Genomic DNA, 60,948 nt, shown 5'->3' with positions numbered 1-60,948 from the left:
CGCAGATAATGGGAGTGTCGGCAGTGATGGGACGACACAGAGGTTGAAGTCAAAGTTCTTTACTCACTGAGATTACACCACCTTTGGAGTGCCGTGCTCTGCTGGTATGGGCTCCACCCGATCCAGGATAGTTCAGAGATCAAAGCCTGTGTGTGTTCTTTTTAGTGGTCTTCCCTCCACCCCAGCCTCTGGGCCGTGGAACTGGTCATGGGTAGTTGCTAAAACTCCTTGCAAATCCTGGGATTCCCCTTCTTCCTAAGAACCTAGGTCAAGCATCCAGCTCCAGACCATGGGCCCCTTTCTAGTCTGTCATTTTTTCCTGACCTCTCTTCCTGATGCCTTCTCGACCCCCTTCTTGGGTGCCGACATGGCGCTAACTGAATTCTGTGTGAGATAGCTGAAGGTGCCCCACCTCCTGGGTTGCTGAAATAGTGGGCAGGAGGTCCCATACCTCGTGATGGCCACCCCCTGCACCTACCCTGTCCCAGTCCCAGTGAAAGAGCTCCCGTGTTATGTGTTGGATGTGTTATCGTGGTTTACCGGTGATGACCTCCTCCGTATCCAAGATGAACACTGCACCCTAGATGAGGTGCAGTACCCTGTGGTGCCTGAAGCTGCAGGGGCGCCACAGGTACAGTGAGCTCTGTGTTGCAAGCAGGCTCATATTGATGCTTTGCAAAAAACTGTTTATTCTGTAAGTCAATCAAACATCCAACATAAGAGGAAATCCTTCTGCTCTTCCTCTGTTCGGAAGATTTTCTGATCAAGGGCAGTCTCAGATGCCAGTCTTTTTTATTGTATACCTGATAGAATTTGAGTGTAATAAAGTATGTGGGCAGGACCTCTAAGACACTCCACAACAGACTTCATTCCCATAGGCAGAATATTAAAACTGTTTTTTATTACACGGACTCTCTAGGCATTGTACGGTAGTTCATAATAAAAATATGGCTTTAAGGGTGACCCCATTGAACAGATCTCTCCTAATACCCCTAATAGAGTGGAGGTATTAAGTACAAAAGAAACATTCTGGATATACAAATTAAACACTTTGTAGCCTATAGGTTTAAATGAGCTGACAGATCTGTGTTATTAATATTATTTTTTTAATATATTTTTATTCATTTTAATAGATTTCTTGTTTTTATATTATTTTTTTATGTTATGATAATTTTATATTATTTTAATTCAGGTCCCGACTTTTAAATATGTTTCATTTTAATAATGTTTATATTTATTAATATTATTATTATTTATTATTATAGCGCCATTTATTCCATGGCGCTTTACAAGTGAGAGAGGGTATACGTACAACAATCATTAACAGTACAAGACAGACTGGTATAGGAGGAGAGAGGACCCTGCCCGCGAGGGCTCACAGTCTACAGGGAATGGGTGATGGTACAATAGGTGAGGACAGAGCTTGTTGCGCAGTGGTCTACTGGACTGAGGGCTATTGTAGGTTGTAGGCTTGTTGGAAGAGGTGGGTCTTGAGGTTCCTCTTGAAGCTTTCCACGGTAGTGGAGAGTCTGATGTGCTGAGGTAGAGCGTTCCAGAGTATGGGGGATGCACGGGAGAAATCTTGTACACGATTGTGGGAAGAGGAGATAAGAGAGGAGCAGAGAAGGAGATCTTGTGAGGATCTGAGGTTGCGTGCAGGTAGGTACCGGGAGACAAGGTCACAGATGTAGGGAGGAGACAGGTTGTGCATGGCTTTGTATGTCATGGTAATGTTTTGAACTGGAGTCGTTGGGCGATGGGAAGCCAGTGAAGGGATTGGCAGAGTGGCGAGGCTGGGGAGTAGCGAGGGGAGAGGTGGATTAAGCGGGCTGCAGAGTTTAGGATAGATTGGAGGGGTGCAAGAGTGTTGGAAGGGAGGCCAGAGAGCAGGAGGTTGCAGTAGTCGAGGCGGGAGATGATGAAGACATGCACTAATGACTTTGCAGATTCTTGGTTAAGGAAAGCACGGATCCGGGAGATATTTTTGAGTTGTAATCGGCATGAGTTGAAGAGGGCTTGGATGTGTGGCTTGAAGGATAGAGCAGAGTCGAGGGTTACTCCAAGGCAACGAGCTTGTGAGACTGGAGTGAGTGAGCAACCATCAAGTTTGATGGAAAGGCTTGTTGGAGGAGATGAGTGAGGAGGAGGAAAGACAATGAACTCTGTTTTGTCCATGTTAACTACGTTAAGTATGTTAAGTTATATAACTATAAATTGTATATGATTGGTGTTAATGATTCATGTTTCTAATTGAGGGATGGGGTGCGTGATTCGGGAACCCTTTATGGGGTCCTGTGTGTGGTTATTCCGGCACTGTCCTTCGCACTGTAGTCATGCGGGGGGGCTTCTTGTTTGAAGCTTGTGAACTTTCCGTAATCTGCGCAGACGCAGTGAGATAATTCCCACGGTCTGAACTCCTTTATCCCCCACGCATGCGCGGTGTGGTTCTCTCCCACGGACCTGAGCTCCTGTTACCCCTCACGCATGTGCACTCCTGCTTTGCTCTGGCACTCGCTTTCTGAACCTTCACAGCTAGAATCACTATACTGAGGAATACAAATATATGGTGCACATCAACACTCCCCACCAATAACCAATATTCTTTAATTCTATTAAAATTATTTTAACATTCCTTTTGTTTTTAAAACTGAAGAAAAGTTCATTAATTACTTTCCTCCATGGATTTTTCTTCATTACTTCCTGAGCGGCTTCATCTGTATTTGCACATTAAAACCCGCAGGCGGACCGCCACCTCCATGGCTTCTAACTGGGTCTGTTTAGGGCCCTTATACAAAAAGAATTTTTTTAAATTTTCACCCATATTGCCTTTTTGCTTATATTAACTCCTTCTACAGTAGTACGTTAACCTCATATGTACGATTGCCGCACGCGATCTCTGCACACACACACTGTATATTATGTCTGCTCTACTATATGAAACCTCTCAACACTTCTTACCCATAAGGACTTTCCTGCTCGTGGTCTCTGAACATTCGCACTGGATATCAATTTTTGCTCAACCCGTCACTATACACACGCAATTTTTTATTTTTCTTCAGTTTTCTCCTTTTCCCCTTTGATAAATAATACACGATCGTGAGAATGAAGGTTTTTAATTTTATTTTTTTTATCTCTGTAATATCATCATCAATTTAGTTTTTCAGCACAACCCCCCCCCATTTATTAACACAAAAAGTACCAAAACCTTTCTTCTCTTCCCATTGTTTATCATGATCCCCTATATAGGGCTGTGGATAGCGCCTCCAGCCAGTGTATTACTACGATCCCCAGTAAATCCCACAGTTCTAGACTCTCGGCATTCTGTTATATTTCCAAGAAATATTTTTGCATTATTCTTTTTGTCTTTTTGCTTTTTATTTTGTAATTTCTATATTGTTGCGATATTTGTTACTTCCAGGACTTTTAAAGTCGTCTTTTAATACATTATGCTTTAAATCTTGTTGCCGTTATTTGATAAGTCGATTGTCCCTCCAGTATTTGAAATACAGCGGACGATCCTCTGACGTATCTGTATGTATATATATAGGTTCTTTCCTCTGTAGTAGACTGTTGATTTTTCCTTGTCGTCCTGATGAAGGAGACAGGGTTCTCTGAAACGCGTCGACCTGAATAAAGCATAAAGAGATGAAATAATCAACATCTGATTTTCTGGTGATAGCGCGGCATACACCCGATCTCTCCCCCGTTATGTCTGAATTTGCTTTCCAGGGCTGCGGCTGCCGCCATCTTTTATGTGCATTTAGGAGTTGTGACTGGCACAACCCTAATAGGGGAATTAAATTACCTTGGCTTATTTGTTACCTTACCTGGTAAGACCCTATTCTGCGCTTCTATCCACAGTATTTCCTACGTACACTGTGATGGTCAGAAAAAAAACAAAGAGAAAAATTGTATGAAAAATACCCTGAATAATAATGAATAAAATGCAAGTGCTTATCAACAGGGTACTTAGTATATACATTTTTGCAAAAAGGTAAGAAGCCGTCCCACCTCGTCACGGTGTACCCATCTGGGACGGTCCCTAACCAACTAAAGTTAAAACTAATATATATACCTGACTTGTGTCTATCAAAACTCCAATGTGGATGGTAATACGTGGTCAGCTGGGTCTCAGATTAAATACACAACAAAGTGGGAAGCAATTGGTTGTTCAGCCTCAGTATAAGGAGGGCTGCGCCCCCAACTTGCAGTAAAGCAAGATAGCAGACAAAAAACACCAAAAAACTGAGCTGTAACAAAATGGTTTTAACTTTAGTGACTTTGACTGTGATGTTCAGGCAGAGACTGAGTGAGTCGCGTGATGAGCGGTGAATGAACTCCGGTGAGGTCACTGAAGTCACCTGAGGTCAAGTTATCTACGGTCACAGGTGGAGGACCGTGGGAACCTCCAGCTGTGGCCGCGGCTAACCTGTGTGATGTCACCACTGATCGCTGCTCAGTCTCTGCCTGAACCTCACAGCAGGCGGTCATGTGCCATGATCACGTGCTGTGACTACATGTAGCAGAGCTTGAATCGTCTTGGGACCGCGTGTGGATTATGTTGAACCTGCACGGGTGTTTTTGGGGATTAATAAAGTGGTAAACGAGGGTATCCGCTACATAAATGTTGTGCCCACATGGCTCTGCTACATACACGTTATGCACTCACGGCTCCACTACATACACGTAATGCACACACGGCTGTTACATATACAGCTCCGCTACGTAGACATAGTACACACATGGCACTGTCCCGTACACATCGTACACATGCGGCTCTGCTCCATATACATCATACACACATTTTCAGCAACTTGTGATCAAGACCGATCAGGTCCAAATATCTTTATTTTAAAGTCGCTCAATAAATCTTCTCCTCACCTGAACTTATCAATATTCAATAAAGCAACGATTCAAATAAGAGTGTTCAGGGGTCACATACATACGCAACAGGGGTCACATACATACGCAACAGCGGATTACTATAACTGTCCACTGACACCGCGCCTCATCCAGTGTGTGCACACCAATATAGGACTACACTGAGGAGCTGATCATGTGACCCCTGACTCCTCCCCTCCATGTGACATCATCACAGGTCCTGGAAGCACAGAGCAGCCATATATCTAGGGTCGTGGCTAAATCCCAGTGGCTAGAAGGACCTGGTCCCTCTGCCCACTGGGAAATAGCCGACTCTATAGAGAGAAAGCTAAATCCCAGTGGGCTAAAGGACCAGGTCCCTCCTTCCACTGGGATTTAGCTTTCTCTATCCAGAGCCGGCTATTTCCCAGTGGGCAGAGGGACCAGGTCCTTCTAGCCACTGGGATTTAGCCTGTTCTCTATGAGAAATCTAATTCCTAGTGGGCTAAAGGACCAGGTCCTAATGAGTGTTTTAATACAATTCTTAGTGGGGAAAAAGGACCAGGTCCTTCTGCCCACTGGGATTTAGCCTGCTCTCTATGAGAAATCTAAATCCTAGTGGGCTAAAGGACCAGGTCCTAATGAGTGTTTTAATACAATTCTTAGTGGGGAAAATTACTGGGTCCTTCTGGCCACTGGGATTTAGCCTGCTCTGTATGAGAAAGCTAAATCCTAGTGGGCTAAAGGACCAGGTCCTAATGAGTGTTTTAATACAATTCTTAGTGGGGAAAAAGGACCAGGTCCTTCTGCCCACTGGGATTTAGCCTGCTCTCTATGAGAAATCTAAATCCTAGTGGGCTAAAGGACCAGGTCCTAATGAGTGTTTTAATACAATTCTTAGTGGGGAAAATTACTGGGTCCTTCTGGCCACTGGGATTTAGCCTGCTCTGTATGAGAAAGCTAAATCCTAGTGGGCTAAAGGACCAGGTCCTAATGAGTGTTTTAATACAATTCTTAGTGGGAAAAAGGACCAGGTCCTTCTGGCCACTGGGATTTAGCCTGTTTTCTATGAGAAATCTAAATCCTAGTGGGCTAAAGGACCAGGTCCTAATGAGTGTTTTAATACAATTCTTAGTGGGGAAAAGGACTGGGTCCTTCTGGCCACTGGGATTTAGCCTGCTCTGTATGAGAAACCTAAATCCTAGTGGGCTAAAGGACCAGGTTCCAATGAGTGTTTTAATACAATTCTTAGTGGGGAAAAAGGACCAGGTCCTTCTGGCCACTGGGATTTAGCCTGTTTTCTATGAGAAATCTAAATCCTAGTGGGCTAAAGGACCAGGTCCTAATGAGTGTTTTAATACAATTCTTAGTGGGGAAAAGGACTGGGTCCTTCTGGCCACTGGGATTTAGCCTGCTCTGTATGAGAAAGCTAAATCCTAGTGGGCTAAAGGACCAGGTCCTAATGAGTGTTTTAATACAATTCTTAGTGGGAAAAAGGACCAGGTCCTTCTGGCCACTGGGATTTAGCCTGTTTTCTATGAGAAATCTAAATCCTAGTGGGCTAAAGGACCAGGTCCTAATGAGTGTTTTAATACAATTCTTAGTGGGGAAAAAGGACCAGGTCCTTCTGCCCACTGGGATTTAGCCTGCTCTCTATGAGAAATCTAAATCCTAGTGGGCTAAAGGACCAGGTCCTAATGAGTGTTTTAATACAATTCTTAGTGGGGAAAATTACTGGGTCCTTCTGGCCACTGGGATTTAGCCTGCTCTGTATGAGAAAGCTAAATCCTAGTGGGCTAAAGGACCAGGTCCTAATGAGTGTTTTAATACAATTCTTAGTGGGGAAAAAGGACCAGGTCCTTCTGCCCACTGGGATTTAGCCTGCTCTCTATGAGAAATCTAAATCCTAGTGGGCTAAAGGACCAGGTCCTAATGAGTGTTTTAATACAATTCTTAGTGGGGAAAATTACTGGGTCCTTCTGGCCACTGGGATTTAGCCTGCTCTGTATGAGAAAGCTAAATCCTAGTGGGCTAAAGGACCAGGTCCTAATGAGTGTTTTAATACAATTCTTAGTGGGAAAAAGGACCAGGTCCTTCTGGCCACTGGGATTTAGCCTGTTTTCTATGAGAAATCTAAATCCTAGTGGGCTAAAGGACCAGGTCCTAATGAGTGTTTTAATACAATTCTTAGTGGGGAAAAGGACTGGGTCCTTCTGGCCACTGGGATTTAGCCTGCTCTGTATGAGAAACCTAAATCCTAGTGGGCTAAAGGACCAGGTTCCAATGAGTGTTTTAATACAATTCTTAGTGGGGAAAAAGGACCAGGTCCTTCTGGCCACTGGGATTTAGCCTGTTTTCTATGAGAAATCTAAATCCTAGTGGGCTAAAGGACCAGGTCCTAATGAGTGTTTTAATACAATTCTTAGTGGGGAAAAGGACTGGGTCCTTCTGGCCACTGGGATTTAGCCTGCTCTGTATGAGAAAGCTAAATCCTAGTGGGCTAAAGGACCAGGTCCTAATGAGTGTTTTAATACAATTCTTAGTGGGAAAAAGGACCAGGTCCTTCTGGCCACTGGGATTTAGCCTGTTTTCTATGAGAAATCTAAATCCTAGTGGGCTAAAGGACCAGGTCCTAATGAGTGTTTTAATACAATTCTTAGTGGGGAAAAAGGACCAGGTCCTTCTGCCCACTGGGATTTAGCCTGCTCTCTATGAGAAATCTAAATCCTAGTGGGCTAAAGGACCAGGTCCTAATGAGTGTTTTAATACAATTCTTAGTGGGGAAAATTACTGGGTCCTTCTGGCCACTGGGATTTAGCCTGCTCTGTATGAGAAAGCTAAATCCTAGTGGGCTAAAGGACCAGGTCCTAATGAGTGTTTTAATACAATTCTTAGTGGGGAAAAAGGACCAGGTCCTTCTGCCCACTGGGATTTAGCCTGCTCTCTATGAGAAATCTAAATCCTAGTGGGCTAAAGGACCAGGTCCTAATGAGTGTTTTAATACAATTCTTAGTGGGGAAAATTACTGGGTCCTTCTGGCCACTGGGATTTAGCCTGCTCTGTATGAGAAAGCTAAATCCTAGTGGGCTAAAGGACCAGGTCCTAATGAGTGTTTTAATACAATTCTTAGTGGGAAAAAGGACCAGGTCCTTCTGGCCACTGGGATTTAGCCTGTTTTCTATGAGAAATCTAAATCCTAGTGGGCTAAAGGACCAGGTCCTAATGAGTGTTTTAATACAATTCTTAGTGGGGAAAAGGACTGGGTCCTTCTGGCCACTGGGATTTAGCCTGCTCTGTATGAGAAACCTAAATCCTAGTGGGCTAAAGGACCAGGTTCCAATGAGTGTTTTAATACAATTCTTAGTGGGGAAAAAGGACCAGGTCCTTCTGGCCACTGGGATTTAGCCTGTTTTCTATGAGAAATCTAAATCCTAGTGGGCTAAAGGACCAGGTCCTAATGAGTGTTTTAATACAATTCTTAGTGGGGAAAAGGACTGGGTCCTTCTGGCCACTGGGATTTAGCCTGCTCTGTATGAGAAAGCTAAATCCTAGTGGGCTAAAGGACCAGGTCCTAATGAGTGTTTTAATACAATTCTTAGTGGGAAAAAGGACCAGGTCCTTCTGCCCACTGGGATTTAGCCTGTTTTCTATGAGAAATCTAAATCCTAGTGGGCTAAAGGACCAGGTCCTAATGAGTGTTTTAATACAATTCTTAGTGGGAAAAAGGACCAGGTCCTTCTGGCCACTGGGATTTAGCCTGCTATGTATGAGAAAGCTAAATCCTAGTGGGCTAAAGGACCAGGTTCCAATGAGTGTTTTAATACAATTCTTAGTGGGGAAAAGGACCAGGTCCTTCTGGCCACTGGGATTTAGCCTGTTTTCTATGAGAAATCTAAATCCTAGTGGGCTAAAGGACCAGGTCCTAATGAGTGTTTTAATACAATTCTTAGTGGGGAAAATTACTTGGTCCTTCTGGCCACTGGGATTTAGCCTGCTCTGTATGAGAAACCTAAATCCTAGTGGGCTAAAGGACCAGGTTCCAATGAGTGTTTTAATACAATTCTTAGTGGGGAAAAAGGACCAGGTCCTTCTGGCCACTGGGATTTAGCCTGTTTTCTATGAGAAATCTAAATCCTAGTGGGCTAAAGGACCAGGTCCTAATGAGTGTTTTAATACAATTCTTAGTGGGGAAAAGGACTGGGTCCTTCTGGCCACTGGGATTTAGCCTGCTCTGTATGAGAAAGCTAAATCCTAGTGGGCTAAAGGACCAGGTCCTAATGAGTGTTTTAATACAATTCTTAGTGGGGAAAAGGACTGGGTCCTTCTGGCCACTGGGATTTAGCCTGCTCTGTATGAGAAAGCTAAATCCTAGTGGGCTAAAGGACCAGGTCCTAATGAGTGTTTTAATACAATTCTTAGTGGGAAAAAGGACCAGGTCCTTCTGGCCACTGGGATTTAGCCTGTTTTCTATGAGAAATCTAAATCCTAGTGGGCTAAAGGACCAGGTCCTAATGAGTGTTTTAATACAATTCTTAGTGGGGAAAAGGACTGGGTCCTTCTGGCCACTGGGATTTAGCCTGCTCTGTATGAGAAAGCTAAATCCTAGTGGGCTAAAGGACCAGGTCCTAATGAGTGTTTTAATACAATTCTTAGTGGGGAAAAGGACTGGGTCCTTCTGGCCACTGGGATTTAGCCTGCTCTGTATGAGAAAGCTAAATCCTAGTGGGCTAAAGGACCAGGTTCCAATGAGTGTTTTAATACAATTCTTTGTGGGAAAAAGGACCAGGTCCTTCTGGCCACTGGGATTTAGCCTGTTTTCTATGAGAAATCTAAATCCTAGTGGGCTAAAGGACCAGGTCCTAATGAGTGTTTTAATACAATTCTTAGTGGGGAAAAGGACTGGGTCCTTCTTTCCACTGGGATTTAGCCTGCTCTGTATGAGAAAGCTAATTCCTAGTAGGCTAAAGGACCAGGTTCCAATGAGTGTTTTAATACAATTCTTAGTGGGAAAAAGTACCAGGTCCTTCTGGCCACTGGGATTTAGCCTGTTTTTTATGAAAAATCTAAATCCTAGTGGGCTAAAGGACCAGGTTCCAATGAGTGTTTTAATACAATTCTTAGTGGGAAAAAGGACCAGGTCCTTCTGCCCACTGGGATTTAGCCTGTTCTACATAAGAAAGCTAAATCCTAGTGGGCTAAAGGACCAGGTCCCAATAAGTGTTTTAATACAATTCTTAGTGGGAAAAAGGACCAGGTCCTTCTGGCCACTGGGATTTAGCCTGTTTTCTATGAGAAATCTAAATCCTAGTGGGCTAAAGGACCAGGTCCTAATGAGTGTTTTAATACAATTCTCAGTGGGGAAAAGGACTGGGTCCTTCTGGCCACTGGGATTTAGCCTGCTCTGTATGAGAAATCTAAATCCTAGTGGGCTAAAGGACCAGGTCCCAATAAGTGTTTTAATACAATTAGTGGGGAAAAAGGACCAGGTCCTTCTGGCCACTGGGATTTAGCCTGTTCTACATAAGAAAGCTAAATCCTAGTGGGCTAAAGGACCAGGTCCCAATAAGTGTTTTAATACAATTCTTAGTGGGAAAAAGGACCAGGTCCTTCTGGCCACTGGGATTTAGCCTGCTCTCTATGAGAAAGCTAATTCCTAGTGGGCTAAAGGACCAGGTCCTAATGAGTGTTTTAATACAATTCTTAGTGGGGAGAAAAGGACCAGGTCCTTCTGCCCACTGGGATTTAGCCTGCTCTCTATGAGAAAGCTAATTCCTAGTGGGCTAAAGTACCAGGTCCTTATGAGTGTTTTAATACCATTTTTAGTGGGGAAAAAAGGACCAGGTCCTTCTGCCCACTGGGATTTAGCCTGCTCTGTATGCGAAAGCTAAATCCTAGTGGGCTAAAGGACCAGGTCCCAATAACTGTTTTAATACAAGACTTAGTGATCTAATGGACCAGGTCCTTCTGCCCACTGGGATTTAGCCTGCTCGCTATGAAAATGCTAAACTCTAGTGGGCTAAAGGACCAGGTCCCTAGGGGCGTTTTTAAAATGGACACACTTGGCTAAAAACCATGTTATCATGCCAATTGGGATTTATTCTACTGTATCTGTAGATTATCTGCAGTAGAATCATAGAATGTTATAGTTGGATGGGACCTCCAGGGTCATCAGGTCCAACTCCCTGCTCAAAGCAAGATTCACTATATCATCCCACACAGGTGTCTGTCCAGTCTCCTTTTTACGTCTTCCATTGAAGGGGAACTCATTACCTCTTGTGGTTCCAGTCATTGATCACCCTCACTGTCAAAAGGTTTTTATTCCAAAATCTAATCTGTGACGCTTCCCAATCAGTTTCATTCCATTGCTTCTATTCTTTCCTTGTCCTTGTCCTTGTCAACCCTAGTTCGACAGCCTTTGAGATATTTGCAGACGGCTATTAAGATTCCTCTCCGTTTTCTTTTTTTCAAGCTAAACATTCCCAAATCCTGTAACCGTTCCTCATCGGACAGTTTATAGACCGGTCACCATTCTGGCTGCTCTTCTCTGAACTTGCTCCAATTTGTTGCTGTCTTTTTTTAAGACATGGTGCTCAGAATTGCAGATGAGGTCTGACCAAAGAGGAGTAGAGGGTGATAATTACTTCACGTGATCGATGGCTGGACCATATATGACAAGCTTTTCTCCCCCCATTCAATTTTTGTGTCTCCCCTATTTCCTCATAGAATGTAAGCTTACGAGCAGGGCCCCCACTCCTCCTGGTATCTTAATTTTGTTATTTTGTATTCTCATATTGTCTGTACATGTCCCCTCTGAATTGTAAAGCGCTGTGGAATATGTTGGCGCTATAGAAATAAAACTTATTATTATCTGTGCTTCTGTAAATACATTGCACAATTGTGCTTGTCTTTTTTGCTGCTGCATCACACTGTTGACTCATGTTCAGTCTGTCATCTATCAGTATGCGATTAGTATATTAGTGGTACTAGATTTGAAAGTGTTCACATTATTTTTTTTCACATAGACTAAGTGATATGGAAGACTACAAAGTAAGCTCTTAGGTTGCATGTACAGCAGCTGACGCAGTGTCAGCCCGCCTGTGGAAATGTGAGTGTGCTCTGCAGGAGAATGCAGCAGTCTGCGCCTACTATCAGGGTTCAGTGTGCTACCTACTTTTGCTTTTTTCTCCCTATGGAGAACATTCCGGCCACAGGAACATAAATTGACATGCTGCAGCTTGGAAAGCCGCGCCACATGTAAGTTTACGGAGCGGAGAAAAGAAGCACCGTGGGCAAGAAATTTCTATAAATCCATCCACTGTGCTTGTACTGTAGAACGCAGCATTCTGTATGCAAACAAACATGCTACTTCCAAAACGTTGCAAACACTGACTGTGCAAATACACTGTGTGCAGAATTATTAGGCAAATGAGTATTTTGATCACATGATGCTTTTTATACATGTTGTCCTACTACAAGCTGTATAGGCTTGAGAGCCAACTATCAATTAAGTAAATCAGGTGATGTGCATCTCTGTAATGAGGAGGGGTGCGGTGTAATGACATCAACACCCTATATAAGGGGTGCTTAATTATTAGGCAACTTCCTTTCCTTTGGCAAAATGGGTCAGAAGAGAGATTTGACGGTCTCTGAAAAGTCCAAAATTGTGAGATGTCTTTCAGAGGGATGCAGCAGTCTTGAAACTGACAAACTTTTGAAGCGTGATCACCGAACAATCAAGCGTTTCATGTCAAATAGCCAACAGGGTCGCAAGCAGCGTGCTGGGCAAAAAAGGCGCAAAATAACTGCTCATGAATTGATGAAAATCAAGCGTAAAGCTGCCAAGATGCCATTTGCCACCAGTTTGGCCATATTTGAGAGCTGCAACGTTACTGGAGTATCAAAAAGCACAAGGTGTGCCATACTCAGGGACATGGCCAAGGTAAGGAAGTCTGAAAAACCACCACCTTTGAACAAGAAACATAAGATAAAACGTCAAGACTGGGCCAAGAAATATCTTAAGACTGGTTTTTCAAAGGTTTTATGGACTGATGAAATGAGAGTGACTCTTGATGGGCCAGATGCTGGATCAGTAAAGGGCAGAGAGCTCTACTCCGACTCAGACGCCAGCAAGGTGGAGGTGGGATACTGGTATGGGCTGGTATCATCAAAGATGAACTTGTGGGACCTTTTCGAATTGAGGATGGAGTGAAGCTCAACTCCCAGACTTACTGCCAGTTTCTGGTAGACAACTTCAAGCAGTGGTACAGGAAGAAGTCGGTATCGTTCAAGAAAAACATGATTTTCATGCAGGACATTGCTCCATCACATGCATCCAACTACTCCACAGCGTTGCTGAACAGTAAAGATCTAAAAGATGAAAAAAATAATGACATGGCCCCCTTGTTCACCTGATCTAAACCCCATAGAGAACCTGTGGTCCCTCATAAAATGTTAGATCTACAGGGAGGGAAAACAGTGCACCTCTCGGAACAGTGTCTGGGAGGCTGTGGTGGCTGCTGCACGCAATGTTGATCATAAACAGATCAAGCAACTGACAGAATCTATGGATGGTCGGCTGCTGAGTATCATCATAAAGAAAGGTGGCTATATTGGTCACTCATTTTTTGGGGGTTTTGTTTTTGCATGTCAGAAATGTTTATTTCTAAATTTTGTGCAGTTATATTGGTTTACCTGGTGAAAATAAACAAGTGAGATGGGAATATATTTGTTTTTTATTAAGTTGCCTAATAATTCTGCACAGTAATAGCCACCTGCACAAACAGATATCCTCCTAAGATAGCCAAATCTAAAAAAAAACCACTCCAACTGCCAAAAATATTAAGCTTTGATATTTATGAGTCTTTTGGGTGATTGAGAACATAGTTGTTGATCAATAATAAAAAAAATCCTCTAAAATACAACTTGCCTAATAATTCTGCACGCGGTGTAAATGTACACTCCCAAACCAGATTGAGCACCGTCTTCACTGCGGTGATGTTCTATGCTGTTTGGCTGTGACATCACGTCAACATTGCTGCAGCCAATCACAGATCTCCGTGGCTCATCCGATGTAGCTGGAACGAGTTGCTGAGGTCAGTGATTGGCTGGAAGAGACCAATGTCTTGATTAAGACACTTCTGAACGTTACTAAAGTTTCTTGTTGTGTTACACATGGAGTCGAAGGAAAGAAAAAAAATTAATGAGTAGTTAATCAGGATAAGACCTTTAGTTGCAGGGCGCCCTTTGCAGATGTTTTTTTTCTTTCAACTCACTATTACAAACTTTGCTATGTAAGGTTTATTCCCTTTAAAGTGGTTATTTTATTAAATAAATCTATTCACAATGATGTACATACTGCCATATTCATCATATAGGTGAAATGTGTCTGACCGCAGCTTGTAATGTATTCCATGTAATAGGGCGGTCGTTCAATGCTTCATAACTTCTGTCAGGGCCATCAATCACTAGTGAGTAACGTTATGCCAGGTAATAAAATGAAGAGCTAAGGCTGTGGTGCGGTAGAGGCCGTTCTCACACCTCCTGTCCGTCTGCCACACATTACACACCGGTCAGGTAATACAATGAAGAGCTAAGGATGTGGTGCGGCAGAGGCCGTTCCCATACCTCCTGTCCATCTGCCACACATTACACACCGGCCAGGTAATAGAATGAAGAGCTAAGGATGTGGTGCGGTCAGAGGCCGTTCTCACACCTCCTGTCCATCTGCCACACATTACACACTGGCCAGGTAATATAATGAAGAGCTAAGGATGTGGTGCGGTAGAGGCCGTTCTCACACCTCCTGTCCGTCTGCCACACATTACACACCGGTCAGGTAATATAATGAAGAGCTAAGGCTGTGGTGCGGTAGAGGCCATTCTCACACCTCCTGTCCATCTGCCACACATTACACACCGGCCAGGTAATAAAATGAAGAGCTAAGGATGTGGTGCGGTCAGAGGCCGTTCTCACACCTCCTGTCCATCTGCCGCACATTACACACCGGCCAGGTAATACAATGAAGAGCTAAGGCTGTGGTGCGGTCAGAGGCCGTTCTCACACCTCCTGTCCATCTGCCACACATTACACACCGGTCAGGTAATACAATGAAGAGCTAAGGATGTGGTGCGGCAGAGGCCGTTCCCATACCTCCTGTCCATCTGCCACACATTACACACTGGCCAGGTATTATAATGAAGAGCTAAGGATGTGGTGCGGTAGAGGCCGTTCTCACACCTCCTGTCCGTCTGCCACACATTACACACCGGTCAGGTAATATAATGAAGAGCTAAGGATGTGGTGCGGCAGAGGCCGTTCCCATACCTCCTGTCCATCTGCCACACATTACACACCGGCCAGGTAATAAAATGAAGAGCCAAGGCTGTGGTGCGGTCACAGGCCGTTCTCACACCTCCTGTCCATCTGCCACACATTACACACCGGCCAGGTAATAAAATGAAGAGCTAAGGATGTGGTGCGGTAGAGGCCGTTCTCACACCTCCTGTCCATCTACCACACATTACACACCGGCCAGGTAATATAATGAAGAGGTAAGGCTGTGGTGCGGTCAGAGGCCGTTCTCATACCTCCTGTCCATCTGCCACACATTACACACCGGCCAGGTAATATAATGAAGAGCTAAGGATGTGGTGCGGTCAGAGGCCGTTCTCACACCTCCTGTCCATCTGCCACACATTACACACCGGCCAGGTAATATAATGAAGAGGTAAGGATGTGGTGCGGTCAGAGGCCGTTCTCACACCTCCTGTCCATCTGCCACACATTACACACCGGCCAGGTAATATAATGAAGAGCTAAGGATGTGGTGCGGTAGAGGCCGTTCTCACAGCTCCTGTCCATCTACCACACATTACACACCGGCCAGGTAATAAAATGAAGAGCTAAGGCTGTGGTGCGGTAGAGGCCGTTCTCACACCTCCTGTCCATCTGCCACACATTACACACCGGCCAGGTAATATAATGAAGAGGTAAGGATGTGGTGCGGTCAGAGGCCGTTCTCACACCTCCTGTCCATCTGCCACACATTACACACCGGCCACTGTCACAGGTCTGGGAAGTTAACGAACAGCAATTCCATCTTTAGGCTCTGTGCGCATGCTGCGTATTTTGCCACGTTTTTTGGTGGTTTGTTGCCCAAAACTGTATGCATTGTCTTCCCCAGCAAAGTCTATGAGAATTCAGACAGGCTGTGCGCACGTCGCTTCTTTGTTCCTTGCAGTTTTTGTGGAATGAAAAAGCAGCAGCATGTCACTTCTTTCTGTGTTTTGGAGGACTGGCAGATCAATCCCCCGCTGGCTCCAGGTCAGTGGGGGATTGATCCCCGGTGTCTGGTCAGATGCTTGTCCCCATAAAAAATCTATGGGGACCAGAATCCGGCACAAAGGGGTAGGAGCAAGCACTTCATACTCACCGATCACCAGCGCGGCTGTCACACTGCTCCTGCGGCCTCTCATTCTTCTTCCTGGACCGCTCATTAGGATCATACATATTCACGGCTTCCCCTGCCTACTGGTGGCTGTGATTGGTTGAAGTCAGATGCACCCCCACACTGACTGACAGCAACCAATCACAGCCGCCGGTGGGTCTATATTGTACAGTAAAATAACAGCGTGCAGTCCCCTCAATTTTGATACCCAGCTAAGGTAAAGCCTCACAACTGGTGGCTGGAATTCTCAGACTGGGGAGGCCTATGGTTATTAGGCTGCCCCTCCCCCAGCCTAAAAATATCAGCCTGCAGCCTCCCGGATCGCTGCATCCATTAGATGTGACAATCCCAGCACTTTACCTGGATCATCTTGATTGCCCTGGTGTGATGGTAATCGGGGTAATAAGGAGTTAATAGCAGCCCATAGCTGCCACTAAGTCCTAAATTAGTGATGGTAGCATCTATGAGACCCCATAGAAGAGAGGAAATCCAGAAACAGCTTAATTAAAAGAAACTTTATTAAAGACAGTGGGAAAAAAAGGACACCCTGTCCACCACCACGTCTCACACAGATGACTGCTCTTACATGACAATATCAAAGTGAATGCGGCCACTTATAAAACCCACACAACCTCTGAGGGGGGAACAAACACAGTCACCGAATCATCACATCACCAAGACACCAGCAAATGACAACTTACTATGATAGAAGATTACAAGAAGCATCAATACAAACATTATATAAGTACACCCCATATAATACACAGTACAGAGAATATATAAGTACACCCCATATAATACACAGTACAGAGAATATATAAGTACACCCCATATAATACACAGTACAGAGAATATACACAGAGAAGCATCAATACAAACATTATATAAGTACACCCCATATAATACACAGCACAGAGAATATACAAGTACACCGCATATAATACACAGCACAGAGAATATACAAGTACACCTCATATAATACACAGCACAGAGAATATACAAGTACACCTCATATAATACACAGCACAGAGAATGTATACACAGAGATATCCTTTTATGTCACTTGTGGGATTCTCTCCAATAGATGAAACCTTCATATTCAGTGGATGAGGAAGAATTCTCTGTGGAGCCGATATTGCCCCGAACTCTATAAAGAAAAATGACCAATAATTAGTAATAATTAGTAATAATAATAATAATAATAATAATAATGCCACAAATTCCCATAAACTGTGTATAATGAATGCGCTGATAATCACCTGCTAATAAACACATCAGTATCAGTCACAGATCATTGTGGAATTCAGCCCTTTGTGATCTCTGGCTCCAGCTTTAATATCCAATGGGCTTCCATTATATACAGTGACCGCTCCAATCCCCTCCTCCTGGATCTATCCCCCCGCTCCATGCCTCTAACGGGAAAAGACAACAGGGACGCCGGGTGCTGCTCTGCGACTCCCCCACAGACAGAGCATTGCATTCCCCCCCACTTCCCCCAGGCAGAGCATCGCACCCTCTCTCCTCCCCATTCCCCCAGGCAGAGCATCGCACCCTCTCTCCTCCCCATTCCCCCAGGCAGAGCATCGCACCCTCTCTCTCTCCCCCCCCTTCCCCCCAGGCAGAGCATCGCACCCTCTCTCTCTCCCCCCCTTCCCCCCAGGCAGAGCATCGCACCCTCTCTCTCTCCCCCCCCTTCCCCACAGGCAGAGCATCGCACCCTCTCTCCCCCCCTTCCCCCCAGGCAGAGCATCGCACCCTCTCTCCCCCCCTTCCCCCCAGGCAGAGCATCGCACCCTCTCTCCCCCCTTCCCACAGGCAGAGCATCGCACCCTCCCCCTTCCCACAGGCAGAGCATCGCACCCTCCCCCTTCCCACAGGCAGAGCACCGCACCCTCTCTCTCCCCCTTCCCACAGGCAGAGCACCGCACCCTCTCTCTCCCCCTTCCCACAGGCAGAGCACCGCACCCTCTCTCTCCCCCTTCCCACAGGCAGAGCACCGCACCCTCTCTCTCCCCCTTCCCACAGGCAGAGCATCGCATCCTCTCTCTCCCCCTTCCCACAGGCAGAGCATCGCACCCTCTCTCTCCCCCTTCCCACAGGCAGAGCATCGCACCCTCTCTCTCCCCCTTCCCACAGGCAGAGCATCGCACCCTCTCTCTCCCCCTTCCCACAGGCAGAGCATCGCAGCCTCTCTCTCCCCCTTCCCACAGGCAGAGCATCGCACCCTCTCTCCCCCTTCCCACAGGCAGAGCATCGCACCCTCTCTCCCCCTCTCCCCCTTCCCACAGGCAGAGCATCGCACCCTCTCTCTCCCCCTTCCCCCAGGTAGAGCATCGCACCCTCTCTCTCCCCCTTCCCACAGGCAGAGCATCGCACCCTCTCTCTCCCCCTTCCCACAGGCAGAGCATCGCACCCTCTCTCCCCCTTCCCACAGGCAGAGCATCGCACCCTCTCTCTCCCCCTTCCCACAGGCAGAGCATCGCACCCTCTCTCTCCCCCCTTCCCACAGGCAGAGCATCGCACCCTCTCTCTCCCCCTTCCCACAGGCAGAGCATCGCACCCTCTCTCTCCCCCTTCCCACAGGCAGAGCATCGCACCCTCTCTCTCCCCCTTCCCACAGGCAGAGCATCGCACCCTCTCTCTCCCCCTTCCCACAGGCAGAGCACCGCACCCTCTCTCTCCCCCTTCCCACAGGCAGAGCACCGCACCCTCTCTCTCCCCCTTCCCACAGGCAGAGCATCGCATCCTCTCTCTCCCCCTTCCCACAGGCAGAGCATCGCACCCTCTCTCTCCCCCTTCCCACAGGCAGAGCATCGCACCCTCTCTCTCCCCCTTCCCACAGGCAGAGCATCGCACCCTCTCTCTCCCCCCTTCCCACAGGCAGAGCATCGCAGCCTCTCTCTCCCCCTTCCCACAGGCAGAGCATCGCACCCTCTCTCCCCCTTCCCACAGGCAGAGCATCGCACCCTCTCTCCCCCTCTCCCCCTTCCCACAGGCAGAGCATCGCACCCTCTCTCTCCCCCTTCCCCCAGGTAGAGCATCGCACCCTCTCTCTCCCCCTTCCCACAGGCAGAGCATCGCACCCTCTCTCTCCCCCTTCCCACAGGCAGAGCATCGCACCCTCTCTCTCCCCCTTCCCACAGGCAGAGCATCGCACCCTCTCTCTCCCCCTTCCCACAGGCAGAGCATCGCACCCTCTCTCTCCCCCTTCCCACAGGCAGAGCATCGCACCCTCTCTCTCCCCCTTCCCACAGGCAGAGCATCGCACCCTCTCTCTCCCCCTTCCCACAGGCAGAGCATCGCACCCTCTCTCTCCCCCTTCCCACAGGCAGAGCATCGCACCCTCTCTCTCCCCCTTCCCACAGGCAGAGCATCGCACCCTCTCTCTCCCCCTTCCCACAGGCAGAGCACCGCACCCTCTCTCTCCCCCCCTTCCCACAGGCAGAGCATCGCACCCTCTCTCTCCCCCTTCTCACAGGCAGAGCATCGCACCCTCTCTCTCCCCCTTCCCACAGGCAGAGCACCGCACCCTCTCTCTCCCCCTTCCCACAGGCAGAGCATCGCATCCTCTCTCTCCCCCTTCCCACAGGCAGAGCATCGCACCCTCTCTCTCCCCCTTCCCACAGGCAGAGCATCGCACCCTCTCTCTCCCCCTTCCCACAGGCAGAGCATCGCAGCCTCTCTCTCCCCCTTCCCACAGGCAGAGCATCGCAGCCTCTCTCTCCCCCTTCCCACAGGCAGAGCATCGCACCCTCTCTCCCCCTTCCCACAGGCAGAGCATCGCACCCTCTCTCCCCCTCTCCCCCTTCCCACAGGCAGAGCATCGCACCCTCTCTCTCCCCCTTCCCCCAGGTAGAGCATCGCACCCTCTCTCTCCCCCTTCCCACAGGCAGAGCATCGCACCCTCTCTCTCCCCCTTCCCACAGGCAGAGCATCGCACCCTCTCTCCCCCTTCCCACAGGCAGAGCATCGCACCCTCTCTCTCCCCCTTCCCACAGGCAGAGCATCGCACCCTCTCTCTCCCCCTTCCCACAGGCAGAGCATCGCACCCTCTCTCTCCCCCTTCCCACAGGCAGAGCATCGCACCCTCGCTCTCCCCCTTCTCACAGGCAGAGCATCGCACCCTCTCTCCCCCCCCTTCCCCCAGGTAGAGCATCGCACCCTCTCTCTCCCCCCCTTCCCACAGGCAGAGCATCGCACCCTCTCTCCCTCCCTTCCCCCAGGCAGAGCATCGCACCCTCTCTCCCGGTCTCCCCACAGTCAGAGCATCACACTTACTGCTACACACTATTGCACCCAGAGACGGTGACCTACAATCCCTTATTTCCCCCTGAGGCTCATACATGATAAGCTCCATCAGATATTACCTCCTGTTATATCACACCCAGGGCTGGAAACAGCAGAAACAGGGAAGAGGGGAAACATCCTGCTGCTTGTACAGCAACTGCGCACTGACTGCCGGGAACTACAGGCTCCTCCCACACAAGAGGCCGGTCACATGGGCGTGACGTCAGCAGAGGTCCTTCTGGCCACTGGGATCTAGACTCTACCATATATCTAGTGTGCGGCTCTGCAGGTGGAGGTAGGTGCAGGGTATTATATATCTAGTGTGCGGCTCTGCAGGTGGAGGTAGGTGCAGGGTATTATATATCTAGTGTGCGGCTCTGCAGGTGGAGGTAGGTGTAGGGTATTATATATCTAGTGTGCGGCTCTGCAGGTGGAGGTAGGTGCAGGGTATTATATATCTAGTGTGCGGCTCTGCAGGTGGAGGTAGGTGCAGGGTATTATATATCTAGTGTGCGGCTCTGCAGGTGGAGGTAGGTGCAGGGTATTATATATCTAGTGTGCGGCTCTGCAGGTGGAGGTAGGTGCAGGGTATTATATATCTAGTGTGCGGCTCTGCAGGTGGAGGTAGGTGCAGGGTATTATATATCTAGTGTGCGGCTCTGCAGGTGGAGGTAGGTGTAGGGTATTATATATCTAGTGTGCGGCTCTGCAGGTGGAGGTAGGTGCAGGGTATTATATATCTAGTGTGCGGCTCTGCAGGTGGAGGTAGGTGCAGGGTATTATATATCTAGTGTGCGGCTCTGCAGGTGGAGGTAGGTGCAGGGTATTATATATCTAGTGTGCGGCTCTGCAGGAGGAGGTAGGTGCAGGGTATTATATATCTAGTGTGCGGCTCTGCAGGTGGAGGTAGGTGCAGGGTATTATATATCTAGTGTGCGGCTCTGCAGGTGGAGGTAGGTGCAGGGTATTATATATCTAGTGTGCGGCTCTGCAGGAGGAGGTAGGTGCAGGTTATTATATATCTAGTGTGCGGCTCTGCAGGTGGAGGTAGGTGCAGGGTATTATATATCTAGTGTGCGGCTCTGCAGGTGGAGGTAGGTGCAGGGTATTATATATCTAGTGTGCGGCTCTGCAGGTGGAGGTAGGTGCAGGTTATTATATATCTAGTGTGCGGCTCTGCAGGTGGAGGTAGGTGCAGGGTATTATATATCTAGTGTGCGGCTCTGCAGGTGGAGGTAGGTGCAGGGTATTATATATCTAGTGTGCGGCTCTGCAGGTGGAGGTAGGTGCAGGGTATTATATATCTAGTGTGCGGCTCTGCAGGTGGAGGTAGGTGCAGGGTATTATATATCTAGTGTGCGGCTCTGCAGGTGGAGGTAGGTGCAGGGTATTATATATCTAGTGTGCGGCTCTGCAGGTGGAGGTAGGTGCAGGTTATTATATATCTAGTGTGCGGCTCTGCAGGTGGAGGTAGGTGCAGGGTATTATATATCTAGTGTGCGGCTCTGCAGGTGGAGGTAGGTGCAGGGTATTATATATCTAGTGTGCGGCTCTGCAGGAGGAGGTAGGTGCAGGGTATTATATATCTAGTGTGCGGCTCTGCAGGTGGAGGTAGGTGCAGGGTATTATATATCTAGTGTGCGGCTCTGCAGGAGGAGGTAGGTGCAGGGTATTATATATCTAGTGTGCGGCTCTGCAGGTGGAGGTAGGTGCAGGGTATTATATATCTAGTGTGCGGCTCTGCAGGTGGAGGTAGGTGCAGGTTATTATATATCTAGTGTGCGGCTCTGCAGGTGGAGGTAGGTGCAGGGTATTATATATCTAGTGTGCGGCTCTGCAGGTGGAGGTAGGTGCAGGGTATTATATATCTAGTGTGCGGCTCTGCAGGTGGAGGTAGGTGCAGGGTATTATATATCTAGTGTGCGGCTCTGCAGGTGGAGGTAGGTGCAGGGTATTATATATCTAGTGTGCGGCTCTGCAGGTGGAGGTAGGTGCAGGGTATTATATATCTAGTGTGCGGCTCTGCAGGTGGAGGTAGGTGCAGGGTATTATATATCTAGTGTGCGGCTCTGCAGGTGGAGGTAGGTGCAGGGTATTATATATCTAGTGTGCGGCTCTGCAGGAGGAGGTAGGTGCAGGGTATTATATATCTAGTGTGCGGCTCTGCAGGTGGAGGTAGGTGCAGGGTATTATATATCTAGTGTGCGGCTCTGCAGGTGGAGGTAGGTGCAGGTTATTATATATCTAGTGTGCGGCTCTGCAGGTGGAGGTAGGTGCAGGGTATTATATATCTAGTGTGCGGCTCTGCAGGTGGAGGTAGGTGCAGGGTATTATATATCTAGTGTGCGGCTCTGCAGGTGGAGGTAGGTGCAGGGTATTATATATCTAGTGTGCGGCTCTGCAGGTGGAGGTAGGTGCAGGGTATTATATATCTAGTGTGCGGCTCTGCAGGTGGAGGTAGGTGCAGGGTATTATATATCTAGTGTGCGGCTCTGCAGGTGGAGGTAGGTGCAGGGTATTATATATCTAGTGTGCGGCTCTGCAGGTGGAGGTAGGTGCAGGGTATTATATATCTAGTGTGCGGCTCTGCAGGTGGAGGTAGGTGCAGGGTATTATATATCTAGTGTGCGGCTCTGCAGGTGGAGGTAGGTGCAGGGTATTATATATCTAGTGTGCGGCTCTGCAGGTGGAGGTAGGTGCAGGTTATTATATATCTAGTGTGCGGCTCTGCAGGTGGAGGTAGGTGCAGGGTATTATATATCTAGTGTGCGGCTCTGCAGGTGGAGGTAGGTGCAGGGTATTATATATCTAGTGTGCGGCTCTGCAGGTGGAGGTAGGTGCAGGGTATTATATATCTAGTGTGCGGCTCTGCAGGTGGAGGTAGGTGCAGGTTATTATATATCTAGTGTGCGGCTCTGCAGGTGGAGGTAGGTGCAGGGTATTATATATCTAGTGTGCGGCTCTGCAGGTGGAGGTAGGTGCAGGGTATTATATATCTAGTGTGCGGCTCTGCAGGTGGAGGTAGGTGCAGGTTATTATATATCTAGTGTGCGGCTCTGCAGGTGGAGGTAGGTGCAGGGTATTATATATCTAGTGTGCGGCTCTGCAGGTGGAGGTAGGTGCAGGGTATTATATATCTAGTGTGCGGCTCTGCAGGTGGAGGTAGGTGCAGGGTATTATATATCTAGTGTGCGGCTCTGCAGGTGGAGGTAGGTGCAGGGTATTATATATCTAGTGTGCGGCTCTGCAGGTGGAGGTAGGTGCAGGGTATTATATATCTAGTGTGCGGCTCTGCAGGTGGAGGTAGGTGCAGGGTATTATATATCTAGTGTGCGGCTCTGCAGGAGGAGGTAGGTGCAGGGTATTATATATCTGGTGTGCGGCTCTGCAGGTGGAGGTAGGTGCAGGGTATTATATATCTAGTGTGCGGCTCTGCAGGTGGAGGTAGGTGCAGGGTATTATATATCTAGTGTGCGGCTCTGCAGGTGGAGGTAGGTGCAGGGTATTATATATCTGGTGTGCGGCTCTGCAGGTGGAGGTAGGTGCAGGGTATTATATATCTAGTGTGCGGCTCTGCAGGTGGAGGTAGGTGCAGGGTATTATATATCTAGTGTGCGGCTCTGCAGGTGGAGGTAGGTGCAGGGTATTATATATCTGGTGTGCGGCTCTGCAGGTGGAGGTAGGTGCAGGGTATTATATATCTAGTGTGCGGCTCTGCAGGTGGAGGTAGGTGCAGGGTATTATATATCTAGTGTGCGGCTCTGCAGGAGGAGGTAGGTGCAGGGTATTATATATCTAGTGCGCGGCTCTGCAGGTGGAGGTAGGTGCAGGGTCTCTAGTATTTTCCTCTCCTTCATTACGATGCTGAAGTTGGTTTCTTATTCGTCCAGTTTCTTATTCGGGGCTGAAGTTGGTTTCTTATTCGTCCAGTTTCTTATTCGGCAATTTAGTTTTTTCAGTTTTTTATGCATTTATCAACAAAAATAACACATCACAATAATAAAATACAATGCACTGATGAGCCCTAATATAAATACACTCAAAATCAGCTGCGAAAATTATAAAACTGGCAAAAAAATGGGCATCAAAGTGGGCACCAAAGTATGTTAGTGAAAGGGTTAAATGGCTTTGGGCCACTGATCTCACACCAAAAGTGCATATCTAGTGATGCCCCTAATCAAACTCAAGTGACTCCAGCCTGGCCCAAAGGGGTTCTGGGTATCAGAACTGGCATTAAAGTGGGCACACAGCCAATTTTCACAGATTTGAATAAGTAGCTGGTGTTTTTGAGGGGTTAAATGGCTTTGGGCCACTGATCTCACAACACATTTACATACCTAGTGATGCCACACATCAAATTCAGATCCCTCCAGCCTGGCCCAAACAGGTTCTGGGCATCAGAACTGGCATCAAAGTGGGCAAATGGCCAGATTTTACAGATTTGAATAAGTAACTGGTGTTTTTGAGGGGTTAAATGGCTTTGGGCCACTGATCTCACACCATATTTACATACTTAGTGATGCCCCACATCAAATTCAGATCACTCCAGCCTGGCCCAAACAGGTTCTGGGCATCAGAACTGGCATCAAATTAGGGAAAGCCTCAGTTTTCCCAGATTTGAATAAGTAACTGGTGTTTTTGAGGGGTTAAATGGCTTTGGGCCACTGATCTCACACCACATTTACATACCTAGTGATGCCACACATCAAATTTAGTTCACTCCAGCCTGGCACAAACAGGTTCTGGGCAACAGAACTGGCATCAAATTGGGCAAATGGCCAGTTTTCACAGATTTGAATAAGTAACTGGTGTTTTTGAGGGGTTAAATGGCTTTGGGCCACTGACCTCACAACACATTTACATACCTAGTGATGCCCCACATCAAATTCAGATCACTCCAGCCTGGCCCAAACAGGTTCTGGGCATCAGAACTGGCATCAAAGTGGGCAAATAGCAAGTTTTCACAGATTTGAATAAGTAACTGGTGTTTTTGAGGGGTTAAATGGCTTTGGGCCACTGATCTCACACCACATTTACATACCTAGTGATGCCACACATCAAATTCAGATCACTCCAGCCTGGCCCAAACAGTGATCGGGGAGCAGTATGATCCGGGGGAAGAAAAAAACCGAGCGCCAATGTAAGTATGACTGAGAACATCATGAAAAAGGTAAGTATACTGAATTTAATTTAAAAAAAAATAAAAATAAGATCGCTAGTGTAAAAACGCACACGCACGAAACGTGCTGAACACGGACATACTCCGTGTGCGGTACGTGCAGGCACGGACACATAGACTAAAGCGGGTCCGTGCCTGCGTGCTGCCGGCCAAAAACGGACATGTCCGTGTAGAAAAGCGCACACACGTACTTACCTCACGGACACACGTTCCGTGTGATTTTACGTGTGTGTGCCATCTACCATTGATTAACATGGGTCTCCGTGTGTACGTGTCTCTGGTACGTGCAAATACGTACCGCACACGTACAAATTACACGGATGTGTGTTGCGGGTCTAAGATATTAGACTGCAACAGTTATACAGTATTATTAATATACTGTTATGCAGTAGTTTCTATTAGCTTGTTTTTTTCTGTAATTTTCCCAGACACCTGGAATTATAGTTTTAGTGAGAAAATACCTGTGTATAGTATCACTCAGTACCACATAGTTTTCTTATCAATGTTTACTGAGAATATGCGTGTTTATAGTATGGTAAAACATCTAAAACCAGGAGCCTTTGGCATGTCTCATCCGGTGACGTATTTGTCCGGTGTAAGTTGACTTCTGAAGAGTTGGCCACTCAGATGAGAGATACTATATTGGACAAATGGAACCTATTAGAGTTTGTGTAACATTTAGTTACGAAAGCAATTTGTTCTCAAGTGAGATATAGACTGGTGACGATTACAGCAAAGTCGGAAGCCTGTTTACCTGTGGAGGGGACGCCCATTACACCACAGTGTGGATCCCAGGAGTTTCCCTGTCTTCGCTGTTTTGCTTCTCACAGCTGATGTTTCCGGGCAGATGCGTGTAGTTTTTCTGATGTAGTGTGCAATGTAAGTACTTTACTTTTGTGATTTATATTATGCAAGAGTGTACACAATATCACACCATTTCCTTTTTTCTGTAATCATTTAATCATTACAAAATGAATCGCCTTGTTTACAGCTGTATCCAATCCCTTTAAATACTTGGTAAAACAGTAACCCAGTTCTTAACTGTGGAATACGAAGGGCATTGACCCCCAATGTCTGCGACACATCACCATGAATATCCTTCGCTGACTTTCCTTGCAGAAACAAGAATTTTATCCCTCCTCTGCTCTCAGTTGCTGTGGATATCGCATTAGACTCCGCCATTTTGTTTTCCCACCTGCGTAGAACACTGTTGCCATAAGCAACAAACACAAAATTTTGAAATCATATATTAGACACATAAGGATTTCATTTGATGTAACATTCGTTACCATAGAAACAAAAAAAGATCAAAAAGCCAAAACCTTATCAGCAGCCCCTCATAGTTTTTTTTTTACAGGTTTTTATCAACAAAGTGATGTGAACTTTAAAAACACCAGTTACTTGTGTAAATCTGGGTGAATTGCCTATTTGCCCTCTTTGGTGTCAGTTCTGATGCCCAGAACCCATTTGGGCCCCGCTGGAGTGACCAGACTTTGATATGAGACATCGCTATATAATGTTGGGGTGAAATCAGTCCCCCAAAGTCATGTAAGGCTCTATGCGCACGCTGCTGTTTTTTCTGCACACAAACTTCAACCAAAACTGCCCCTTGTCCCAGAGAGAATGGAAATGTAATAAAACGCTTGTAATGATGCTGTGATTCTGCCGCGTTTTTGCTGCATTTTGTTAATGTTTTTTAAAGGAGTAATTAAATATGATAGGACTAGGATAATTGAGAGAAAGAACAGATCGAAAAATTAGAATATATAATATATATAATAGATTGAAAGAAATAACAGAATAACTCGATTGAGGGATAGCTCACTTAAACAGCTGTTTTTGTTAATTTGTGGGGGTAAAAAAAATGAAATGGGGTCCCCCCATTTTTCATATCCAGCACAGGAACAGCAGCAGCTATGGGCTGCACCCTTAGCTGTCTGATGTACCTTGGCTGGTTATGAAAAATAAAGAGGATCCCACACTTTTTTTAAATTATTTGATTTATTAAATAAAAAAAAGACGTGGAGCCACCCCCCTTCAGTTTTCTGAAACCAGCCAAGGTACAGAAGACAACTGAGGGCTGATATTATTAGGGTGGGAAGGACCATCGTTATTTGTCCCTTTCCATCCTAACAATAACAGACCACAGCCGCCCCAGAAGTGGCGCATCCATAAGATGCTCCAATTCTGGTGCTGGACCCGGCTCTTCCGTTGCCCTGGTGCAGTGGCAATCAGGGTAATAAGGAGTTAATAGCAGCCCACAGGTGCCACAGCCCTAGATTAGAGATAGCAGGCATTTGAGACACACTCATCAGTAATCTGTAAGTGAAAGTAAATAAACACAAACACCCAAAAAATCTTTAGTTTGAAATAAAAGAAAAAAAAAAACCCTATTTAAAAAAAAAAAATCCAAATAAGAAACCATCCTAAGCCAAAAATATGAAACTGAACCAATAAAAAAACAACTTCAGTATCAAGTTTTTTATTGCTGATGTCGAGTGATTTTGGTGTGAAAATAAGGAGAATGTCTGTTTATTACCACATATACCCTGCCCCCTGCAGTGACTGACAGCCACTCAGCATTAGAATCTGCTGTCAGTCAGTGCTGAGAGCGCATATACAACCACTGATCACTGTATACTAAGCAATGACTAAAACCTCATCCCTATGACTGAAAGCCGGACACTGTCATATTATATGCTTATGATCACATGTAAATATTTCTTAGCTATTTATTTAGTAACACTTATTATTGTATATATGGCTGTTTTTTACCTGGTCGGGGCTAATAAAGGAGATTTGAATTGACAGTGGTATTTTCCTTTATTTCACACATTGGAGGGTGGGGGGGTTAGTTTCGTATTTAAGTACTTTTATTTTCCTCTTCCTTCTCTTGTAACTGGGGCTGATATAATGACTCAGCAGTGACCAGATGACCTCTGTGTGTGGGGGAGAAATCATCAACAGCTCTTACTACACTGTTTTCCTTGAAACCCTGAAAATAAGCCCTAGTAGGATTTTTAGGGCTTTTTTGACTAGACTAAAAATATAGCTCTACTCCAAAAATAAGCCCTAGTTGCGGTTCGATAGGGAAGTGTCCAAGCAGCTAAAAAGAATACAGCAGGACTCGTCATCAAAGAAAGCAGACACCCCCAAAAGATAGCGGACACCCTCAAAAGAAAGCAGATGTCCCCCCCCAAAAAAAATCGCAGTTACCAGACCCCAAACAATTACAATTGGTAAATACTGATCTTGGATGGGCTCTCACACAGAGATCAGTGTCTCTGTCAGGTCCCTCACTGTTCCCTCTGCATTGCACCGCAGAGCTGTGTATACAGTGACAGAAGGCAGAGGCAGTAATAAACCGTCTCTGCCTTATGTAGAGATGGACGGATTTCCTCTCCGTTGCTACATGTTTGTGTGTAGATGTACTGCTATGTAATCACATTGTAGAATATCACTGCAGAGTAGGAGTCAGATGGCCCGGACGTGTAAAGTCTACGAGCTTCGAAACCAATTTAGAAAATCTAAACTTTTTTATTTTACATAATTTTTCTAGTTTAGGAATGAAATATAATGTGGGCATATTTTGTAATTTGGATAATTTTCACTCTTTTGCTGCCTTCATACAAGAAATGGGTGGTAAATGTGTGTGTCTGCGAGTGCACAGATCCGTACGCCATGTGTGGCCCCTCTTCTTCCGTTAGAAACAAAAAAAAATTGAGTTCTTATTCCATTGCCTTGGTCTTAACCGAAAAACTGGGAAATTTTTTGTTTTCGCACTTTTGTATTTTCCTACTCATATTCCAGGAGCAATTACTTTTTTATTTTTCTGTTCATATTGCCGTATTTTGTTTTTTATCATAAAGATAATGTGCTACTTTTACAGTTGTACTATTTACATTTCATGATAAACATTTTTTCCTACCCAAATTATACCTTCCCTCCATTATCATCTCCATTAATTTTACCTATCGGCTCATCTCCTTCCCATTCAGGTCCCTACAATATCGGATCCTCTCAGTGGAGATCTTCTATATAAGAGCATTCTCCTGATTGCCCCACGAAGGATGGATATTGACCGGGACAAGATGGCGGAGAGCATATTACACCTCACCCTAGAGATCCTCTTCCGGCTTACTGGAGAGGTGAGAGATTCTGATGACGTCACATTACATCATTCTTATCTAGGATGTGTTTCCTCTAGCTTTATCCTGTAAGAGATATCTACTCATGTACTTTCTGCACTAACTTGTATTTACATTATAAGGCATTTTGCTGTGGTATTTTTTCAGCTGTATTTTCTTTCCTTCTGCTTCTTCCGCTGTTTGTGTGCCGCCCCTGCAGGGGTCGAACCGCTCGGATCCGGGGTCGCTGCTGTGGCTCGAGGGTCTCCGGACCCGGGGGCTTGCGGCCACTTCAATGTAAAGGGGGGGGGACTATTTACAGGGGGTAAGAGTTCTTGACGCCACCCGTTGTTCACGGTAAGGGAGTACCGCCGCTGCTGATGGGAGTGCCCGGGGTAGATGGAGTGGGGTAGCCTGATGACGTTCCCTCCACAGGTAGGGGAGGCCCCGGGACTCTGGATAATGATGGAGTGGGGTGCGCAGGGCCAGTCGGAAGCAGGGGACGACCATGTACTCAGGCAGCATCTTTGATGGTGCGACCGCAAAGCAGACTCTGACAACAAGGTAAACCAAGTCTCTGGGTGCCGCTGCCCTCTTGGGGGAGCCCATCCGGGTGTCCTTTCCCTGTAGTACTGCTGGGTGATCCAGAGCCTGCCTCCTTGCACAAATTTATAGTGTGCTGGTGGCCCGTATGCATAAAACTGTCCGGGCCCTGCTCCCTCCTTTTTGGGTAGTGGAGCTGTGCTTTCAAGGGCTCACGCATGGGATTTCTGTGGGATGCTTGGGTTGGAAAGCCCTATCCCCCTCGTTGCGCTAGTGCCCCTGATCTCTAAGCTTCATGGGAACAGTTCATAAAATCACTATCCTCCACAGGTTACTTGCCGGGTTGCCTGAAGATACTCCCCGACCTAGGGTCCTGTACCCCGCTGTGCTTTCGGACCCAGACTGGTTATTAGACTCTGATGCTTCCTGTCCTCCGAGACCAGGTCTAGACACCCAGTCTCAATACCCTGCGACTGGGTCTCCGACTCCTCCGGTCCCAGACCACCGTCTGCGACCCAACCTGCCACAAACAGGGAGCCACACACTCCCCAGCCCCTCACTTCTCGAGGGCTACCACTCAACTCTCTCTACTTCCTCTCCCTTTGCTCCCCAAAGGCCAACTACTCTGTCACCTCCCAACAGTCTGCCTGACCCCTAGGTGGGCGGCCCTATTCCAACTCAGCAGCCCACTGATGTGCCTGACAGTGTGTGGTGTGAGGTGGGGTTGGGATTTTGGATGCTGATGGAGGCAGTACCACAGGTTGGAACCCAGAACCATGAGGGGTTGAATACTGCACCAAGAATAGGAAGTTCAGTACCCTGTGACACCCTGAATAGTCCAGGGGCATCACATTTGTTTCTAGTGCCTTCTCTATGTCATTGTGAAGGCAACTCAAAGACCTGCAGAGGGTTATGATTACTGTTTTTCCCAGTAAATAAGACCTACTCCAAAATTAAGCCCTAGTTACAGTCAGGGCCCGCATTGGGAGGAGTCAAACTGCGCAATTTCTCAGGAACCCCACTCTCTTAGGGTCCCCATCAGTTGTATTCTAAGGTTAATTGTTTAAGGACCTTTGATGATTTCAAAGTCATGTCACATGATGTAACCAAAGGTCTTTTAACTTCAGGAGTCTAAAAGAACTGAACATAAGACACGCTGGCATACAGTACTGGCATTAAGGGAAAGGGAGAGCAAACTGGGCAATTTAACAGGGCTCCCATTCTCTTAGGGGCCCCAGTGTTTATATTATAATAATAATAATTTTAACCAGCTTTGCCAAAATTGGCAAAGCTTGAACAGAACAAGGGTGTGATGCCACCGCTTCTCTAATTCGTAACAAACTGCGGCGTTCCCTATGTCAGAAATCTCATTCACGTCCCTGATGTCATTTTGCAGTGTCCATTGCCGGTCTTGATGAATTGGAGCCCAAATGTTTATCTGCACAGACAGCAATACTTTGCTACCTTCTTTGGCCTAATTGTCTATGTTGTGGACCAATGTCACAGAGATGTTTACAGGTTATTCAACTGTCAAGGTGGTGTCAGGATCTGTGGAAACTACACTCTGCCTGCTAACTTCTCTGATGTCCGTGAGCAGTGCAGGGAGACACAGGCATCAAAGCACAGACAGGCAGGCTAACAAAAGTTAATGTCTGCTGGGCTGCTAGTTAGTGTCTTTGATCACATGCTGCAGGAAGCCAGTGTCATTCTCTCCCCTTCTGTATATGCTGGCTGGACTATTTCATTAATGCCAGCTATAGGTTACCTATACTGGTGAGGTGTTGTGATACAGACTAACGGGTGGTTGTTGCGCATTATTGCTGTGAACTGTTGTGGTGTTAACCCTTGTTGTCCTTTTGTTTCTGCCTTCGTGCTCTTGCTTTTCTCCTTAAGGGTGTTTTACACGCTGTGACATCGCTAGTGATTGCTAGTGATGTCGAGCGCAATAGCACTCGCCCCCGTCGTATGTGCGACATTTGGTGATCACTGCCGTAGCGAACATTATTGTTACGGCAGTGTCACACGCACATACCTTGTCAGCGACGTCGCTGTGACCACCGAACAATCCCTCCCTCAAGGGGGAGGTGCGTTTGGAGTCATAGCGACGTCACTGCAGCGTCACTAAGCGGCCGGCCAATAGAAGCGGAGGGTCGGAGATGAGTGGGACGTAACATCCCGCCCACCTGCTTCCTTCCGCATTGCCGGTGGACGCAGGTAAGGAGATGTTCGTTGTTCCTCGGTGTCACACATAGGGATGTGTGATGCCGCAGGAACGACGAACAACGTCGTACCTGTGGCAGCAGCGATATTAAGGAAATGAACTACGTGTCAACGAGCAACGATTTTTCACGTTTTTGTGCTCGTTGATCGTCGGTCATTTGTGTCACACGCTGCGATGTCGCTACCGGCACCGGATGTGCGTCACTAACGACGTGACCCCGACGATATATCGGTAGCGATGTTGCTTAACCCTTAAGTCTCTCGCTGTTTATTTCTGTGAGTTTGCAGTGTGCCTGAGTTTTAGTTTTCCCGTCTGTCTTAATCTGTGTTTCCATCATACTCCTTCACTTTCCTTACCTGGGAGATCACTGACAAAGGCATTTCCACCTTCAGGGAGATCATCTTCAGGGAGATCATAAGGGAGATCATCTCCACCTTCCAGAGATTAGGGATAGCTTAGGGTCTCTTAGCGTGAGGGACAGTATAGGAGCCCACTGTCCTTTTGTTATTCTGCAGTCACATTGTGACAATCAGTCAGATTATTTACTGTAGCACATTCCAGAGAACTGGTGCTACTGCAGAGATATCTTGGAGACAGGATTGGGAGGTCTGAAATAACAAAAATGTAACTCTTACCCGCCCCCGTCGCACATGCGATATCTTGTGATAGCTGCCATAGTGAATATTATCGCTATGGCAGCTTCACACGCACTTACCTGCCCTGCAACGTCACTCTGGCCGACGACCCGCCTCCTTCCTAAGGGGGCGGGTCTTGCGGCATCACAGCGACGTCACACGGCAGGCGGCCAACAGAAGCGGATGGGCGGAGATGAGTGGGACGTAAACATCCCGCCCACCTTCTTCCTTTCGCATAGCCGGTGGAGGCAGGTAGGAGATGTTCCTCTCTCCTGCGGCTTCATACACAGCGATGTGTGCTTCCGCAGGAACAAGGAACAACATTGTACCTGTCGCTGCAGCGAAATTATGGAAATCACCGACACTACACAGATCACCGATTTACGACGCTTTTGCGATCGTTTATTGGTGCATCTAGGCTTTACACGTTGCGACGTCGTTACTGGCGCTGGATGTGCGTCACTTTCGATTTGACCCCAACGACATCTCAGTAGCGATGTCGCAACGTGCAAAGTACCCCTAAGAATGAATTTTTCCCTAATTTGATTTCTGATGTTATGGTATAAAAAAATAAATGTACTTTCAAGATAATATCATTAAAAACTAGTAACATTGTGTTTATTTTTAGCAGATGACTGTATTGGGAGTTCAGGTGGACATCTAATATCTTCAGAATGTGAAACAGATGATAAAAGTATCACACGTGATACATATGAAGAGCATGTTGTTGTCCCAGATATACCTCCAGTCCTTCCTCGGAAAGTTCTGTCATCTGATCTTTTCAAGCAAGTCCAAAATTCTGATTTATCACAGAATTTTAAGCAAAATAAAAGTTACAGAAGGGATGTCGAACAAGAAACGGTTCCTACAAGGGAGAAACCATTTTCATGTTCAAAATGTGGGAAATGTTTTACCAGGAAATCACATCTTGTTAACCATCAAAGATCTCATACAGGGGAGAAGCCATTTTCATGTTCTGAATGTGGGAAATGTTTTAGTCAGAAATCAAATCTTGTTACGCATCAAAAATATCACACTGGCAAGAAGCAGTTTTCATGTTCAGAATGTGGGAAATGTTTTATTTGGAAATCACACCTTGTTAGACATCAGAAAAATCACAAAGGGGAGAAGTCATTTTCATGTGTAGAGTGTGGGAAATGTTTCATTCGGAAATCAGATCTTGTTTGGCATCAAAGATCTCACACAGGGGAGAAGCCATTTTCATGTTCAGAATGTGGGAAATGTTTTATTCAGAAATCAAAACTTGTTGTACATCAAAGATCTCACACTAGGGAGAAGCCATTTTCATGTGCAAAGTGTGGGAATTGTTTTAGTCGGAAATCAGATCTTGTTTGGCATCAAAGATCTCACACAGGGGAGAAGCCATTTTCATGTTCAGAATGTGGGAAATGTTTTATTCAGAAATCAAAACTTGTTGTACATCAAAGATCTCACACCGGGGAGAAGCCATTTTCATGTTCAGAGTGTGGGAAATGTTTTATTCAGAAATCAGATCTTGTTAGGCATCAAAGATCTCACACAGGAGAGAAGACATTTTCATGCTCAGAATGTGGTAAATGTTTTACTAGGAAATCAGGTCTTGTTTACCATCAAAAAAATCACACAAAATTAAACCATTTTATATTCTCAATTTGGAAAATGTTATTCTCAGAAATCCGATCTTGTTAACCCCTTAACGACCTTGGACGTACTGAGTACGTCATGGTGACATGGTGCTAAAGGACCCATGACGTACTCAGTACGTCCTGGCGAAATCGCGGTCCCGGAGCCCCGGGGAGTGAAATTTATTTACTTAAACGGTAGATTCGGGAAGGAGGGGACCTCTGCCTGACCTCAGGAGGGGTGGTGCCTCCTCCCCGAACCTACAGAGGCTGTGATTGGCTGACGAACGCCGCTCAGCCAATTACAGCCACTGTAATGTTCCAGCCATTGAAAATGGCTGGAACATTGAAATCCAGCCCTGATCAGTGCTGCTGTAGCACTGGCCATTGGCTGGAGCTGGGTGATCGATGCTTCACCCGCCCCCAGCTCTGATTGGAGAGACCGGTCTTGTGACCGCTCTCTCCAATCAATGTGGATCTGCGGCCTGTGACCGTCCCTGGAAGCCGAGGAGAGCGGTAAGTTGTTGTCCCCGCCGCCCGCCCCTGTCCCCGATCGCCCCGCCGCTGCTCCCGCTTCACCGCTGTCCCCGCCGCTGCTCCCGCTTCACCGCCGCTGTCTCCGATCGCCCCGCCGCTGCTCCCGCTTCACCGCCGCTGTCTCCGATCGCCCCGCCGCTGCTCCCGCTTCACCGCCGCTGTCTCCGATCGCCCCGCCGCTGCTCCCGCTTCACCGCCGCTGTCTCCGATCGCCCCGCCGCTGCTCCCGCTTCACCGCTGTCCCCGCCGCTGTCTCCGATCGCCCCGCCGCTGCTGCCGCTGTCTCCGATCGCCCCGCCGCTGCTGCCGCTTCACCGCTGTCCCCGCCGCCATGCTCCCGATGCACCGCTGTCTCCGCCGCCATGCTCCCGCTCCACCGCTGTCCCCGCCGCCATGCTCCCGCTGCACCGCTGTCTCCGCCGCCGCTCCCGATCCACCGCCGTCCCCGCCGCCATGCTCCCGCTGCACCGCTGTCTCCGCCGCCGCTCCCGATCCACCGCTGTCCCCGCCGCCATGCTCCCGCTGCACCGCTGTCTCCGCCGCCGCTCCCGATCCGCCGCCATGCTCCCGCTGCACCACTGTCTCCGCCGCCGCTCCCGATCCACCGCCGTCCCCGCCGCCATGCTCCCGCTGCACCGCTGTCTCCGCCGCCATGCTCCCGCTGCACCGCCGTCTCCGCCGCCGCTCCCGATCCACCGCCGTCCCCGCCGCCATGCTCCCGCTGCACCGCTGTCTCCGCCGCCGCTCCCGATCCACCGCCGTCCCCGCCGCCATGCTCCCGCTGCACCGCTGTCTCCGCCGCCGCTCCCGATCCACTGCCGTCCCCGCCGCCATGCTCCCGCTGCACCGCTGTCTCCGCCGCCGCTCCCGATCCACCGCCGTCCCCGCCGCCATGCTCCCGCTGCACCGCCGTCCCCGCCGCCATGCTCCCGCTGCACCGCCGTCCCCGCCGCCATGCTCCCGATCCACCGCCGTCCCCGCCGCCGCTCCCGATCCACCGCCGTCCCCGCCGCCGCTCCCGATCCACCGCCGTCCCCGCCGCCATGCTCGCCACTGTCCCCGCCGCCGTCGCACCCACCTTTTTCAGCCGCTGCTGCCCCCGATCGGCGGCGGCCGCCGCCTCCTTCATCGGCTGCCCCTTCTCCATCGCCACACCACCTATCCCTCCATGTGCTGCAAGCCACCCTCCCCCCACGTGGGGGGAGGGTGGCTGGCTTGCAGCACATGTGGGGGGAGGGTGGCTGGCTTGCAGCACATGTGGGGGGAGGGTGGCTGGCTTGCAGCACATGTGGGGGGAGGGTGGCTGGCTGGCTTGCAGCACATGTGGGGGGAGGGTGGCTGGCTTGCAGCACATGTGCTGCAAGCCAGCCACCCTCCCCCTACATGTGCTGCAAGCCCCCCTCCCTCCCCCTACATGTGCTGCAAGCCCCCCTCCCTCCCCCTACATGTGCTGCAAGCCCCCCTCCCTCCCCCTACATGTGCTGCAAGCCCCCCTCCCTTCCCCTACATGTGCCATCTCTCTCTCCCATCAGACTCTGCCCCCCTCCCCGATCTGCTGCCTGCTCTCTCCCATTTTCCATCTACTGCCCCCTCTCACCCTCCTCGATCTGTTGCCTCCTTCATCTGCTGCCTCTTCTGTCTGCTGTGATCCTGCTGCCTAGATCCATCCTGTAAGGTAGGTATCCCCATCTCACACCCCCCCCCATCCTCTGCCGCTCCTCCATCCGCTGCGCCATTTCCCATCATCCATCCGCTGCGCCCTTTCCCATCCTCTGCCGCTCCTCCATCCGCTGCGCCCTTTCCCATCTTCCATCCGCTGCGCCCTTTCTCATCTGCCGCCCCGCCCTCTCGCATCGCATTATCCAGCGCAGTTGCTCGCTTCCAGACTGCAGTGGATGATGCGATGCGAGACTCGTGCATTGCTCTCACGTTTGGCACTGGTCTTAGTGGCAGGCGCTCTTTTTTTTTTTTTTTTTTTTTTTTACTGATGTCTGTATTTTTTATTTCGCCAAACTAATTTTTTTTGTATGGGGGGGGTCTAGTTTCCAAAATGGGATCACATGTGGGGGAGCTCCATTGTTTAGGCACCTCAGGGGGTCTCCAAATGAAACATGGCGTCTGCTAATAATTCCAATCAATTTTACTGTGAAATGGCGCTCCTTCTCTTCTGAGCCCCGCCGTACGCCCAAACAATTGATTTCCACCACATATGAGGTATCGTCGTACTCAGGAGAAATTGCACAATACATTTTATGGTGCATTTTTTTCTGATACCCTTGTGGAAAAAAAAGCTACCTGTTTGAAAAAACAATTTTGTGGTAAAAAAAAGAATAAAATATTTTCACGGCTGAACATTACAAACGTTTGTGAAGCCTCCAGGGGTTCAAAGTGCTCACTAAACAGCTAGATAAATTCCATGAGGGGTCTAGTTTCCAAAATGGGGTCAATTGTGGGGGAGCTCCATTGTTTAGGCACTTCAGGGGGGTCTCCAAATGAAACATGGCGTCCGCTAATAATTCCAACCAATTTTGCTGTGAAATGGCGCTCCTTGCCTTCCGAGTCCTGCCGTGCGCCCAAACATTTGATTTCCACCACATATGGGGTATCTGCGTACTCAGGAGAAAATGCACCATAAATTTTATGGTGCATTTTTTCCTGATACCCTTGTGATAAAAAAAAGCTACCTGGTTGAAGCAACAGTTTTGTTGAAAAAAAATTTTTTTTTCTTTTCACGGCTCAACGTTATAAACTTCTGTGAAGCCCCCAGGGGTTCAAAGTGCACATCAAACATCTAGAAAAAATATTTGAGGGCTCTAGTTTCCAAAATGGGGTCATTTGTGGGGGAGCTCCATTGTTTATGCACCTCGGGGAGTCTTCAAACCCGACATGGCGTCCGCTAATGAGTGCAGCTAATTTTGCACTCAAAAATTCAAATGGCGCTCCTTGCCTTCCGAGTCCTGCTGTGTGCCCAAACATTTGATTACCACCACATATGGGGTATCTGCGTACTCAGGAGAAAATGCACGATACATTTTATGATGCATTTTTCCTGATACCCTTGTGAAAATACTAATTTTTATGGCTAAAGTAACATTTTTGTGTTAAAAAAGTAAAATTTTCATTTTTTCGTCTACATTGCTTTGGTTGCTGTGAAGCTCCTAAAGGGTTAATAAACTTCTTGGATGTGGTTTTGAGCAGAGTGAGGGGTGCAGATTTTAGAATTGGGTCACTTTTGGGTATTTTCTGTCGCCTAGGTTTCTCAAATCACTCCAAATGTGATGTGGTACCTAAACAATTTTTTTTTGTAAATTTTGTTGGAAAAATGAGAAATTGGTGATGAACTTTGAACCCTTCTAACTTCCTAACGGAATTTTTTTTTTTTTTCAAAAATTGCGCTGGTGTAAAGTAGACATGTGGGAAATGTTATTTAGTAACTTTTTTGTGTGACATATCTCTCAGATTTATGGGCATAAAATTTCAAATTTTGAAAATTGCAAAATTTTCAAAATTTTCGCTAAATTTCCGAAATTTTCACAAATAAACGCAAAACATATCGGCCTAAATTTACCATTGACATGAAGTACAATATGTCACGAAAAAACAATCTCAGAATCGCCAGGATCCGTTGAAGTGTTCCAGAGTTATAACCTGTCAAAGTGACACTGGTCAAAATTGCAAAAAATGGCCGGGTCTTTAAGGTGAAAACAGGCTGGGGGCTGAAGGGGTTAAACATGGGAAGAAGCCGCACAGGGAAGGAACATTTTTCAAGTCGTGAATAATTGAAATGTTTAACAGGTAAATAAAGTCTTTCCAACCATCAGAAATCCAACAGAGTGGAGCAGCCATTCTTACTTTCAGAATTTGCCAAATGTTTTTTATCATTAATCAGATCCTGTTGTCAGATGAATCACACGGGAGAAGCCATCATGATGTACCATAATTCAAAGGGTTTTATCCAAAAATTGGCTACAATTGCTCAAGTAAAGGGCCATTTACATGCTGCGAAATCGCTAACGATATATTGTCGGGGTCACGGTGTTTGTGACGCACATCCGGCGTCGTTAGCGACGTCGCAGCGTGTAACACGTATGAGCGACCTTAAACGATCGCAAAATAGCCAAAAATCGTTGGTATATGAGAGATCGTTCACTTAACAAAAATTGTTGTGTATTCAGTAGCGAGGTTGTTCGTCGTTCCTGTGGCAGCATACATCGCTATGTGTGACACCGCAGGAACAAGCAACAACCTTGTACCTGCCGCCAGCCGCAATGAGGAAGGAAGGAGGTGGGCGGGATGTTCGTCCCACTCATCTCCGCCCCTCCGCTTCTATTGGACGGCTGCCGTGTGACGTCTCTGTGACGCCGCACGTACCGCCCCCTTAGAAAGGAGGCGGATCGCCGGCCATAGCGACGTCGCAGGTAAGGTAAGTCCGTGTGATGGGTGTAAGCGATGTTGTGTGCCACGGGCAGCGATTTGCCTGTGACGCACAACCGACGGGGGCGGGTACGCTCGGTAGCGATATCGGTACCGATATCGCAGCGTGTAAAGTACCCTTAAGAATTGGTGAGGGAAAGTACCATTTTTTTTCTTTTTAAACTTATCGTATTTTTCGGACCATAAGACATACCTAGGTTTTGTAGAAGGAAAATAGGGAAAAAGATTGAAGCAAAAAATGTGGTCATGCCGCACTGATATGGGAGGATCTGCTGCTGACACTGTTATAGGGGTACTCTCCCCCAATTTCTAGCGCAATGATGGCTTTCCCTTTAAATAGTGCTTATCACAAATCTGTGGCTGCCTTTTTTTATTTACTAATACAGTGGAGAGCTGCAGATCATTGAATTTTCTAAATATAATCCAGTACCAAAACTTTTGGAAGTGTCCCTAATGTCCCCCAAAAGGAACTTCCAGGTTGTGAGATCCCACAACCCTCAGCCATCACTGATAATGAAAGCGTGAGCTCTTCGACCCCAGCTCTGCGGCATCCTTCTTAAGCAATTCACTAAAACCTTAAAGTAAGGGACCTCGCTGGATTAGTTGACAGAGGAATTTCTCGTGTTTAGAGCAGCTGCAGAGATTTGTGGGATCCCGCTCTGCACACACTAGAAGTTCGGGCTCAACTTTGCTAGTAAGTTGGGTATTTTGAGAGCCTTTAGGAACATTTGTAAAATGTTTTGATACTGGATTATATTTATAAATTTGACTAATTTTAGGTTGCCCACTGCTTTAGTTACTAAAAAGATCAAACAATCACTGATCTCGGGAAGACCAGCTAGAAAACACTGCCGGAAGCCAGCAAGGGCGCTCAACACAGTGAAATCCTAGGTGCATTTCCCCCTGAGAAGTATGCAAATCAAAAAGGTCCATGGAGCCTCTGTTAGGAGTCTCGACACAGAAAATAGCCAGAAATACCCCGCCTTGGTATTTCCCTTGTCATATCTTTAAACTCGTCAAGAGCTGGATATTGACTAAAAGGGCCACTTAATATGGGGGTATCCTAAAAAGAGCCACTCCTTGGCTAGGTCCTTCCAGGAGGGATATCTGGCTATTTTCTGTGTCGAGACTCCTGACAAAGGCTCCATGAACCTTTTTGATTTGTTTAGTTACTAAAAATCGCATCCCCAGATTGGAGATAGGAACTCTTAAATATATCTTATTGTATATAATTGCATTTCAAAACTTGCTGTTTTGTTAATAAATGCTTGTAAAATATATATTCTTTATGCCTATCTATATTGTTTAGATGTTATTATTTTGCCTCAGAACCTCTGGAGTTAAGGCAGAGCTGTAGACATTTCGCAGAAAAATAGTGAGGGGCTGTCACATAGGTGTCTCGGTCGGCTGACAATCCATTGGCAGCAAGTGTTGGAAAATCCCAGAGATTGGCAGAACGTGTTTGTTATCTGACAGTTCTCTGTTTCTGCTGCAGCAGACTCTATGATCCTGGGAACCTGTCAGGTTTTTCCTCTCAGTTGCCAGCCTCTGACTTCCTTTATAAACCTCACCCTGGTGTGCTTTCGGTGTGGTTTATAGTTGTTCCTGGCTGTGGTCTGCGGTGGTTGTCTCCTCTTGTTTTTCCTGATAGTTCTGTGGTAGCTGCTCTTAAGAAAAGTATAAAAGTGAAATAAAGTAATAATTTTATAGTAATCTGCGCCACTTCAAGTTATTCAAAAAGGATATAGATAGGGTAAAATAGGGTAACTAGACCGAACGGAAATATTTCAATTTTTTAATTTTTGTTTTTTATTTTTCCACCAAAAATAGTTATAGACACTCAAAAAACTATTAATCTATTGTTTGATAAAGATCAATAACTAAATGATGCACATATAAAATATTTGTGGCACAGCTAGAAATAAAATATATGTGCACACAAATAAAATCCCCGGCAGGCGGCTGATAGCTGCAATACACAGTATGATATTACATATATTTCAATAGTCGCAGGAAATAATCTTTGAATAAAAATAAATTAAAAAATCATTTGAATTTTTACAAAAAAACTTTATTGAAAAAATGCCGTTTTTTAACTGTCCGAAGTCTGAACAAATTTCCATCAATGTCAATATTAACTCTTGAAAAGTTTCTCAAGACAGACAGTTCAGTTTGTTATTGATAAAAGAAAAACTCAATTAAAAAGGAGTAAAAATGTGATCCTCCAATTATTCAAAGAGATCAAATCATATAAAAACCACCCAGATGTTAATTTATCCAAAAATATCTCAAAACGTATATATTTAAAAAAGAAAAAAATTATGGAAAAGAGAAAAAATTTTGACGAGACTTAGGTTCATCCGAAAGTTGCAATAAAACAAATTTCAGATTAGGGGCATCCGAAGTGCACAATAGGAGGAGTACATTAGAAACTAATCAATATGAAATTATTGACGAGAGAGTGTTCCCCACAAAGGGAAAGTGAGGTGGAAGAATTAGACTTTTCTGTACATGAAACCTCGGTGGACTTCCTACTACAGAGCCCTCAAACAAATAATAATATATCTAAGATACCGCTAACTCCCATTGTAATTCAAACTAATGATTCCAATACCCAACAAATTAACAATACAGATATTAATATAGACATACGTACTCCATAATTTAGGAGATACAAATGAACCAAGTACATCACAAAACGTTAATATTAATACACGTAATAAAAACACGAGGATCCCCCCTAGGAGTACAAAAACATATGGGGGGCAAACAATAATTCAAATAAATTAAAGACAAAACCCACCACTTTGGATTTTTTCATAATGGGAAGAAAAACCGCGAGGGGAGGGAAACTCACCGAAAAGAAAACAGACAACCAGATAGTAAAGGACCCTCAAAATTTTTTTAATCTTAGTCAATACAATCTAACCAAAAAGAAAACATCATTATTATAGATAGGTCTGAAATTTGCACCCACCACAAATTTCAATCGATTCCAAGCCTTTATTGGAATTAAACAATTTATGAAGAAATTAGCGTTAAAAAATTTTTCATGAAAAATCTTATATTGAATCAAATCCCTAACAATTCAATTCTAACGTGAAACATACTGACGTAAAAGGTAAATCAAATTTTCATTCTCAAAACGATTATTCAGACGTGTTGTTAACAGCCCAGCAGACAAAGGGGGTGGTATTGTAATTAGAGACCTAGAGAATTATGAAAAGGAGTCAGCTCGACTTCTGGGGGATAGGAAAACATATGAAGTCCTAAAAAAGGACCCTACACGTCAGTATAATGAAGAATTAAATGTCTTAGTTAAAAAAGGTTTTGAATTAAAAATTTAGAATAAGGAAGAAGCTACATATATTAAAAACCAGACCCCTAGGACAGCTGTATTCAACACATACCAAAAATCCACAAATCATCAGAAAATCCACCGGGACGCCCTATAATATCAGGAATCGGCTGTCTGACAGACAATTTATCCAAATATATTGATACACATCTCCAAAAATGTTTCATTATTGCCGGCATATCTTAAGGCTAGTATCCAGGTACTACGACTCTTGCAAAAAATTAAGTGTTAATGAGTTTTATCTACACGAGACAGAAGAGAGAAAGAGTATACCTATCAAGGGATTACTAAAAGATTGTATACCTATCAAGGGATTACTAAAAGATTGTATCATGTAAAATTGGAAATCTTTATTACAAAAAGGAAAAATACATAGATCTCCTCACTGGGAGTCAAGGCACACCAAAAGACAGTTAAAAACACTTAAAGGCAGACATGTATTCCCAAGCCAAAAACCATCTATATATATATAATTGCCTTATTCTGTCTGTCTGTCTTGCTCCAAAATTGTGTCATTACAGTGACATTGTGTCCTTACAGTGACAACCGTCAGAATGGCCGCTGGGCTCGGCCTGGCCCCGCCCCTCCACACGGATTGGCCGCTCGGCTCGGCTGGCCCCGCCCCCCGCATGGATTACCCGTTTGGCCAGGCCCGCCCCCCGCACACGATGCCCGCTAGGCCACGCCCCCTCACACTATGCCCGCTAGGCCACGCCCCCTCACACTATGCCCGCTCGGCCACGACGCCTCACACTATGCCCGCTCGGCCACGCCCCCCGCACACGGGCACCTGTACACCTCCCCCCCAGGACAACTCCTCCCATTATACTCCTCTTTCCCCAGGACTACTCCTCCCATTATACTCCTATTATAATCCTCCTATTATACTCCTCTCTGAGGGGTTCGCAGCATGGGGGATGGAGCACGATGGGGAGTGCAGCATGGGGGATGGAGCACCATGGCGGGTGCCCAGAATGGAGGGATGAAACACGATGGGGGGTGCGCAGCATGGGGGATGGAGCACGATGGGGGGTGCAGCATGGGGGGTGGACCACAATGGGGGGTGCCCAGAATGGGGGGATGAAACACGATGGGGGGTGCGCAGCATGGGGGATGGAGCACGATGGGGGGTGCAGTATGGGGGATGGAGCACGATGGGGGGTGCGCAGCATGGGGGATGGAGCACGATGGGGAGTGCAGTATGGGGGATGGAGCACGATGGGGGGTGCAGCATTGGGGGGTGGACCACGATGGGGGATGCCCAGAATGGGGGGATGAAACACGATGGGGGGTGCGCAGCATGGGGGATGGAGCATGATGGGGGTGCGCAGCATGGGGGATGGAGCACGATGGGGGGTGCGCAGCATGGGGGATGGAGCACGATGGGGGGTGCGCAGCATGGGGGATGGAGCACGATGGGGGATGCGCAGCATAGGGGAAGGAGCCCAATGGGGGGTGCAGCATGGGGGGGTGGACCACGATGGGGGGTGCACACCTCCCCCCAAAACACACACCGCCACACGCACCGCACAACACACCACACACACACACTGGGAACCACAAACACCGCCCTACACAGACACCCACACACACACAGACAATGCTGCACACACACAACACACAAACACCGCGGCACACAAATATATGCACATACCGCGCAACACACACATTGCACAAAACATACTTCCCCCCAAAACACACCCACGCACCCCAAACACACACACCCACACAAACCGCGCAACACACACAGCACACCACACACACAACGCTACAGACACACAGCGCTCCACAAACAATGCAACACACAACGCAACACACAAACAACACCACTCTCACACACCCCCCCCCACCCAGACAACACCTAGAACATTTACAGTGCCCTACACAAACACTTGGCAACTACACACAACAACATCTATATATATATATATATATAACAAAAATCATACATTAACTACACAATACGTAAATTCTAGAATACCCGATGCGTTAGAATCGGGCCACCTTCTAGTTTATAATAAGTATCAATAAATCACGATGTTTCTTAACACCCCTCATGCAAATGCAGCATCTTGAGCAGAGCCTTAGATATAATATGGTATGTTAAGGGAGACTATAGTACCTCAGGGGTCACAGGCTGTCGTTTGGAGTAACAGTGGTCTAGTGGACCTTTTCTAAATGGCCTGTTTGTAACAGTCTAACAGACAATATAAGGGACACTTTTTGAGGACCACAGTAACACAGACAAAGCCAGGAGGTATAAACCCTGGTCAATACGAGCATATATTCATATATATATACATAAAGTGCAGTAATAAGTACAGGCAGTATGAGCAAACCCCTGAATTCAAAGAGCATAAGAATGAGGCTCACTGAGTTCGCCAGTTCAGGGCAAGGCAGGTTGAAACCAATTACACTATCTTGTACGGACAATGTGTGTGAGTCAACCCTTGAAAAACCGCAGTGCTAATATCAGAACTAGAGATTAAATGCCATAGTCAAGGCCTGCAAATGTATGATGCAAACAAAGAGTGCAATAATACGCACAGGCAAAATGCACAAGCCCTAAATACTACAGTTGTGTGGGCTAGCCGAAACAGTATTTAGGCACACCCTATTCAGTGGTTCAGGGTGATGCCAGTTAGACCCATACTCACTATCCCAAAGGGGGAGAAAACATATGCAGCAGGGTATCAAGAGGGGTGGGTTTTGGTGCGATGTTACCCCACGCGTATCGCCCCCATGCTGGAGGCTTCCTCAGGGGAAAAGACAGACGTCTGTGTTACTGTGGTCCTCAAAAAGTGTCCCTTATATTGTCTGTTAGACTGTTACAAACAAGCCATTTAGAAAAGGTCCACTAGACCACTGTTACTCCAAACGACAGCCTGTGACCCCTGAGGTACTATAGTCTCCCTTAACATACCATATTATATATAAGGCTCTGCTCAAGCCTGCACATTATACTTTATCATATTTTGTATTATGTGGTCAATACTGTATGCTGCATAGTAGGTTGTACTATTTATCAATGCTGCATTTGCATGAGGGGTGTTAAGAAACATCGTGATTTACTGATACTTATTATAAATGGTTTTTGGCTTGGGGATACATGTCTGCCTTTAAGTGTTTTTAACTGTCTTTTGGTGTGCTTTGACTCCCAGTGAGGCGATCTATGGATCTATGTATTTTTCCTTTTTGTAATAAAGATTTCCAATTTTACATGATACAATCTTTTGGTGATGCCTTGATAGATATACTCTTTCTCTCTTCTGTCTCGTGCCTTATCGTATACCTGGAGATCCCATAGGGTGGTGCCCTTCCTCTCCATATATTGTCTCTGAGTTTTATCTACACTTTACATTTACAATTAGTAAGAAAATTATTAATTTTTTAGATTTAAGTATATTTATTGATAATGGAAAAATTGAGACCAAAACATATAATTAGCCCACGGATAGTAACAGCTGTATTTCCTTAATAAATAAATATAAGGGTTCCTAAATAAAGTATATACAGAAATAAAACAAACCCCAAGGGACAATTTATTTAAGCAGAAAAGAAAAAAATCCGGGTCAGAGAAAATTGAAAAAATTGAAACCTAGATATCCCCATAATTTTACAGTATACAGGGTAAACGAAAATTTTAAGAAATGTAATAAAAAAGTGGCTGACCCCCACCTTGCCATGTACCTCAATTTGGTATGTTTTTTCATCTGTTTTTTATTTTGGCAATTGGTGTCTGTTCACAATCAGCCATCAGGCCCTGTCCACAGGCTATTTATTTCATGCATCATTTGCTTGGGCCTGTCCCGCCCACAGCCATGACTCAGTCATGGGTACAGAATTGAAAAGCACCAGGTAGGTGCTGCTATAAACAGTTCTACTTTTTCATATGTGAGGCCGTATGGCACATTTTATATATAAATTATTTTAGAGTAGGACTGCCCCAAAGAAATTTTCCGTGATGTGGCGCGGTAGCTCGAGAAATTGCAAATTTTTTGCCAAAAATCTCAAATTTATAATAGTACAGTTTGGAATTTTTAGTGCAGTACACACCTTATAATACATGCTATTTTGAGTTTAGCTGGCTTTCTTGTTTTTTTTGTAATAAAAAAATATTAGAGTTTATTAAAGGAAGATAAAATGAGGAATTAATCCCTCTTTATCCAAAATTTGTGTATAGAAAGGCTAATAATTTGGGGAATTTGATAGCACTTACCATACGAAGACCTAATAACACTCAGTGTAATAAGGGTGCTATCTGTAATACGAATGACAACTAGCCTTGTAAAAAATGTATTGTTTGCAAAAGCGTAACAAATAAAAAAAGAAAAAACTTTATGAAAGGTAAGGAAAAAGTTATCATTAGTGATTTAATCACATTCCAAATAAAAGGTGTAATTTATTGTATAGAGTGTCCCTGTCAGGAAAGATACATTGGCAGAACAATTAGACCCCTGTATAAAAGAATTGGGGAACATATTAGAAATGTGAATATTGAAAACCCCCGAATTATAAAATTATCCTTTATTATAACAAAGCTAAAATTGACTCACAGACACAATAAACACATTCAATGTCTCATCTGGGTTCAGCCAGTTAGGGGGTAAGTGAACAAATAGCAGTGCACAATTTCTAAAGATATTCACATTATAGATATTAGAGGGTTTGTGTACAATTCATACTAATATTCGATTTTTGCCCTCCAAACCCCTGCTAAACTCACTGCCAATCAATGTTATAGGAGCTGACTATAGAGACAAAAAGATTTTTCGTCTCTATGTCCAGTTCCAACCTTTACCCAGTTATAGACCTATAATATATAACCACAGATATCCAGATATCACCCCTAGTAACCCCTATTGATGTTTTCATTGACTGCTATTCAATATCCATATCACAGTCTTAATTAAAAAAAACAAAACACAGAGGAAAAGCAGGGATGATCTTCAAAATTGGGTGCACCCTGGAATACCTTCAGGTTATTCCCAACAGAACCAAAACCCAACATATAGTGCAAACCCATCCATTGAACTGTTTATTTAAATATCGTGCACACCATGAAATGCCAAAAGAGGTCACTCCCTACAGGACAGAGACTTAATATCGGCCTAAGACCGTCATCTGAACTGTTAACTTAGAAAAATTTCCATAGTAAAACAAACACACACATATATGCCACAGATGGTATAAAATAAAAAGTCCAATAACCACAACTTGTTCCTTGGTAGGATTCTTGATAGATGAATAATTTATCACACATCCACTGGAAATTATTCTGAAGGGAAATATTTTTAAAAATATCCTTCTTCACAGAGGTAGTTGATTTCAGAAGCGTGATATGTCGCAGGTTCCTTCTGGTAATGGTTAGACACTCTGTGCTTGATAGCTCCACACTCTTTAGGATACAATTTACTCCTTACACCTCAACGCGTTTCCCCCCTTGTATGATAAAACCAAAGGGTTCATCAGGAGGTTTTATTGATCCATGAGTTTAATATCAATATTCAATATGGATCTAGAAAAGGGAGAGAGAAATATATACAGTCTCTCAGTATAGATGAAACATACTTCTTAATATATACATAAGAAGACTAATCCATTAAGGTCTTTAGCTATATAAAGCTATAAAATAGTCCCACTATTTTTTTTTTTATTTTTTTTTTTTAACTATATTTTTATTCAAATTTTTCAATAACATAACACTGGCATAAGCGAATTCAGCATTGTAAATTCAACATTACATTGTCATATTTGATCAACCCAAAATCCATACCAATTTTTAAAATCAATAACCGTAACATGGCAAGATAAAGCAAAGGAAAGCAGCGACCCCTTAACCCATCATTCTTATCATTCCCCCCATTGAACCCTTGTGAACATGGTAATGACATATAATAAAGAAGTCCCACTCAAATCGGTTATTTCCCCCTCTCCTTTTAGTCAGCTTTCGGCCTTTCCTCCCCCACCTCCAAGCCATCCAATGTATCCTTCAATTTTTCAGTATGATACCAGACTGTGTCTTTGAAAGGTGACATAATCCTGACTATCTCCTCCCGAGTACAATAGGCCAGTATGAATTTCTTCCATTTGTTAAAGTGCTGTCGTATTCTATCCGCCCTCCTTTCTGCATCCAATCCTTCTATTTCAAGAAGATGCATGAGCTGACCCAAGATCTCTTCAATCGCGGGGACCCTAGACTCCAACCAATTTTTTAGTATCGCTCTCTTGGCTGCCAGAAGTATCACATGTATAAGTCTGGGTGGGTTAGTCATCTTCCCTTTGGTATCGTTCCCCTCCTCCCAATGGTGAAAAATAGCGAACCCAGGTGAGAGCCGAACTTCAAGACCCCACACCTTTTGTATACAACTTTTGATCTGTGACCATAATGTACTCAAATGGGGGCAGGACCACAACCCGTGAAGGAGATCAGTTCCACTACTCTTACACTTAGAGCAATACGTAATCCTGTCTGGCTTTGTTGCTGATGGAGGGAGATTAAAACCATAAATTGCCTTGTGCATAATTCTAAATTGGGTTTCTCGCCAATTCTCATTTAAAATTGATTTACGAAGAGCATTCCACCCTCCCCTAATTTTTACCCCCATAGACGGGTCCTCAAATTGTTTCTCCCAAGATTTAAATAAACCTTCCGGGTGCTGTCCTATTAATAGATCACGCATGGCTCCATAAAGAAAAGAGATAGATGATGAAGTTATTGAGTTCTTTACCAGACAATAAAAAGAGTTAAATACTACCTCCTGGGTCACATCATGCAACTGAGTCATAATACTATATCTCACTTGGTCATATTGGATTACTTGGTTAGGCCCCAGGCCATACTGCGCTATAATTTCATCTCTACTCAACCATCTAGGTTCTGAGGTGTGCAAGAGATGAGCAACAGTCCTTCTACCCCTCACCTTCCACTCTTCAAACAGCTTATTGCTTGTCCCCTGCACAAACTCTGGATTCCCCCATATAGGCAAGTATTTGGATATTTTATGGGGAAGTTTGTAGTTTTTCCTCAACGCCTTCCACGCTGCAATCGTGTCTTTAAATAAGGAAGAGTGCTTGATTTTCACTGGGAGATTAGCCTGCCTAGTATGAAACAATGCCACCAGATCCCAAGGTTGTGCATAGTCTCTCTCAAGCTCCAACGCTGAATAATGCCTAGAGCCTTTAATCCAATCCAGTATATATCTAGTCAAACAGGCTATATTGTAACCCCGAATGTTCGGCAAACTCAGACCTCCATGAACCTTAGATGCCATCAACTTCTTAAGCCCTATACGAGGGCGTTTCCCCCTCCAAATGAAGTGTGAAAAAGCTCTATTTAGCTGGACAATATCTTTTTGCTTGAGAAGCAGGGGAAGTGTTTGAAGATGATACATTAATTTTGATATCGACATCATCTTAATTAGGTGGACTCTACCAATTATGTTCAATGGAAGGTCGTGCCATCTTTTAAGATCTTGCTCTATTTGGCTCAGAAGGGGTGGATAGTTTAGACTATAAAGGGTTGCCGGAACCTTACCTATTTTAACTCCCAGGTATGTGATATATGACTTAGCCACTGTAATTCCTTCAAAAGGGTTCTGCTCCCGTGTTTGAACATTTGTCCCTCCCAGGTATAGGAGCTCGCACTTTGACGCATTAATCCTGAAGCCTGAATACGCTCCAAACTCTCGCAAAATTTGTAAAATCTCGGGGACCTGCTGAGCTGGATTCGAAAGGAAAAGCAAAATGTCATCTGCAAAAAAAGCTGACTGAATTTGTCTATTATTTACAGAAATACCCTGGAAGGTGCTATGTGTAGATAACAATCGTACCAATGGTTCCAGAGCCAGATTAAAAAGTAATGGGGAAAGGGGGCAACCCTGTCTGGTTCCTTTCAGTAACGGAAAAGGGGCTGACAGATATCCTGGAATGTAAACTTGAGCCTTCGGATTTGTGTAAATTTCTCTAATGTAGGTATAAAATGACCCCGAAAAACGCATTTCATCTAGAACTCTATAAAGCCATGACCACTCAATATTGTCAAAGGCTTTCTCGGCATCTATTGTAAGCAAAGCGGGAGATTCTCCTTTCAGAGGCCGAAGGTTAACCCTATCCAGGACAAGAAGAACTTTTCTAATATTTAGTGTCCCTGATCTTTTCTGAATGAAACCGGCCTGTGCTGGGGAAATCAGTTGGGGAAGAATTATAGCTAGACGATTCGCCATAATCTTTGACATTATCTTCATATCTAGGTTGATAAGTGATATGGGCCTATACAAACCCGGATCCTTCGGGTCCTTCCCCTGTTTAGGGATCAATTTTATATATGCCCGGTTATTATTTTGGAAAGACGCATTACCGTCTAGTATGCTATTATACAGTTCTAGTAATGTAGGTAAGATCTCTTCCTTTACTGTTTTATAGAATTCTCCCGTAAATCCGTCAGGGCCAGGGGCTTTATAATTATGCATGGAGTTGATTGTCCCCAATACTTCTTCCCCCGTAATTTTAGCATTCAGAAAAGTGCGATGCTCTTCTGTGAGTCGAGGTAGTGTCACTTTAGATAAAAGATTATTATCAGGAAATTTGTCTCCCTTTTCCGACGAATAAAGGTTTCTATAATACGTGCCTAAAGTCTCAATTATTGTCTTAGGGTTTTTGTGTATCTCCCCCTTTTGATTTTTTATTTGCATGGGTCCCTGAGTTATAGTCCTATTTTTCGCTAAGTTGGCCAGTATTTTCCCTGCTTTATTTCCAAAGCGATGTAATGTAGCTTCTTGCATTGACCTAGCCATTTGTTCCCGTTTTTCCGCCCACTCATTAAAAGCTCTTTGGGCTATTACCCATCTATCTCTATGGTCCCTATCAGGATGCTTTTGAAAAGAAGTATATGCTTCCCTCAATTTATGGGAGGTTTCAGTAAATTTAAGATGAGCCTTTTTCTTCAAATAGGAAACATGTGCTATCGTTCTGCCCCGTAATACTGCCTTCGCCGTATCCCATAATAACATAGGTGTGTCTTTATGTTGATCATTATGTACCATAAATTCCGTCCACCATCCCTTTAATTTCAAGGAAAAATCTTCGTTATCTTTAAGGAAGGAAGGATATCGCCACAGATAGTCCGTTCCTCTGGGATAAATGTTTGCTAGGTCTAGCACCACCGGGGCATGGTCAGAAATCACCAAATCCTGGATAGTAGCTGAGTGGAGCGCACGTACCAGGTTCCCTGAAATAAGGAAGTAGTCAATGCGAGACCAGGAGCTATTAGCATGTGAATAGTGCGTAAATTCCCTATCCTGAGGGTGCAGTAGTCTCCACGCATCCCATAAGGCCGTGGCATTTAACAGAGGACGCATAACTTTATCATGGCCGCGCGGTACATTTGGGGGGCCTTTAGCATTTTTCCTGTCCTCTAGCACAGATACCACCGAGTTGAAATCCCCCCCAATTATTAGATTAAAATGGGCATGTTCTAAAATTTTGGCCTCAAGTCGTTGAACGAATGATTTGTTGTTTTCGTTCGGGGCATAAATATTAAAGATTTTATAAATTCCTCCAGGTATCTCCACTGAGACCATCTGAACCCTACCTTCCGTGTCCGCATATGTTTCCAGGACTTGATGTTGTAATCTCCTACTTACTAATGTAATAACCCCTGCTTTCCTTTTAACTGAAGATGACCCATAGACTCCTCCAACCCACAATTTCCCCATCCTCTGCATGTCTGAACCTTCCAGATGAGTTTCCTGAAGGAGCGCAATGTCCGGTTTGAGGCGATTAAGGTGGCGTAATACCTTAATTCTTTTTTGGGGGGAACGTAACCCCTTAACATTCCAGGTGACTATTCTCATAAAGTGCATATAATAAATGGAAATCCTGCCTTTCGTTTACCATGTTTTTGCTGCCCTCCTTTGCCAAAAAAAAAATTCAACCAATTAGACAATTGAACATAGTGCTCACTTGCAATAGTGAGAGCAGTAGTAATAATAATAACTCTGTGTAAAATCTTTGCTACTTCACTTGAATCCAAAATCCCCAAACATTTCAAACATCTCCCTCCCCTCCCCCCCCCAACTATACCATAATACTCAGACTTCACTTTTTTCTGATCATCTTCCAAGCTCAGTCAACCTTATACTTGTATAGCATTTAACCAATATAAAGGAGTGTCCCACCTACAAAGAAAGAGAGAAGGAAAAAAAAAAAAAAAAAAAAAGGTTCTCTTTCCTTTCCTCCGCCTCAGATTTCTTGAACTTTTTCCACTGCGGCTTCTCCAGCCTAAATCAAAAACAGGTGTCCCACCTTGAACTTCATACATCCGACATTTGTCTATTTGTCTCAGGTTCCCTTAAGTTCCTTGTTTTGTTGTCTCCGGTCCTTCGGGGAAGCTGTAGCGAGCTTCACAGAGCTCCCTTTGGTCACTCTCTGGTTCGGTGAGTCGTTGCGCCCTTGTCCTGGAGAATTCCTGAGGTCACGAGGACTGTTGATCCGCTCAATAAAGGCCTCTGCCTCCTTTGGACTTGAGAAAGAATTGTAGGATCCATCCTGATGTCTGATAATCAACGTTGCCGGGTACTTTAACTGGAAGCGTATATTTCTCTTAAATAAGGCAGAGCATATGTATGAGAATGCCCTCCGCTGCCGTGTGACCTCCGCAGAAAAATCCTCGAAGAGCAAGATGCGCGAACCTTTCACCTCCAAGGGATGTTTCAATTTCTTGTATGCCTGTAATATTTCCTGTTTATCGGAGAAGTCCAAGTATTTCATTATGACTTGTCTTGGGCGTCTGTTATTTTCACTCTCATCACCTCTCCTTGGCGGACCAATGCGGTGCACCCTTTCCACTTTTCTCCTTCCTGCTACTCCCAGGGTTGTAGGAATAGTGGATTCACACAATGTATGTAGCTCACCAACCGGGTATGTTTCAGGCAGGCCGACAATGCGCAAATTGCTTCTTCTGGAGCGGTTCTCCAGATCGTCCACACGGTCCCTCAGGGTCAGATTCTCCCTGGCCAGACGCATGACTGTAGTGTGGTCAGAGCTGAAGTCCTCCTCTAACGTCGACATTTTGGTTTCCATAGCCGCAACCTGTTCCACCGTCTAATCAAGTTGGTTCTGTATGGCACTGAGAGCTTTTGCTATTGATGCTTTAATTGTAGCGGAGATGTCAGGTAGCAAACGATTGGCGACTTCATCAGCCAGACGCTTATAATCCATACCCTCCACTGTTTTGAATACATCCGGGGTCCCCGTGGAATCCTCCATCTCCATCTGATGAGTATTCTCAGGTGACCGAGGGACACTTAATTCTGTATGGGCAGTCACAATCTTTTTTTCACACTGTACGCTGGATGTATGAGGATTTTGTGTTTTGGAGCTGCTGCGCAGCAGGTATCTTTCCATCAAATAGTGAATGAAGGGACGCAAGTTTTGACACTGATTTAGTGTGGGTTGTCAGACAAATCTTGATTCTGCTCCCGCTTTTGTTTATTCTCACTTTCACCCCTTTCTCCCCCCTGCCAGAGTTATATGAATTCTCACTGTCCTGAAACTTTGCAGGGATGTATGTTTAAACTTCCCTCCTTCAGCTTCTTTCACTTTCTCCAGAGCTTTGCACTGATTCTGTATGTCTAGAGATTCAGCTCCTGCTTATGCACAGGTCTGGACAAGATGGGGGAAGGGCCCAGGGATTCCCCGCGTTTTAACTCTGCTCTTTGCAGAACTTGTCAGTAGCGTTGTTTGCAGCTGATATCTTATCAGGACTCCAGGAGATTTATTATTCTGCTGCCGGTTAACTGTTTAGTGCTGGGGGAGTGAGTGCAAGGTAAGCTGCGTCCTGCTCTCTGTGTACAGATCTGATGTTAGTGCAGGGCAGGCTCCGGCGCCATCTTTATCATGCTGCCAGATCTTGAGAGGGAGGGGGAGAGCGAAGTTCACCGTGCTGTTTCAAGTGATTATCTCCACGGCTCCCCATGAGCTTCCCTGCATTCAGCAACTTCACTCACCGGTGGTATGGAGTGGGGGAGGCTGGTGGGCTGTCCGGTATATATGTCAGAGCTGCAGGGAATGACAGAGCTCAGGCGTCCTGTGTCCTACATGATCAGCGCAGGAGCCGGAAGTCTCCCCACTATTTTAGTGTTTAGGGAAAAAGATAGAAATTCCTGAAAATCAGGATAGTCCCCAAACCATTAGATACTGTGATTATCCCACTTCACATATATAAATGATCACTTCACCATTATAGGTCTACTCCATATAAAATAAAATGGAGAGCCCAAAGATACATATATATATATACCACTGTCGCCCCAAAACTACATAGGATAAACCCAGTCAGCTGATTCCAAATACACAAACAAGTACAACCAATGTCACTTACCCCAAACACCTCAGATAAAGTGACCCCTGAACTATCGATGTAGTGGTCCTATCCGGCACTCTACACTTTATCTGAGGTGTTTGGGGTAAGTGACATTGGTTGTACTTGTTTGTGTATTTGGAATCAGCTGACTGGGTTTGTCCTATGTAGTTTTGGGGCGACAGTGGTATATATATATATGTATCTTTGGGCTCTCCATTTTATTTTATATGGAGTAGACCTATAATGGTGAAGTGATCATTTATATATGTGAAGTGGGATAATCACAGTATCTAATGGTTTGGGGACTATCCTGATTTTCAGGAATTTCTATCTTTTTCCCTAAACACTAAAATAGTGGGACTATTTTATAGCTTTATATAGCTAAAGACCTTAATGGATTAGTCTTCTTATGTATATATTAAGAAGTATGTTTCATCTATACTGAGAGACTGTATATATTTCTCTCTCCCTTTTCTAGATCCATATTGAATATTGATATTAAACTCATGAATCAATAAAACCTCCTGATGAACCCTTTGGTTTTATCATACAAGAGGGGAAACGCGTCGAGGTGTAAATTGTATCCTAAAGAGTGTGGACCTATCAAGCACAGTGTGTCTAACCATTACCAGAAGGAACCTGCGACAGATCACGCTTCTGAAATCAACTACCTCTGTCAAGAAGGATATTTTTAAAAATATTTCCCTTCAGAATAATTTCCAGTGGATGTGTGATAAATTATTCATCTATCAAGAATCCTACCAAGGAACAAGTTGTGGTTATTGGACTTTTTATTTTATACCATCTGTGGCATATATGTGTGTGTTTGTTTTACTATGGAAATTTTTCTAAGTTAACAGTTCAGATGACGGTCTTAGGCCGATATTAAGTCTCTGTCCTGTAGGGAGTGACCTCTTTTGGCATTTCATGGTGTGCACGATATTTAGATCAACAGTTCAATGGATGGGTTTGCACTATATGTTGGGTTTTGGTTCTGTTGGGAATAACCTGAAAGTATTCCAGGGTGCACCCAATTTTGAAGATCATCCCTGTTTTTCCTCTGTGTTTTTTTTTTTTTAATTAAGACTGTGATATGGATATTGAATAGCAGTCAATGAAAACATCAATAGGGGTTACTAGGGGTGATATCTGGATATCTGTGGTTATACATTATAGGTCTATAACTGGGTAAAGGTTGGAACTGGACATAGAGACGAAAAATCTTTTTGTCTCTATAGTCAGCTCCTATACCATTGATTGGCAGTGAGCTTAGCAGGGGTTTGGAGGGCAAAAATCGAATATTAGTATGAATTGTACACAAACCCTCTAATATCTATAATGTGAATATCTTTATAAATTGTGCACTGCTATTTGTTCACTTACCCCCTAACTGCTGAACCCAGTTGAGACATTGAATGTGTTTATTGTGTCTGTGAGTCAATTTTAGCTTTGTTATAATAAAGGATAATTTTATAATTCTGGGGTTTTCAATATTCTTTGAGATAATTTTTGACCCCATATATATATATATCGATTTGTATTTGTAAATAAAAACATATTAGAAATGTGAAGAAAAAGTGTACTAAACACCCCCTCTCTATACATTATATGAAAACACATGGAGGATCCTTCTCTGGTTCACAAGTTTGGGGGATCCAAAAAATAATGGAAGACTGGAGAGGGGGGGTTATTAAAAAATGTCGAGAGCAGAAAGCCAATGGATATTTGAATGAAATACTCTTAAACCTTATGGATTAAACAATGACATTGAGTTTCTAGCTTTTAACTAAAGATAATACATTTTATCCATTAGTATACCTATGTATTTGTTTATATAATATTGAAAATTTTATATATATATATTTTGCACCTATCTTTTTTTTAAAAAAAAAAAAAAATTTCAGCGAGATGTATATGCGCGCCGCCATTAGGATCCGCATCACTTCCGGTCCCGCGGCACCTATCACTGCTCACTTGGAGGTTTAAAAAGCCCGCCCTATCATAGCTCAGTCACGCCATTCACCACAGCGACACCGCTAGCCGCAGGCGTGCAGTATTCACTTTCTCCACCTGGTCAGGTAAGTGTTTTCCCTCCAGTGACTCCTGATTATTCATGGTTGGCTTATACTTTTTAACATAATGTATTCACCATTTTGCCTCTTTCTCATCTCAGATCCCTCACCTGCTGTGCACAGCATTTCACAGCTGATTATCTGTTTTCTTTGTGTCCAGCACGTTTTGACAGTGTATATATGAGGAAGTTCATATAGACCGAAACGTCGATGATATTGACATTATACCAATTAAAGGGATCATCTTTTTTCCGCTACAATATTGAGTGCCGGATTCTTCTTTCTATATGAATACGGAGTTGGACCCTATCTGAGCACCAATCATAACCCCAGGAGTGCCGTACACCTATATATTTGAAATCACTGGGAATGGCACAGACATCACTGCAGGGTACAGACATTGCTGGGGAGGGCACAGACATCACTGGGGGGGAAGGCACAGAAATCACTGGGGAGCACAGACATCACTGGGGAGCACAGACATCACTGGGGGGAGCACAAACATCACTGGGGAGCACAGACATCACTGGGGAGAGCACAGACATTACTGGGGGGAGCACAGACATCACTGGGGGGCTGCACACAGCTCTTGAGGAGCCCTGACATCACTGGGGGGACACAAACCTGGGGAGGATACACAGCATTGAGGGTTGCACGCAACTCTGAGGGGAGGATGGTACACAGAACTGGGGGGGGCGGGACACAAAGCACTGGACGGGGCACACAGCAGCAGAGGGCAGGCGCTGGACACACAGCAGCGCCAGACTCACAGCACCGGAGAGGAGGCACACCACCAGAGGGCGGGCACACACCGCTGGAAGCTATGAAGCTGCTGTGAGATGGAAGCGCAGAGCGCTAAACCTGCCCACAAAATAAGTCCTGAGCAAGCTGGCACTGGACAGCGGGAGAACCCACTGGTATGCAGAAGCAGAGCATGTGGGGATTTAAAGGGCCGGTGGCCTGCTAGACAGCAGTGGCGGCTTGAACACTGCTGTCCCCCGCAATCTGCCCAGGGGCCGCAGAGAAGGTCATGGCGGGCCGCATGCTTCCCGCAGGCCTGAGGTTCCCCACTTCTGAGGTAAACACTGCTTACTTTTCAGATTAAATATATAAAATTAATAGTGTATGGCTTCAGGATGTGATTTATAGATTAAGAGGAACAAAGCTACTTGTAACGTATGTCCAATCGACCTGTATAAGCAGAGACCCTTATTCCAGCGATGTGTCACTTACTTGGCTGCTTGCTGAAGTTTTGATAAAAATCAGTTTTATCTGCTTAAGATCTACCAGTTCTTGAAATGCTCTTGTGTATAACCCCACCCACACCACTGATTGACTGCTGTGTACAATAAGCATAGACAGAAAGCTGCCAATCAGGGGTGGGGTGGGGTCATACAGAGCTTATGGAGAACGAGAATACATGGCAGCAGGTTTACTTGGATTGAGATTAAGAGGGTGTCAGCTCGAAACGCGTACCATCACCACATGTCATCATTCATGGGGATTTTATATCCTGGATGTGATTGATATTGGATTTTTAATGGAATATAAATAAAAGTCAAGTTTTATATATATTGAACACGAGTGCTGGATCTTCTCTCTTTTCATGGCAGCAGGTTTACTAGTTCTCTAGTGATAATTCCCTAGCGGTAATACAGTGTTTTATCAAAACTACAGCAAGCAACCCAGTAAGTGACACATCATTGGAATCAGAGTCCCTGTCTTTATATTATTCTGCCATTTAATTATGAGTTAAACACTTAGTGACAGAACCCCATTAATTTCGAAAACCCCAGCAGAGGTATCATACATGTTACTTGCTCTTCACCGACTCTGAGTTAAGCCAAGTATGTGAGACTTTTCAAAGTTTGTGTGACCTTTCTTGGTATAAAAGTGTGATGAATTGGGACCGGAGTGTCTTAATATCTTCCACATAGCTAGGTGTCACGGGTGACAGACAGTCATGTGGTTTCTTGCCATCAATGCTCACAGTATCCGTACAGAATGCATTCCTGCTGGATTTATCTCTCTCCCTTTTGGACCCAGCAGGAGCTCGACTTCCACCTACCTGTTGATTATCAGTATTCCCTTTGTGTTTAAATTCCCATTCCTTCCGTTGGATTGTGCTGGCGATATTTTCAGTTCCTTCAAACCGAGGTTGCAAGCAGGTGGCTTGTTCTCCTCTGTGGTGTTGTTGCTGAAAGCTCTGCTGAACTCCTTCCTGACACATTAATGATAAGTAGATCATGCATTTCCTCGTGTCCCGTCCCCCTGTGTCTTCTATAGTTGTTTAGTGGGGTTGACAAAGAGCTCATCCCATCTGTTCCCTCTTTAGGGCCCAGCATTAGGATACCTAGGGTCAGGTATCCGGCTTGGCACATAGGTGCTGAACCTATTTCGGGTGATAAGGGACCCCAGGGAGCAGCAGTAGGTTCAGTCAGGGATCACCTTCTTCCTAGACACAGGGTTTCCCTTCCATTCCCTTCCGCCGTGCGCTTGGTACATCTCTGTACCTAGCGTAACACTAGGATGCAGTGTGATTAAATTCTCCCCTCCCTATTTTTGTGTGAAATGTCTACAGCTCTGCCTCAACTCCAGAGGTTCTGAGGCAAAATCATCACATCTAAACAACAGAAAGCCAGGCATGAAGAATATATATTTACAAGCATTTATTAACAAAACAACAAGCTTTGAAATGCAATTATATACAATGTGATATACTTCAATACTCACTCTTCAATATTCACTGCTCCTCACTCCCATAATCCCGTCTACCTCTGAGCACTGAAGCCGGCATCGAGGGGTGGGTAGAATTGTGTGTGGAGAGCAGTAAATATTCATCCTCTTTAATAGCATGCACACATGACCACCCAGCCGCCAACTTAATGCTGCAGCTGGGTGATCACGTGTGTCTGCTATTAGAGAATGAATATTCACTGATCCTCAAGTCCATAATTCCGGGTGTGAGGAGCAGTGAATATTCCGGTAGCTGATGTCTGTGTGTAACTGCAGGTGCATGGCAGTGACGTCAAGCAACGCACCGCTTACACACTGAATTCACTTGCCGTCACCAAAGACCACACCGCACACTGGGGGAGCAGAGGGATGGTGAGTATAATCATTTTTTTTTGTCTGCAGTGTGATGAGGGATATATACCTGGATGACAGCAGGGGGAGATAGATTATTCGTGCAACCTGCAGCCCAAGAGGTAAGGGGCCCATTTTCACCTGTACATAACTAGATGGGAATCATATATACAGTG

General features: G+C 45.5%; 2 long non-coding RNA genes across 2 annotated transcripts; one reads left to right on the top strand and one right to left on the bottom strand.

Moving 5' to 3' along the window:
• Positions 1–16,806: 16,806 nt before the first annotated feature.
• Positions 16,807–20,826, bottom strand: LOC142268464 (uncharacterized). Its single transcript, XR_012734157.1, has 2 exons — positions 20,674–20,826; positions 16,807–17,453 (listed from the first exon to the last, which is right to left on the bottom strand). It is a non-coding gene; the product is annotated as an uncharacterized LOC142268464 (long non-coding RNA).
• Positions 20,824–57,011, top strand: LOC142268465 (uncharacterized). Its single transcript, XR_012734158.1, has 3 exons — positions 20,824–20,888; positions 29,771–29,920; positions 56,092–57,011. It is a non-coding gene; the product is annotated as an uncharacterized LOC142268465 (long non-coding RNA).
• Positions 57,012–60,948: the final 3,937 nt, after the last annotated feature.

The sequence above is a fragment of the Anomaloglossus baeobatrachus genome, unplaced genomic scaffold (genome assembly GCF_048569485.1).
Source record: "Anomaloglossus baeobatrachus isolate aAnoBae1 unplaced genomic scaffold, aAnoBae1.hap1 Scaffold_302, whole genome shotgun sequence".
Lineage (NCBI taxonomy): Eukaryota > Metazoa > Chordata > Amphibia > Anura > Aromobatidae > Anomaloglossus > Anomaloglossus baeobatrachus.
This window is presented reverse-complemented; position numbering and strand designations above follow the sequence as displayed.